Here is a 72,089-nt window from a genome sequence, read left to right as displayed (position 1 = left end):
GATCATCAATCATGATATACCAGGTATGGTATCTTTGCTCGCCCGTTGGTGTGTTCCTACTCACACGTTCATATGCAGATGGGGAGAATTTACTATTACTTTAGAGGATGTAGCTGCTTTGTTGCACCTTCCAATTACCGGTAATTTTCCTGAAGAGCTTTCAGCAGAGGAGAAAGAGATATCTAATGTATTGGAGGCCAAGATGCACGAATTCAATGAGTCACCCATATCCTGCTATGCTCAATGGTTATTGCATTGGTGGTCGAGAGATAGAATTCCTGAAGAACCGGTTGATGGCACTTTAACAATTGTTGCTTTCTTATGTCTGTGGCTCTCCAGGGATATCCTTGAAGATTGTGGACACTTGCTGAAGCCATTTGTGATTTTCTTTGCCATAAAGATGGCAAAAGGGTGAGAAAATTCCCATTGTCATTCTATGCTTGGGTTCATTGTTCGCCAATTTAGACTCTTTAGTTATAGACTCCAGTATTTCTGACGGCTTCATGAAATTCGAGACATATTCCAATACCATGTTCCTCCAAGCCTTGATGTGGGAGCATCTTGAGAGTTATGCCCCCATTCCCCGTAGTATCTTGCAAGGTCCCAAGGTCGACACTCGTCATGCCTTCCTTGAGAAGAACAATGCCAGGATCATGCGCTGGTCTAGAAAGAAGCCTCAATATAAGATATGCATTACTGACGTTTTGGACATTGAACCCGAGTTCAACTTTCGCCCCTGGGTGTCGGTTCCTTCTCTCTTATCACAGCTGATCACTTTTAATACTGCTGAAGAGAATATCATGTTGAGTACTGGTGCTGGTCTGAGCGAAGGAGAGAGATCTTTTGTCCTGAGTTGTACTCCTGGTTTCTTGATATCAGTAATGAATGGAGAATTCCAGGTAGAAGAATACAACATTGATAGAGCATCTAGACAGATGGGTCTTGATCAGTGTATTCCGGGTCATCGGACAAATAATCCAGAGATTGAGTACCTGAAGGCTCACTTAGACTGCACACGTGTGGAAGGAAGCGATTATTTGTTTCCATGTTCTGACCGAGATACTTTCGTAACCCCTGGTTACATAGACTTTTGGCGTCAGCAACTTGAGCGTGTGTACCAGTTTGCAATGGATGTTCAGTCCCCAGTTCGAGAATTCCCTTCCTCTGACATGATTTCTGATTGAACCAAGATGAGATACCTTTCCAGTGGCGACAAGAGGAAAACGTCTCCAAGTGCGACACAGGTAAATCCTTTTTTTTGCGATTTCAGCCAAAGTATGTCAATCACACTTTTAATTATATTGTTGACCTTGTGATAGGATGGTCATGCTTTGAGACCTCGAATTGATGTAAACTCTCAAACCTTCAAGAAAGTCCTCAAGGAGGACAAGGCAGGAGCAGGGCATCTCATAGGATGATACCGAACAATATACAATCCCCTGCCGCTTCTTTGGTGAGTTGTTAGCGCCTTATTTGCCGTTGTGACTTTCTCGCCCATATAATTAGGATATTGAAATAATATTGTCAATTCATTCCAGAATTTTGCTCCATCGGTTATTGATGGTCTTCGTTTTGCTCCTGGTCGAATAATTCAGGGATCCAACACTGAAGAAGTCGACGTAAGTATTCTCTTTTCGCGTTAATCATTGTAACATGCTTTTGGACGAATTAGTGATGATTGTTGTTGATGTATTAAGGAGGAAATCATTGCGGACGAGCAGCATATTGATGAAGCACACTCTTCTTTGAGTCATGGAGATATGGAGATATGGATAGTTCCCGAAATCCCGAACCGAATGAAGATAACAGAGTTGCCAACGGAGATTTCAACGTTGCCGAGCCTTCAAATGGTTTAGAGACTCCCGTAGTAAGTATACCTCCTGTGACCTCTTCATAGATATATGATATTGATGATTTATGAATGAATGAGTGAAAATCCATGTGAATATACGAGTAATTTTGCCGAAATACGTCACCAGAAAATTTCAGACTTCAGTCTTTTAGTAAAAATGTTGTAGAATCCTCGTTTGGAGTCGGATTTTCGATATCTGCATATGCATCTTCAAGCCCAGGAAATTTCCAAGCTTCAATGAAGAATATTTTTGACTTTTGAGCATGTTTAGGGCCTGAAAAAGGCAAAAAAGTAAAGTTCCAGGAGACTTTCAGGATTTTCCCATATTGCATGTTGCCCGGTGTTTTGGCCACATATCTTCGCTCGTTCCTCCGATTATTATGAAATTTTGACATGTTGTAGAAGACTTCCATACGAATAGAATTATGCATAACGCAACTCTAGATTCCTTACCAATTGCTCCCAGTTAGTCATTGAACACAGGGCAGTGTAAACTTTTTCCAGCTGAGCTTGTTTTGAAAACGTGTTTCATAACTTTCGCACTACTTGTGCATGTCTTAGATGCATAATAAGGAACTTAGATGATGTTCATTCACTTAATTTCTTAATTTTGTGGTCGTATTGGGTTTCCATGCTCGAACCATTCTAATCTCATGTAATCTTCACATTAGGTGCCAAATGCTGAAGTTGGGAGTAACGGATCCAATGGTGATGGTTTGGGCAATCCTGGAGCTGTCAGTGATGAGACTTCCATCCCTGCACCTTAGGGTCATGAATTCATGGTTGTTGATGCCGTGTAGGTGGTGGAAACCCCAATTGTGCCTGAGACTGTGGAATCCGAATTGAGAATGGTAGAAGCTACTCCAACTGAAGTTGTCCCCATGATTGTTGACACTGCTCCAGTAACTGAGAACCGTATGATAATACACGAGTATCCCACTGCAGGGATTTCTTTTGCTCCTCAATTTGGTGAGTTGCTCCCATATCACCAGTTTGTTGGCGGATTTAGCGTTCCCATCGGATATGCTGCCATGTACGAGAAACTGTGGGAAATGTATGGACACATCGTTGTTACTCAGGATCCAGGACGCAGTTATTTCTTGAAGAGGCAAGTAGAATCCATCTTGCGTGTTATAAATGATATCCGGATCACATCCAGAAATGTTGTTACCCGAGATGTACTCTTTGATTGGTTGTACAACTTGAAGAATGCTGAAGAACTTGGCTTCAATCTAAAGTGGCTTCGTCAAAATTTTGAGGCTATCAGGAAAGTGGTAGAGGGTGATGCTCCTTTCCCCACTAGTGATGCTGTGTTGAAGAAGATGAACGAAGTTGCTGAACTAACCAAGAAGCTGGAGGCAGAAAAGGTATCCTTGAAAATCTTGGAGGAGGCAGAGGAGTAGAAATCTTTCTTTGCTGACTTCCTTTAGTTTTCCTTTTACAATCTTCTGAGAGACGTGAGGTTTTATTGATAGGTTCTGAATTTATGATTGGCTGAGGATTTTCTTTTGGATTTTAGATTTGATAGAGATTTTCTTAAATAAATACTTTGATAGATTGCTGAATTTCAAATACTGAGTGCGAGTATGCACACGTTTTGGAGGAATTGAAAAATAAAAGTAAAAGAAAATCCTAAGGTGTGAACTCCAAATACTTTGAGAGTTTGCCTTGGATATAAAACATCCAATGTTGAATGCTTCATGCGTCGAAAATCTTGAGCCAATTCTCATGAATCACTGGTACACTTGTCTTGCCTTTGATGTCAGCCAATTTGTAGTATCCTCCAGCAACTGTCTTAGTAATCATAAAAGGTCCTTCCCAGTTAGAACTCTTTGTGGAGTGCAAATTGCGTCTGGTTTCCTTAAGAACCAAATCTCCTTCATGAAATTTGTTAGGCTTGGTTGTACGTGCTTTGAATATCTTCTGCTGGTTTGGAAATCCTTGTGGATTTGGTGGAGCTTTACAGTTTTGCGGCACATGTGGACACTCATGCAAAGGAGAATACTTAGGATATTGATTGTGAAATTCAGTCATTATCCTAGCAATGACCGTGTTAGTGAGATGATGAATTTGGAGGGGCTCTGCGTCTAACAATTTGGTGAAGTATTGCTGAGGTGAGACTAACCACTCATAGCGTTTGGTGATGGCTACGTTTTGAGCGAGTCCCCGTATCAGAGTAGCATATTTGAAAGTTGGTAACACATATGCATCATGAGGAATAATACTTGCCTGATTGCGAAACCTTCCGACAAACTCGTTGGCGTTCTCCCCAGGTTTTTGTGCGAGCTCCATCAAGGCTTTGACTTTTCCCAAATGCTCGAAAGGTTGATCGTCTTCCGAGTCAGAGATTTCTTCGACGGAGAATTGTACAACTGAAGATGATGAAGATATCGCAGCAACTTTTCCATCATGAATCCATGCTCGCCCCAGAACCATGTCATATCCCGGATCCTCCTTAATTATGAAGAATTTAGTTTCGGTCCAGGCTGAATCATTTCTTATGTTGAGAATGATGTAACCATAAGCCTCCCTGGAGGTTCCCTCATGATCTCGGATTGAAATAGGGGCATGAGTTGCTTGTTGTCGAGTAATTCCAGCAGCTCTGAGGGTTTTCAAAGGGATGATGTTAACAGCAGTGCCACCATCGATCATTGCTCGTTTGAATTCATTTCCCTTGAGATGCACCATAGTGAGAAGTCTCCAGTCGTACATCTCTTTATCCGTCACTAGCGGTTCAGGGAGTGTCTCCTGAATTGTCAGTCGTTTGCCTGACACAATATGGTTCAGTGCAGCAAACATATCATTTATTTGAGCCTTTGACAAGTACAGCAACTCGCAGACGTGCTCAATCAGGGATTGAACTGCTTATTTAACTGGCTGCTCGGAGAGTGCGAACATTCTAATTGGGAGAGGATTTTTGTGCACTCCTTCAGTCCCCAGTTCTCCTGAGTCGGCCTTCTCTTTGAAAATGCGCTTCAAATTTCTGCAATCACTTGTTGGATAATTGGCATACCTATGGAAATGAGAGTAGCGTGCATTTTCCATTTGTTCCGCAATTGGTTCCTTTTTGACAGGAGGTAGTTTGATTGCACCATCTTGGATCCAGACGTCTAATAGTTCGATCACTTCTTCAATGGGGAAAGGGAAGTCAGGAACTTCTTGATTATTCTGTTGAGGTTGTGCATTTATAGCCTGGTTGTCCTTCCTTTGAGCTTCCGGAGGGTGAGACACCGGAGCAGCATTCTTATGTTGTTGTACCTCGGCTTTTTTCTTGCTCCCTTCAGCAACATTCATGGAAGTTTCAACGTTGTACTGCTTGTTGATCAGACGCCGGGAGGTGCTGCTTCAATTGTCTTTTGATTCCTCTACTTTGACAGTTTTAGTTCTTTCCAGTAAAGCCGGAGCAGTAGTCTTCGATCGCTTGGCCGCTTCATGAAGTTCTGAGAAGGTCTGGAAACGAAGATTTTCCAGCAAAGCTCTGTAGACTGGGATCATCCCACTGATGCACAAGTCCACCAATTTTTGTTCAGTAACGTTGGGATCATGACAGTCCAAAGCTCGAACTCGGAACCTCTTCACATAATCATTCGGATTTTCGGCAGCTTTCTGAGCCATCCTTCACAAGTCAGAAAGAGTAATTTGCTCAGAAACAAAAAAATACTTCCTGTAGAAATCATTAATCATTTCTCCCCAATTATTTATGCAACCTGGTGCAATGTTGTTGTACCAAGTATACGCTCGACCTGTCAGGGATTTTGAAAACTCCTTCAAACGGACAACATGGTTAAGCTCATGCTCTCCTAATGCTTCCAGGAACCGAGAAACGTGTTCTCGAGCATTCCCCGTTCCATTGTAGAGTGTGAATGTTGGAGAAGTGTAACCCTTTGGGAGAGGGATTCTTTGCGTAGCAGCGGGATATGGAGGTTGGTGACGGTGCACGGACGGTGCATGCCCTCTTCCTCGATTTTCCATAAAACGTTCCAGGTCTTCACGGGTGATGAAACTGGCAGGTTCAGGTTCTGCAGCTTTGCGGGTTTCATCATCGTCAGGGACTGGAATAACTTCGGGATCGGCAGTTGGATATGTTTCCTTTATCTTGATTTTTGTCTGACATCCTGTCAGTGAGAGTTTTGAGATAGTTAAATAGTTCCTTCTGAGTAGCAGCCATGTCAGATTGATTCTTGGCGAGAACTTCTTGGACCTTCATGAGATCGCCTATGGTAGGCGGATTTTCTCTAATTTCTTCTGGATGCCGCCTAAAAAGAGTATGATTTTCGACATTGGTGTGAGGAGGAGTAATGTCACCACCATTATTAGAAGCATGAATGGTTTCAGGAGTACCACCATTGTTGTTGCTGGTGCTAGCGTTGTTGGTGTTGGGATTTGTAACCGAACCTGATCTAAGATCGACCATCTTGTGAAAAAATGAGAGATTGCAACCGAGAGATTAATCTCCCACTGTGGTCTCCAATCTGTGGATGGGGAAAAACGGGTCGTCGGTTTTTCGGGAAAGTGGAGAGTCGAGCGTGCTGTCGATACTCCTCAGCCGGGCAAAATGTTAATCCTCACACAGATACACCGCTGCAAAGGGGGTGCTTAGATTAGGGAAATCAATCTGTATGACTCCGGCCTAAACCGAGACAATGGCCGTTCGAGAGTCAATTCGGTCGCAAATAGGGAGATGGGTTGATCTGTAGGAGGGAAGCTGAGAATTGTGTGGGATCAGTGATGATCGAGGATTGTAGGTGTGTTGAAGGTTTCTCCAATAATGGTGAACTGATAAGTTCTAATAAGTTCTGATGGATTGATGAATTGCTGAGAGTGATAGCTCGAGAATTCTACGTAGACGAGAGTCTGTCTGTTCAATCATGGTTTCAGAGACTTATTTATATTGTCATAGTCGTGAACACCTTGATCCCTGTAAGTGTGACGGTTTCTTGAGTGAAAGAGTGGGAAAGTGGGAGATCATGGTAAAGTCAGTTCCATGTCGTGTGGAGACTTCTAATCATGCACCCACTACTTTGCTAACTCCTTCAACCGTTTACACGACTTACGCACATTTCTTGTTGTGGATGAATCCACGTGCCGTAGACCGCCATACCAAAACCCTACGTGATATCCCCCTATTTGTGACGTGATTGACGTCTCACAAGTCGTGGATTCTGCAGGGCAGACGTGTTTTGATTTGTCAATTGTTGACAATGAGTCTGAGTTTCGTTGAATCGAGCATGAATGATGAATGCTCAGCGATTCACGGGTTCAACATGTAGTTATCTGAAGGGATGTCAGTATTGTTGATTCACTGATAAATTACTGACGAGCGACTGAGCAAGTATTGCTCAATTCTGCGAATTACTGAATATTAAGGATTTAATGAGCAACTGAGAAAGCATTGCTCAATTCACCAAATTAGTGATTTTTGATAGTCTGTCGTGCAACTGAGCAAGTATTGTTCAATTCGAAAAATTACTGATGAGTTGCTGAATATTGATCAATATTCGAGCAATTGAGCAAGTATTGCTCGATTCGAAGAATTATTTACTGGCGACGTGACTTAATAAAATATTAATTAAAATATTGGTAGATTACCGAATATTTATAATTAATTTTTATACTGATTGGTGGATCAACATAAATTTATTAGTGTTTGAAATTGCACAGAATGACGGTTTCACAGAGCGTTTATTCGAAACCCTAATTTTCGATCAATCCTCCATCAATTGGCGAATTGTTGAAAATTAGTCATGAATGAAGAGGGACCGACCACATGGGATGATGAACGCCCATGTGATGCCAGTGTTCGAGTGAGCACGCACCAGGGTTCCCTTTCTTGGTCCATTGGTGTGTTTGATCGTGTGCTAGCCCTATCTTGGACCGTGGGTGCACTTCATTGAGCCATGCACGGAGCTTAACCCTTTATTGGATTGTTAGTGCGCTTCATCTAAGCCATGCACGGAGCCTAGTCCTTCTTGGACTATTAGTGCACTTCATCTAAGCCATGCACGGAGCCTAGTCCTTTCTTGGACTATTAGTGCACTTCCTCTAAGCCATGCACTGAGCCTAGTCCTTTCTCGGACTATTGGTGCACTTTATCTAACCCATGCACGGATCTTAATCCTTTCTTGGACTATTAGTGCACTTCATCTAAGCCATGCACGGAGCCTAGTCCTTTCTTGGACTATTAGTGCACTTCATCTAAGTCATACACGGAGCTTATCCCTTTCTTGGGCTATTAGTGCACTTCATCTATGCCATGCACGGAGCTTAGTCCTTTCTTGGACTATTAGTGCACTTCATCTAAGCCATGCACGGAGCTTAGTCCTTTATTGGACTATTAGTGCGCCTTATTAGGTCGTACACAAGGGTTTATCATGACTCGAAAGATAATTATAAAGTAGGTATTATTTATTATTATTTTGCTTTAGCCGTCCGGCATGCATTAGCTTACTTAAGCATAATAAGTTTTAAGCCATTTACCATTGGTAGGAGTATTAATGTGGGAGCCATTCATCCGCTTCAGATAGTAATATCCGCTTTCTGTTGCCTCGCTGATCATATAAGGACCTTGCCAGTTGGCTGCAAACTTTCCTGCTTTCTCATTACGCTGGACGTGTGGTGCGATTTTCATTACCACCTCATTTACACTAAAGACTCGCTCTTTCACCTTTTAATTATAATATCTTGTTGTTCGTTGTCTATACTTATCCGCAAAACGTTCAGCTTTAGCTCGCCGTTCTTCCAAGGTATCTAAGTGAGCGAATAGACTGACTTTATCCGGGGTGGTAAGGCTAGCCATATCCACACGTGCGGATGATATAGCGATTTCTGCTGGTAATATCGCATCCTCCCCGTACACCAGGGAATAGGGGGATGCTCCAGTGGAGATTCTCTTGGAAATGCGATATGCCCAAAGTGCAAGGGGTGGATGCTCGTGCCAGCTTCTGTGATGGTCATATACCGTCCGACTCAGTATCTTTAGTAGTGTCTTGTTGGTTGCCTCAGCCTGTCCGTTCCCCTGAGGGTAATAGACAGTTGAGGTGTATAACTTGATTCCGTACTGGTCCAACAAATCTATGACAGTTTGATTAACAAAGGAGGTACCGTTGTCCGAGCGTATGATCATAGATGCCCCAAATCGAAAAATGATGTATTCTTTGATGAACACGGCGATTGTAGCGCCCGAGTAATCTCGGAGCGGAATAGCCTAAACCCACTTGGTAAAGTATTCAGTTGCGGTGATGATATACTTGTGGCGTCCGGATGAAGTCGGGTTTATTGGTCCAATAATATCAAGTCCCCAACCATGGAAAGGCCATAGGGTGACGACACTGTGTATCCAAGTGTGCGGGGCATGGATCAACGATCTGTGGCTTTGACATTGCTGGCACTTCTTTACGTGTTCGGCGGTGTCGAATTCCATCGTGGGCCAGTAATACCCTCCTTCATGTAATTGTAGGAAGAGTTTTCTCATGCCTTGATGTTCAGCGTTGTGAGTCGTGGCCATGACCACTTCTGCTTCTTCTTGTGATAAATAACGTAATATTCTATCGTCGAAGATCTTCCTATATAGTATGCCTTCGCTCAGGAAGAATCTCTCGGATTTCTTTTGGATCTTCAGTGCATCTTGTCTGTTAAGCGGCAATCGCTCGTGCTGGAGATAATCGATGTATGGTTGTCTCTGGTCCTCTATTTCCACGTTGCATACTTCCGTTTGTTGTGGAGGCGTCTGACAGTCTTCAAATTTATCTTGAATCATTGCGGCTTGGACTGCCATATTTGGCCAGTACACACCCATCCTTTGCAATCTACGATATGACGGGATTCCTCCTGTTTGTACGCATGACTCTTCGTGAACGCGATTTAATAGTTCCCGTGCTTTTGTCTTTCCTACACATCGTGACAATGCTCATCCGGATGTCCGGAAATATAATGCCCCTCGGACCATGACGAATTGTTTTAGCACTTTGGTAGGCAGTAACTGCTCATTCGCTGTTTTAGTCAAGTCTTCGAGGTATGTTGTGATAGACGTATTTATGTATCTATTTTGTTCTCAATATTCTGTATTTTTAGACTCGATTAAGTACTTATTGTGTTATTTTGTGTTCTTGTAGGAAATTTTAGAGAAATAAGCCCTTGCGGCGAAATAGGCTCAAAAAGTGGTGTTTTACACCCCCAAGATAAAGTATTAAAGGAACCCCAGAAATGCACTGGAAACGTCACAGAAATGTCCCGGAGGAACCAAGAAAAATTACTATTTCCACCCAAAAATTACTGTTTCAGCCCCAATTGCTAAAGGGACACCAGAACTGGATTAGGGGGAGGCCAGTTTTCTTCCCAAATTCAAATTCCAAAATTGGCGGGAAAATTTGGTTATTTACTGGCATATTTGCCAATCGATTTTTGAAGGAGTTTCAGGCCGATTCAATGGCTGAAACTCATTGGGTATCTTCTGCTGGGCTAGATTGGAAGGATATGGGTGTTGGATGCGATCAAATTTGGCTGGAAAATCCATCAGATGAAATCAGAGCAGACGCGTGCATGGAAAATATTTCACGGGGTTTTGATGAGTTGGAAGTGTGTTGCTCGTGTTTGGATGGGGCTTGGCTATATTCTGAAGTGTGTTTGAGATAAACAAAGAAAATCTACTCACCATTTACAGCTCCAGACGCGTATAGAGATAATTCAGGGAAGAAAATATTCCCAAATATTTTTCTTCAATGGCCGAGTAAATGAAGATTATTTGGAGTTAATGGAGGAGATTCAATGGTTCAATTACGTATAAATATGTTCCTAATGTGCTACAGAGAGGTTGTCGAGAGTTTGGGTCGAGAGGAGGTCCAGAGAAGCAGAAATCAAGAGTTGATGAAACTCTGTTGCTGTTGCTGCTGATGAAGAACACCAAGAACACGAAGAACGGACTCGCAAGGACAGTCGTTTATGAACAGTGTCTAAGACGCACAGCCGTGGGTCGCAGCGCAGTCTAAACAGCAGCAGCACTTGTCTTTTATCGTTCATTCTGTGACGCTTTTTGTGCGTCGCAGATTACAGTTTTACACCATTTTCTCTTCTTCTCATCATTTGTAAACCATTTTTGAGCCATAATAAATTATTTTGAGAGCATTTTTACTATGATGAGTTGAACCCCAACACTGGGACGACGGAGGAGGCCGAGCTTCATACATGGGTAATTTTATTAATTCTTTTTAAGACTTTTGCATTAAAAATTAATTGAAATATGATTTGATTAAATTGGGTGTTATTTGATTAGATGGGTCATGCTTAGCTTAGGTGATTTGATGTTCCATGCTTAACATTTACAATCAATGTTTTGAGAATCTACTTTGGCAAAATAAGAGTCCATATATGTTTTGAACGATTATTGTTGAGAATAAATCATTGAGCCCTATGTTATGAAGATTGGCCGAATCATTAGTCCCAGTACCTCTCTACCAATTTGTCAATATTTTTGTATATAATTTTTATAAATCTAAAAATCCTTCACCTTCACAAGTCTTAGAGTTCGAACCTTCATTACTACAACCCCCATTAAATCTCTAAACATGCTGCCCTCCAATCATCCTTCAGTTCAAACGCCGCGTCCTCTTTCCGTGTACTAGACAATGCTCTTATTTTCACCACTATGGTTCCTTCATCGGCTTCATTCAAAGGTAGCTTTGCTTCCAAGGTGGCCAGGGCATTCACATGATTATTGGTTGATCTTCCAGTATGCTCGACCACAGTGCTCCCTCTTCTTTATATTAGTTCTTGAGCTTCCGTTTGATAGGGTTCTAGATGTGCTTATTTTTCCTGAAAGTCGCCAGATATCGGATTTGTGACCAGCTTGGAATCCCCTTTGACATTGATAGCCCCTAGGTTGAGCTCTTCTGCCATCCGTAATCCAAGAATTAACGCTTCATATTCCGCAACATTATTGTTGCATCGAAGTATAGCTTGAAAGCAAACGACATTAGTTCTTTCTTTGGTGTTTCAAAAACTATCCCTGCTCCTCCGTAGGAGCCATATGATGATTTATCAAAAACATCGTCCATCGTTCTTCCTCTTCAACTTCCGCGACTTCTCCCGGTATTTCATCACTTATCTCTGTCATATCCATTCCTGGGAATGCGGCCAGCAGATCCGCAAATGCTTGCCCGCGCACTCATTTAGATCGTTGGTATTTTAATTCAAACTCAGATAGTTGAAGTAACCAGTTGTTCTTACGGACAATACAGGCTTTGTGGCTAGGTAAGCGATTGGATTGGCGATTGCTATTACTATGGTTTTTTGGGCGAGCAAGGAGGATCTTAATTTCTGTGTAGCGTATACGAGCGCCAAACATGCCTGTTCCGCTCTCGAGTACCTGAACTCTGCATCCCTAAAGCCTCTGCTGATATAGTGAATCGGACATAACTGATCATTGCCGAGATCTTGAGGCAAAAGTGCCCCAATCGCCACATTGGTGAACGCTATGTATAAATATAGGGGTTCACCCTTGACGGGAGGTCGTAGGACCTTCGTGCTAACCAAGCATTCTTTTAATTTCTGAAAGGCCCGCTCTTGATCTTCTCCCCAGTCAAATTGTTTGTTCTTCTTTAATAGTGGTGTAAATTCTGACAACAACGGTGCCAACCCAGGGATGAATCTCCGGACATAAGAAACTCTCCCTATGAAGTTTGTAACTCTTTTACGTTCACGGGTGCCCTCATAGTAGTTATTACTTCGACTTTATCCGGATCGGTCTGTATTCCTTCGTTTGTAACAACAAATCCCAAGAATTTCCCGGAGGTGACTCCGAAAGCGCATTTGAGAGGGTTCATCTTTAAACGGTACTTCCTACATCTATTGAAGACGCGTCTCAAGTGATCAAGATGGTATTCTCTAGCTCGAGACTTGACAACCACATCATCTATGTAAACTTCCATGATTTGATGCATCATGTCATGAAAAATTACCATCATTGCCCGTTGGTAAGTGGCGCCCGCATTCTTTAGACCAAATGGCATTACGGCATAATAGAAGTTTCCATACGAAGTTTGGAACGCCGTTTTGTGCGCGTCTTCTGCAGACATCTTTACTTGGTTGTATCCGCTGAATTCGTCTATGAAAGAGAACATGCCATACCCGCATGTGTTATTCACCATTACATCTATATTTGGTACTAGGAAATCATTTTTAGGGCATGCTCGATTCAAGTCTCGATAGTCGACACAACAACGGACTTTCCCATTCTTCTTTTCCACGGACACGATATTAGTTAACCATTCCAGATGTTGGATCGGTTTGATGAACTCTGCTTTTAGCAGTTTCTCCACTTCTTCTTTGATCGCCAGTTCTATCTTCTCCGGAAAATTGTGGCTTCGTTGCTTGATTGGCTTATACTCGGGAGACACATTAAGATTATGTGCTATCAAGCTGCTGTCGAGTCCAGACATCTCGTCGTATGTGAAGGCAAATACATCTCGATATTCTCGAAGTAATTGGATCATTCGGCGATTACTATAAGCGATGGACATGTCCGCCCTCAGGTCGTGAGAAATGCTTGAATTGCATATTTTTTGTCTCAACCATATTCTTCTTATTCCCTACGGCAGGTCCCATCCGTGAAGGTATAAATACCGATTTACCTTTCCCTTTTGCTTGTGATTCCGGTTGAAATTCCTCCCATTTTGGCAGCGGTGTCAGATGCTCTGGGTGTTCTTCCTGATCCTGAACTGGATGCGTGTAAAAGACAGCGTCCGCCATGTAAGCTTCCTCTGGTTCGAACGGGTTTCCTATAGCCGGAATCCGAAAATTTTTCCCCCCGATGTTAGTTTTGACACATTGGTGGTAAGTCGATGCAACTACCTTGTGATTCAATAACCATCCTCGTCCTAGCAGTACATGGAAAGTTGTGTCATCTTCTAATACGTAAAAAGGAGTGATAGCTCTGATCGGTCCGATCTTCATCATTAGGTGTACTATCCCGATCAATGTTTGCGTTTGTCCTCCAAATGATCTCACAGTTGTTGATCGCATCTTGATTGTTGCTCTTGATACTCCCAAAGATTACAATGTGTGCAATGAGATTAGATTTAGAGAAGCTCCTCCATTGATGAAGGCTCGCTTAAGAGGTTGCTTGTTTATAAAGGCAGTTAAGTATAGGGTTCGGAGGTTCTCTCTTGGATAACATGTATCTTCGTCCGTAAAGGTGATAACTTCCTTCGGTAACGGATTGTATGTCTTTCCGGATGCTATTGCAGTGATAGCTTTAGATGCTTCGCGAATCTGATCCTCATTGAAACCCAGGGAATCAAAGAATTGCTGGGCTAATACAGTCCGAGAAAATTTACTAGTTACTCCATTAGTGTCTGAAAAACGACCGTTTCAGAAGCTTCACATGCTTCTTCTTCCTCCGGATCTTTCCAGGATCTCCAGACTTCTTCGTTTGTAAGCTCGTGTGAAATCATCATAACTTGATGCTGGGGAAGCGGATCGTTCTTAATTCTTTGCTCTCCTATCTCCAATTCTCCTCTAGCATGCTTTCTTTGTACGATATATCGTAGGGAAAAACACTCCGTGGTCGGGTGATGGATTCTTCTATGGTAATGGCAGTATCACTCATGTGTCTTATCCGCCACCGTAGGCTCTGTGTGTACGGGCGGTAAAGTTTCTTCTTTATTTTCCACCCATTTCTCGAGAAGTCCCACTATTTGTTCCTTGCTGCAGGGTAACGGGGTGGAGGATTGGATCTTCCTCCGTCCGTTCTTCCTCCTCTTCTTCCAAATTGTCCTCCGCGGTAAGAATTGGAGGCAGCTCCTCCCTTTCCTTTACCGTACCCTTGATCGTTGAAAGTTGACGCGGAGGCAGCATTGACAGAATGCAATTTCCAAGGATGACCACCTGCTCCAGTATGCACAACATCCGCACAATCTGAAATCCGTGCTGCAGCCTCCTCGACTTCAACAAAAGTTTGGAATTTGAAATTTGTTAAATTTAACCGGAAGATAGCGTCCATTCCTCGGATGAAAATTTCGACTAATCGCTCTTATGGGATGTCCTCATGACATTCTAGTGTAAAGTCTCGGAAGCGGGTGATAAACTTCCCAATCTCTTATCCCACTCGCTGGGTACATATTCCCAAATCTATCGCCGTGACTCTTCTTAGCGCGGAATAGAATTTTTTCAAAAAAAGTTGCACCATAGAAGACCACGAACTAATACTACCGGGATTCAAGTTATCATACCAGGTAAAAGCATTATCCGTAAGTGATTTCGGGAATTCGCGCATACAAAGGCTTTCATCCTGAGCGTACGCGTTCATTACTGAAATAAAACGACTGACTTGCTCCCGCGCGTTTCCTTTTCCTCCATATGTTTTAAACTTTGGTGATGTATAATCTTCAGGGTATAAGTAGTCAGCGACCTCTACAGAATACGGGGGTTCCAATGAATCATAAGCATCATGTTTTGTTACTCGATAGTTGGCCTCTATGTATTTTGCAATCGCGTCTTCCGTCATGCCCGAGACGGTACCTTTTGCATTAGCTACTTTCGTGGTTACCATGTTCTGTCCCCTTGCTAGCTTGAGGCTCCCGCGTAGCTCCTACTGTTTCTCGATTGAAGCATATAGCTCTTCTTGCATGACAGAAATTTCTTGTTCTGAATTTGGTGCAAGGATTAACTCTCAACAAAAGAGTTTTGAATAGAAGGAAAGTGAATATCTCTCACGATAAAAAGGCCTTAAGGCTGATTTTACTGGTGCTCTTGATAAAATCAAGATGTTGGAAGAAGAAAATTTGAACGTGAAAAAGTTCAATGATAGGTGAAACAATTTAACCTCAATGTTAGAAGCAAGTAGAAATCATCGTGATACACGAGGATTGGGATATAAGGGAATAGATGCTTCTAGCAAAGAGGTAAAATTTGTTAAAGTACTATTTCTTCTCAACCAGAGGCTTCCACTGATGTAAAAGATGCTCATATTTCTTGTAAAGAAGTGAAACCAGTCAAGCCTAAGAATCATATTTAACCAGACTCTTCAAGTGTGGCAACCAAAGAAGGCACTTCTACTAATATTAAGAAAGCAACAATGTTGAACAAAGATAAGAAGAAGAAGAAGAAGAATCGTCAAGCTCCAAAGTAAGTGGATCCAAAAAAAGGTAACATTAAAACTCACACTTCGTATGTTACTAAGCATTGTTGTTATTGTGGTAATAAAGGGCATGTGGAATGGGGATGCAATATTCGTAAGATAAAATATACACTTTCTTTTGTATCAAACGAATTTGCTAAGATTGCTCCCCAAAGGAACTCAGATCGATATTGTCCTAAGTTTAGGCAAAATAATTATTATAATGATAGTTCAAATTTTGCATATCGCTCGACAAGGTCATATCATAAAAGATCTGAATATAGAAAGAGAGATAACTTTGTAAATGCAAAGACAAGATCTGATGTTCCAAATTGGAGAAAGGGTGTTTCGCAAAATATTCAAAAGGACAATGATCCTAATGTATGAAGGAGAAAACTGCTCCTGCAAAACCCAACACTAAATGGGTCCCGAAGTCTTTTATAGCAAAGAAGGGACCAAAAGTTAGTCACAAGAATGACTCTCCGCTGTTAATTTTTGGTGATAATAATTACAAGAGTTTTCTTGAAAGACTAAAGAAAGACATCATGTCTGAAATCTCTTGTACTAGTGAACGTTTTGATAAAGACACTCTTCATCACAAGTCAAAGAAAAAAAACAATAGATGGAACAAGAGAAAACATACCAAGCAAGAGGTCAAGAATGATGATTCTGTCTTAGTCACTCGTGACGAACAAGACAAGGATTAACTCGCCACAACTAGGTTGTGTTGAATTGTGCATGCTCACCTTTGTGCTCAATCTTATGAAGGGTGAGGAATCATTTCAAACTGAGCACATGATCTCTCGGTTATTATATGACTAATTAACATCTTTAGGGAGATTCATTTTCTTCTACACTCATACCTTCTCTATCTATATTTGAGCTTTTGATAGAAACGGTAACTTTGAGTTTATGATGTTAATAACTACTGATCATATATGTGTATCTCTTGTTTATACGGTTAAAACGAGCCAAAAATCACTGAATTCCGACTCCGGATGCAAAAGTTATGCCTAAAACAGTCTTGTGTAAGAATTCGTCTGGCATGACCGATTCCAAGAAGCAAATATATGAGAATGAATGCTTTACACTATTTCTATGTGTTATAGGATGTTTGATTTCGGTTTTCTTAAACTTAATATTCGATCTCATACTGTGTGAACCCTTATGGTTTAGGTGACTTTTTGGTTTAGCAAGATTAAGTTCTAGCCCATGTTGGTAGGTTTTATCAAAGGATCATAAGGGGTTCCGATTGAAACTAATATGTGAATAAGTCACAATATGTTAAATTCTTTGGTTTAGCATAAAAGCATATGTATTTCGGGGTTTCAACTTTTGTGTCGCATTAGTTAAAACCGGTTTTCAACCTTTCTCTGGTAAAGGTTGGTCTTTGTTGTTGTTCTTTTGTCTTGCAAGAGGATGATAACACAACGGGGAAGAGTTCTATATGAACTTGCGCTTAATGATATATCTTTCAGGGGAGAAGAGGATGCAGAACTTGAGGTAACGAATTTGTTAGTTAATCGTTTTCCTGTTTAAGAAAAGCATGATTTTATTGCATATATTTATTGCTTTTGCTTAACAAAATTTCGATATAATTGATGTTTATTCCATTATTTGTGTATGGATGTGTGTGTGATTCAATTGTTTCCGGTTAAGAAAAACTATTGTTATCTTGCTTTATAGTTTGGTATCAATTGTTTAGGCTTACGAAATTTCGGTGCAATTGCAGTACTATAATGTCTATGTTTGTTTCAGTTGCTTCCGGTTGAGGTAAATAATTATGCAAATTGATTTATTTGGTTTGTATGAATTGTTTATGGCTTAACAAAAGGGTTTTCGGGATCAATTGTTTAGTCCAATTCGATTCCGGATAAGAGAAACTAAGTTAATTTTGATCTTAGTTAGACTTATCAAAGCGGAGGTTTCGGTTATTCAAGTCTAATTGAATGCCTTAACAATAAATGCTAGTTAACTAACCTAGTACTTGTCTTGTTTAAAAGTGAAAGGTCTAAGTTATTATTTGAATAATTAGAACTTTATGATAAAAATAGAGTTAATTCTGATCTTTATTTTGGTCTTATCGAACAAGCGATTGTATTTGTACAATCGGTTTAGCAAAAGAACTAAGGTGCTTAGTCAATTTTTTATTTTCTAAACTATTAGGGAAAATTGCTTCGGGCAATTGTTTCCTTGGTAACATATCAAAACAAAATTACTTTATAGTTTCGTTTTTGATATTGGTTATCTAAAATGGTGTGTGGAACCCTCGTGCTTAACTCTTATAGGTTGCAACTCTTTTAAGATTTGTAAGATCCTTTCGGTTTGTCCTTTATTTGCTCGTACCTTTGTCATTTTGTGACAAAAGGGGGAGAACTATATGGAGTAAACAAGTGATTTGGTATCACTAAGGAAAGGACAATGGTGCTTAAACGTTATATCTAACGAAAGAGTAAATCATAGACTAAGGGGGAGTAACATATCATATTGATACTTGTGGTTATCTTAACTACAAAGGGAATAACAAAGACGTGCGGATTGAAAATCTACATATCTTAACTTTAGGGGGAGTATTAGCTTTGTTATTATAATGTCGACAGCGGCATTTATGGATAGAATGTATACAGGTTATTGTGTTGTTAAAACTTGGAATCAAGCGTATGTGTAATGAATTCTTGTAATTTTTTTATCCATATGCTGTAAGAGTTTTGTCACTAAAATTGACAAAGGAGGAGATTGTTAGAGCATAACTCGGTTGAACCCACCAAGCGTTGGTATGTCAAGTTTGGTTGTCATATTTTAGTGAATCAAAACTCATTTAAAGAGTCGCTTGATTATTTACTAGAGTCAACTTCGTATAGGTTAGCTAGAAAGTTACTAGGATATGAGACTTATAAGTATTACGTGAAGACTTGAAGAATGTGAAGAAGTAAAGAGCTACATCGACGACATCATCCTTCCTCTTGAGGTTACTAATATTTGACTTGAACTGTTTCATTCCTAACGTATCTTTCAAGTCGTGCATATTGAAAACATAACTGCGAAGCTGTGAATGATTATACTCTAGTTAGACATAGTATTAAGGAATTACAAAACGAAGTATAACGTCTATCTTTTGAACTTCGTATATAACACATAAACATAATCGTATGAATGCTATTGTGATTATGTATGGGTATGGGTGAAGATTTCGTCATAGGAAACATTGTTTTACATTTTCTTAAAAGAAATACAATTCATAAACTTATTTTGTGAATCGAAAGGGAAATCACTAGGCTTATTGGTATTGTTATTCATTGCAAATCGTTGGATTACCAATATGTGTTTAGTATAACCGCTCATAACTTGTTTATGTATCTTGGTAAAACTATTCAAAATTATGTGGTAACCGATCCGAGTACCTAGTCAACCAATTTTTGGAAAGCTAGTGTGACCGATCCTAGTACCCACATGGAGGTAGAACCGAATCTTTGTGTTTTGGTAGAACCGTGAAACCCATTAACGGTGATTTGATAGGATAATCAATCACATAGTTCTTGGAAGTCAGATGGACCAATTCTAAACTCGTTTGGAAGTGTGGCAAATCGGTTCCAAGATTGTAAATATGAAAAAGGATTTACAAAGTAAAGATGTCGACATACTTTGAACATGTGCAATAACTCTTATCTTTTATTGTTCAAAGATATTCCTTAATAACTAAAGGAGAATCCCGGATCGAAATAAATTGAGAATCTTTTAATTAAGGTTTTTTTTATGCTTTTAATTTCCAGCAATTAAATGTATATCTTTAGAAAATAAAAATTAGTAATGTGCATTTACTAATTGGAGATTTTCTACTGAGATTTCAGTCAATATTTGGACAGAGCATTTCGAGGAATTATGAAAACCGATTTTGGCTTTACTGCATATCTTTGAGAATATTCGGTTTTGGAAATTCCTTAGTGTCCAAACTTCCTTGGTCTATAAATATTGAAGTTTGCATTTTGAGCAAACTAATCCTCGGAGCCAGCAAAACTACCTAGTTGTGTTGTTACTGGTGGAGCCGTCTTTTCGGAGAGGAAAGTACCCTAACTAGGCGAAATCTCTTACGACCGCTCGTTTTAAAGACTTCTTTGGGATTGGGAAGCTCTACGAGTACCGTTGGTAGGAATCTAGATAATTGCAGTTTATTATTAGTTTTCGATTGATTTGATTACTAACGATTATTGAACTTTGATTGCACCTGGTTTGTTTATGCTTGAGAATCTTCTCTTATGATATAAGATTCACTCAAACTAGATCGAAGTATCGACGGGGATCTTTAAACTGTTTGTAGATCTAAAGACGTCTTTTGATAATCCATTGTTAACAAACTCCGTTCTGTGTGTGATTGATCACAAGAGATTCAAGTTGTTTCTGTGCAGGTGTTTATTGAAGATCTAAGAAGATTTGAAGACAAAGAAGATTTCTTATTTGAGTTCATAATCATTGGTGTGTACAAAACTTGATCAGCTGGGGATCCAACTATAATCGGTTTATCTTTGTGATAACCTTGATTGATTAGTTGAGTATATCGGCATCAATACAATTCTTTGTGATTAAAAGTATTGATTGCATAGTCTAAACAATTACTTTAGTAGTTGTTCAATAGATAGATCTAAGAACATGACAAAGGAGTTTATTGGGATAAACGGAAGAGCCTTTTGTCAAACTTATATCGCTTTTTTGAAAAGAGTTGTTACCGAACATATTTGTTATTCCTTTACTGTTTGGAATACGAACCAAAGGAATTGTTCCAAGTGCGTGACTTATTACAAGTTGGAGGCGCAGGGATACTGAGGGAACTAGGTGAACTATAGGTTTAGTTGCTTGGTCTCAACTATACGAAGTTGGTTTAGATTTTGTATAGCGGCTTAATTCTGAGAGTATTCAATTTTGTACAAGGTCCCGGGGTTTTTCTGCATTTTCGGTTTCCTCGTTAACAAAATCTTGATGTGTCTTTTACTTTTCTATTTCTGCAATTATAATTTTTTTTATTATAATTAGAAGTAAAATACACAAACGTTAATTCCTATTTACTTGATAGAAATCCTATTGTGTTTGGTTAAGTCCGAACCTATTATCAAGTAATCATACTTCGTTGTTGTATTGTCTCGATCTTGTATCCATAGTCAATCACACAAGTTATCTTGTTATCGTATTGTCTTGATCTCGTATCCATAGACGATCATACGAAGTGTGAACCGATTAGTTGTATTGTCTCGACTCCGTTCATAGACAATCACTTTCGGAGAAAGAACTTATAGGTGGAAAAGTTTTAGATTAAGGTATATTTGGGTACCCTCGTCTTTTCAGATTAACATCATGGATGTTTGCATAGAATATTCTTGTGAGAGTGTCAAAGCCTCCACCAAGACCATTAAAGATGTTTCCAAGATTAATTTTTTCAAAAAAAATCAAATCTTCTGTATGACCACTAACCATATCCAATTTCTTTTCTAGAATGAAACCACTAGAAGAATTGAAGCGCAACAATATTTAATGATAGTTCTATCATAAAGATGCACACATCAGCTATAAACGATATGTATCTACAAAACGGTAACAATTCAAATTCTTACCTGTTTATAATTTAACTACGGGGATTTTAATAAAGTGCCACACTTTCAATTTTATGTTTAATAAAATGCCACCATTTTTTTAATATTTATAAAATGCCACACTATTGACTTTTTCCATCCCGTTTTTTTGAGAAATCGGTTCACTACCGTTAGTGCCTATGTGGAAGTTAATCATCCCTAGTAAAAGACATTTAAGCCCCCAAATCATCTAACTATGACTGATTCAAACCCATTTAACAGTGTGAGTCATTGCTGGTCTGAGTTGGCTGGTTGGATCGATCATCGGGCTCACCAGAATGGGGCATCATTGGAGCCGAGTTGACCTACCAGAACAAGGATTAGGTCGAGTTTCAGCTATTCTGGGATTTTCTCAGGCAAATTTCAGGCAATTTTTCCCTAGAAATTTACTAACATTCATTTATACTCTCCCTGATGCTTCATTCTTTTCAGTTCTCCAACATCCAGTAAACACATCTTGTCCTTGTAATGATTCGATCTAATACAAACAAATTCATTTTTTATCTTGAGATCTAAATTCCTCTTTGCATCTCGTAATTCAAACTCAAACCCATTCACATAAGCATCTCACAACACCACCAGTACCATTCCTCCGAATCACAAAACTCCTTTTCTATCGCAGACCCATTCATTCCATGGAAGTGAGCTCAATTACCATCTGATCAATAAACAACAACGGGACTTCAAATCTGTTTTTCCTTCTGTTAATTAAAGCTCAACGCAACAAGTTATACCATCTGCACAATACCAACAACATACATTCAAACCCTAAAATCTATTCCTCTCCCATCAACGACGTCTTCTTTACCTTCTCTATTCATATGTATTCTTAATCTATCAACTCCAATTCATCATCTCTTCGGCTATATATCCCCTTATTCACCAGCAGCGACGACCCTTCTCTATAAAATTAAGCATATGAAATCGGAAAAAATAAAAAACAAATTAAACCAAATTCTAAAAACCACCTCAACTATGTGATTTATACCTAATTTTGGTAAACCCCAAAATTTTCCCCAATTTCATAAATTAAGAAATCATACACTTGATTGACAGGAAGAACAGGAGAAGATAAATATTTTTACAGGTGGTGGTGATGCGAAGCAGTTGTGGTTGTGGTAATTCTATTCAAGAAGAATGTTATTGCGGCAATCCTTACTCATCTCGGTTTATTCGACTCAATTTGAGGTAGAGACCGGAGAGACCAGAGAGATGATAAACTTGTAATACTGTGAGGATAGATAAATAATTCTATCATCAAAAATTGACTAGGTCAGACATAAATGACCAATCATGTGGGCCTTAACTAAATTGATAACGATTGTGGCATTTTATATATTCTGAAAAAAAACGATGGCACATTATGAATCCAGAAAACCAAAGTGTGGCACTTTGTTAAAATTTCCTTTAACTAACAACTAGTGATGATAGCACAAGAGTTCATACTTTGAGGACTTTCTTGTTTCTTCACAAAGAGTTATTGAAACACCAACAAAGACAAGCAAAGTTCGTTTTTTAAAATCAAAACTTAATTTTCTAAAGCTAAAACGTGATTAACATATATATATATAGCAATATACGATCCTCCAACTTTCAAGCAAAAAAAGAGTGGACAGTCGTCCACTTTTCGAAATCGGACACACGTCTATTTTTTTTTAAATAAAAAATTATGAAAGCTCACTATATAATTTTTTATTTTTTATGTTTACCTGGTTGGTTCCAATCCCGGAAAGTTTGTAAATCCAAGTGTAGGCGCGGATAGGTGAGTCCTTCTCTTGTTGTGACGAGACCCAATCTGATATTGAGTCTTCACACATTTACTTAGCAGAAAAATTCTAGATCTCTAATAGTTATAATCCAGATGAGTCTCAGTTCCAGGGTGGTAATGAACATCGATTTATGTTCTAGTTGCTATCAGAGGGTTTGATGCCTTGGTCACATCCCTTTGAACTTCACTTTCCATGGCGGCTCATGTTGATAATAGTTTGATCTTGATTTTGTCGTGAAACTATCATATATATGTACATTACTTCGCTAGTCCCTAGTTTGATATCTGACTAGGGATTTTGATTGATGTGTATTCCTAGTAGTTAGAGAAACACCTTTGTAGTATTTGAGGCTGAGCCCTCAAAGCGTCCAAAAATTCCCTAAATGTGGAGACTTCTATAGGGGTCATGCCAACTGTTTGGCCATATAGGTCTCGAGGGTAGGGAGAAACTTCATATTGGGATTAATTTATAGCTTCTCCTTAGGATTAGGCTCAGGTTGACCCTTGGCTCTGGCTTAAGTTTTAATCCTTGTAGAAAATCTGATATCAAAGACTTAATGAACACAAAAACGTAACTCAAACAATTCTCAACAACCTATATATATTGTTTAACATACTTGACGACTAAGAAAACACTTTCCTAATATAACTCAAACTCTAAACATAGAATTCTTCTAGAAACTCAAAACTCTAAACAAATTCCTAAGCCAAACAAACTCCTCGATAACAAAGTTTCCTAATAGTGTCACCTTCCAGTTTCCTAAAACTGACACCTTCCGAATATAAACCAGTTTCCTAAAACTGGTACCTATATGAAACAATGTGTTCACACTATAAACCAGTTTCCTAAAACTGGTACCTTCTGTATATATGAAACATCGTGTTCACACTATCTTGGTTTAACCTTCAATATCCGCCCTTAAACCAAGATATTCTTTACTGATCATTCCAAGTTTTCCATGCAAGTATATGAAAGTGTTAGACTTCAAAGACTTGGTGAAAACATCAGCTACTTAATTCTCACTTTCACAAAACTCCATAGCTATTTCTTTGTTACTGACAAGCTCTCTAATGTAGTGATACTTGATGTCAATGTGCTTACTCCTTCCATGAAGCACTGGATTGTTTGTTAATGAAATTGAAAACTTATTATCACAAATTATTGTTGTAGGTGTTACCTGCTCATGGAAAAGAGATTTTATCATCATTCTCAACCATACAGCTTGTGTAGCACAATTGCCAGTAGCAATATATTCAGCTTCTGTTGTAGACAATGCAACAACATGTTGCTTCTTTGATGACCAAGAGAAAAATCATGTTCCTAAATGGAATGCACCTGAAGTACTCTTTTTTCCTTTTGTATCTCCAGCCTAATCACTATCTGTATAACCAACTAACTTTGGTTCTTCTGAAACTGTGTAAAGAATTCCCATACTTGTTGTACCTTTAACATACTTCAAAATACCTTTTGCAGCTTGTAAGTGTGACTGTCTTGGTGATTCCATAAACCTACTGACCAATACAACTGCATCCATAATATGTGGTCTTGTAGCAGTTAAGTATCTGAGACATCCAACCAGACACTTAAAGTCAGTAGGATTCAGAAGCTCTCCTGATCCATCTTTTATCAACTTCAACCTCTCCTCTACTAGTGTTAAAATATGATTGCAATTATCCATCTTGAACCTCTTCAGTATTTAATCTTCATATCTCTACTGATTAATAAAGATACCACTTTCTGTTTGTTGTACTTCAATACCAAGAAAATATGACATTAATCCCAAATTTGTCATATCAAACTCCTTCACCATATCCTCCCTGAATTCATTGATCATCTGTGAACTATTACCAATAAATATAAGATCATCCGCATACAAACTATAATATGATTGCCAAGAGAATCGGCTTTCAAATACAGTGTATGTTCATAGGTACATCTTGTAAAACTTTTCTCAATGAAATATGAATCTATTCTTGTATACCAAGCATGTGGTGTTTGTTTTAAACCATACAAAGCTTTATTTAGCTTGTATACTTGATTCTCCTTCCCCTCCATAACATAACCTGCTGGTTGTTCAACAAAAACTTATTCTTCTAGTACACCATTCAAGAATGCACTCTTCACATCCATCTGAAAAATCTTCCAATATTTCTGAGCAACTAAAGCAATAATCATACGTATTGTATCTAATATTGCAACTGGTGCAAACACTTCTGAGTAATCTATTCCTTGTTTTTTTTTTATATCCCTTAGCAAATAATCTTGCCTTCAATCTATTTACTTCACCATCTGATTTATACTTAGTCTTGTAAACCCACTTAACACCTATTGCTTTCTTTCCTTGTGGAAGTTCGGTAAGCTCTCATGTATTATTCTTCTCAATAGACTTCAACTCTGCATCCATGGCTTGTATCCACCCTTGTTCTTTAGAAGCTTCTTCATAAGCTACGGGATCACAATCTCCAAATAAAGCAAAATTAATTACTTCTTCATCAGTATCATCATCATCTCTTGTTAACACATAATCATTCATGCGTGCTGGTGTAACAATATTTCTACTTGGTCTTGTATTTTTTTCTTGTTGTGGTGCACCATCAATTCTAACTTCTTCTTGATGTTCTACATCATCATTTTGAGTTCTTACTTCTTCTTCAACTGTAACTGGTACTGTTCTGACAGTTTCTTTTGTTGTTGTAACATTCCAATCCCATTGTGAATCTTCATCAAAAATCACATCTCTGCTAATAATTATTTTCCCTGTTTCTGGATTATAAAGCTTGTATCCTTTGGTTACTGAGTTATAACCAACAAGAATACACTTCTCACTCTTATCATCCAACTTCTTCCTTAGTTCTTTAGATACATGTGCATATGCAATGTACCCAAAAATTCTCAAATGTCTTACACTTGGTCTTATTCCTCTCCAAGCTTCTTCTGGTGTCTTATTATTCAAGCTATTTGTAAGACATCTGTTAAGTAAATACACTGCTGTATCAACTGCATAACTCCAAAAGTTCTTAGGTAAATCCTTTGTTCTTCTTATAGTTCTTGTCATCTCCACAATAGTTCTGTTTTTTCTCTCAGCAACACCATTCTGTTGAGGTGTATATCTAGCTGTTAACTGATGTAGAATACCATGTTCTTCCATGAAACTATCAACAACAATATATTATGTTCCTCTATCAGTTCTCAATATCTTGATGCTCTTACCAATTTGTTTCTCAGCATATGCTTTAAAACTTCTAAAAGCATGAAAAGCATCACTTTTTTGTTTAAGTAGATACACCCAAGCCTTTCTACTAAAATCATCAATGAAAGTTATGAAATAGTTATTACCTCCATGTGATGTAACTTCAATAGGACCACACAAGTCACTGTGTATTATCTCCAAATGTTGTTCAGCTCTTCTAGCTTTGTTCACTGGGAATGGACCCCTGTGCTGCTTGCCAAATATACAATTCTCACATCTTGACTCTGGAAGCTCTATGATTGGTAGACCTGAAACCATCTCCTTCTTAGATAAAACTTGTAAACTATTAAAGTTTACATGACTCATTCTATTGTGCCATAACCAACTATCATTATGCACATGAGTACTGAAACAACTTTCCTTCTGATGCTGAATATTCAAAGGAAATAATCTGTTTTTGTTCATCTGTACTTTTGCTATCAGTCTTATTATTCTATCTCTAATGAAATAGAAACTATTGTAAATGTTCATAGAGTATCCTCTCTCTGATAACTACCCCATACTCAACAAATTCTGGTATAAACCAGGTACATAGAATACATCCGTTATGTATTCCTTTCAACCATTCTTAAGAACAATTCTTATTCTTCCTTTTCCCATAACAGGAATTGTAGAACTATTACCAAACTTCACACTTGATCTTACAGACTCATCAAGCTTATCAAATAAGTCTTTTCTATGATTGCTACAACCATTGTATAAGTACCACTTAAGTTGAGGTTGTTCTTCTGCAGTATGACAAGAAAGTAGCATGTTTTCAGCTTTCTCTTCTTATTTTTCTTCTTCTTGACTCTCAGCTATATTTGCTTTGAAGTTGGCTTTGTAGTTATTTTCTGATGTCTTTCTAGGCTTTGGACAATCAAAAGAAAAATGTCCAAAATATCCACACTTATAACACTGAAGCTTTGCTTTATCTACTGGTTTTATTTCCTGATAACCTTCATTATTTGATCTTCCTCTAAAATTATATCTTCCCTGATAACTTTCATTATTTGATCTTCCTCCAGAGCTATTATTTCCTTGATTGTTAGACCATCTGATTTAACTTTGTAGTGCTTCTTCTACTATTTTTGCAGCAGCTGTTTTTTCAAGTAACCTTTGTTCATAAGCCAGTAACGAACCTAATAACTCATTAAGAGTCATAGTTGAAGCAGTATTGCATCCTTTTATAGCAGTTACTTTTGCTTCAGACTTCTCAGGTAAGCTTCTTAAGATCTTTTCACAATAGCTGAGTTTTTTATGGTGTCACCATTAACTTTCATCTCATTGAATAGATTCAATGTCTTTGAGAAGAACTCTGATATTGTCTCTGATGATTCCATTTGTAACAGTTCATATTTAACCTTCAGAGTTTGTAATCCCACCTTCTTAACTTTGTCAGAACCTTTGTAATAATTGACCAAATCAACACATGCTGCTTTAACTTCTTTAATATAGATAACTCTATCCATGAGAGACTCATGAATACCCTGATGAAGAATGTAGGTTGTTTTAGAGTTATTATTCATGTTTGTTGTTAAAGCAGTTTGTTGTTCTGTTGTTAAAACAGCTCCTGCTGCTAGTTCATCATAACCATCTTTCACAATATCCCACACCTCTTGATATATGAAAATATTCTCCATCTGTAACCTCCAGTGTTCAAAGTTTTTACCTTCAAACACCGGTATCTTGATTGAACTTAAACTCGTCATCTTGTTACTCTCAACAACTCATACCCACATCCCTAGAATCTGATACCAGTGCTCTGATACCAGATGTAGAAAATCTGATATGAAAGACTTAATGAACACAAAAACGTAACTCAAACAATTATTTGTATTGATGTAATTCAAACTCATGGATCAACAACCTATATATATTGTTTAACAGACTTGACGACTAAGAAAACACTTCCTAATATAACTCAAACTCTAAATATAGAATTCTTCTAGAAACTCAAAACTCTAAACAAATTCCTAAGCCAAACAAACTCCTCGATAACAAGTTTCCTAATAGTGTCACCTTACAGTTTCCTAAAACTGTCACCTTCCAAATATAAACCAGTTTCCTAAAACTGGTACCTTCCGTATATGAAACAACGTCTTCACACTATAAACCAGTTTCCTAAAACTGGTACCTTCCTTATATGAAACATCGTGTTCACACTATCTTGGTTCAATCTTCAACAATCCTGAATCCCATCTTCGTTTTTAGGACCGAGTCTCATCTTGATCTAGGCTTGAACTCCACCTTTTGAGATTGAAGACCGAGTTGTGCCTATGAGGTTTGAAGGTTAAGCCGCACTAATGAGATTCAATTACGACTGGACTAAGTAAAAAAGCTTGACAAAATAAAGTCGTGATTTTGCTTCCGCTAGAAATCTTGACGATGACCCATCTGGAGTTTCAGAATAAAGTATTTGTCCGGATTCCTTTATGGAGATGGAAAAGCTCGAGAGTATTAGAAGCGCTCTAAAGATCACAGAGTGGTGAATGTGCCTCAGTGATAGAAAAACAACTGTTTTATTTTAACCATATTGATGAGTGAATTCTCTGGAAATTCGTTAGGCAAGTCTTCTGCATATATGAGTTTCCTTTCATCCAAATTTTTTGTTTCTTCCGCAATATTTTTATTGATTTTGACCTTTGTTGTTCTTTTGAAGCCTATTCTAATTAGGGCCCAAAAAACAATTAGGGGTCTCACACTACATGACAAAAAGGGTCATGAAATAGCAATTGGTGGTTATCCCTTATCCCAATATTTTTTAAATGCTAAACTACCCCTAAATCATTAGTGTGAATTAAGTTGTTAATTAGTTTAGTTAGATTAAAATCAGATTTAGGGATAAATTTTTTATAAAAGAAAAGTTGTGTTTTTGTGTTGTGGAGAAGGAAAAGTTGAGTTTTTGAGGGAAAAGTTTGGGTTATTTGAAATGAGTGATTCTAGTGGAGGAGATGATGTTGGTGAAGCTTCAAATAACAAACATGATTGTGTTGATAGTGAGATTATCTTGCATTCCCATTTAGATTGGATGTATGATGAAGATATGTTAGTAGAGGAAGCCATGAATAATCGTGCAAATGAAGATCCCATTGCTCAAAATGAAGGAACCAACCCTCAAAATGAGGAACCTGAAGCTCAAAACAATTAGGTAAACATCTTATACCCTTCGATTTGTATGTTTGTTGCTCCAAGTGGTCGAATCATCCACATTATGGAACAACTCAGTGTAACAGTCGTCATAGTCGAGGGGTGTATACCCAAACGACTCTCTAATGTCTTCACTTTATTGACACTACCAATGGCGACTCAAACCTGCAATTTTTCCAGGTTATGAAAAATCGTTAGGGTAGTGTGATAAACATTAACGACCCTTTTTAGCTAGGTCACTTAGAGTCGTTATGTTGTTTTGTTTACACAAGAACGACTCTAAAACCAAAACTCTCTGTAAAATATAACACTTAGGGTCGTCATATATGTAGTCATATGAAATGACGATTCTTAAATACACAATGACGATTCTACTAAATTAAGATAATGTTCCTTGCATTTTTTAGACATAAATTAAGGTAGTTTTTGGTCATATAGAGTCGTTAGTGTATAAAAAAAGGTCATCAGAGTAGGATCGTCAATTGGTTCTATAATACATTGACGACTCTATTCTGGGGAAAAAATCTTAAAACTCAGAAAAAGGGTCGTTATCTCCTACACCTTAAACATCAATGATTTTTCATACAAGTAACATGCAGATGAAAAATCGTTAGGGTATATAACTATCGAGGTTGACGACCCTTATTCTGTAACTGTTATTTTTCAGTTAGAAACCGAATTTTACAAACAAAACTTCAAATTAAACGCAAATAGGAAGTAGATTAGTAAGTTTTAGTTCACTTATTTTCTAACTGGGTGAAGAAAAAAAAATTATAATTGGGTGAAGAAAAAAAAATCTTGAAGTCATTAATGGAGTCGTGATGGAGAGGCGAGAAAGAAGATAAAACTGATATTTTTGGGGTTTAGAAATGAAAATGATTTGGGACATAGGGTTAAGGATTAATAGTTTTTTTGTTTTTATTATTAGAGAAGGGTAAAATAGATATTTCACTGAATTTTGGAAACCCCGTATGATTTATGGTGTGGGTATAAATTGGTCAGGGCCCCTGATTATTTTTTGGGGCCCCAATTAAATGAGGTTTTGAAGGTGCGTCCCGAGGATGTTTTTATGCCTCTCGCTTGTAAGATGTCTTTTATGCTTTTCGAGGTGTTGGAACCTCTTGAAGAAGAGTTGATACTTCTGTGGTGAATAAGGTGATTGCAAAGTCTCGATGTGGGGAACATGCTTATGCGAAATGGTCTCTAGTTACTGACGCGTTTACTCGTAAGGCCGCTCAAGTTAAGGCTGGTCATAAGAGCTAGCATTATGGTTGGCCTCATCCCTTCCCTATCCCTCAAATGTAGGGAAGAGATGGCACTTGAAAGGCAATCTAGCTATGGTGTCCCCTCATCCCTTCCCTATACTAGACGAGTACTCAGTACCCGTATGAATAGTGTCAAACGGGTACTTAGTACGCGTAATTTTTTTTTTTTCGTTTTTTTTTATGGGAAAATATTTATCTAGGTAAAAAATATTTTAGAGTAAAAAAATATATATCAAATAGGTAAAAAAACGAGTTTTAGTAAAAAATAAAGAGTGAAAAATTTTAAGGTAAAAGTTTAAAAACCATAAAAAAAATACGACTACTGAGTACTCGTAAAGTGAAAAAACAAACGGGCACTCAATACGCGTACGATTTCCCTTCCCTATAAGGGTGATCAGATCTGATCAGCCTTGTAGGAAAACCCTCCATATCCCTTCCCTACAATAAAAAGCAATCCTGTTAAAGGGGCGGCATGTTCCATTGCATGGGAGGCAAGGGTGATAGCAATGTCCCTCTTATTGGTTAGGGGATGTCCTATAGGAGGTGTAAATTGACTAGATTACCCTACTCCTATTTTTAACCTAATGGAATCAGAAAAATCAAAACAGTTTTTTTGATTTTTTTCATCTTCTCTTCTCTTCTCCTCCTCCATTAAAATTGAAATTTTCATTGTCCTCGATTAATCAGCGATTTGAAAAATTGATAATCGTTGATCGAAAACTATATTTCCAAAAGACCAGTTAGGGTTTTGTTTATTGTGTTTGATTTAAGTTAGTTTTGTATCAAAAATTAGGATTTTGGATCAAAATTGAAATTGAAATTTCTGTGTTGCATGTGAGTTACGGTTGGTAATAACTCCAATTGGAACCGTGACTATAAATTTGGTTGATGTTACGATTCATTTAACTCAAATACCAACCATAAGTTCTTGATTTTGAGATAAAATATTCAGTTACGATTTTTTTTCCAACCGTAAATTACTTACGGTTGGTCTCGTTACTTAAGTTACGAACCGTAAGTTGTCCTGGATGTTTCATTTTCTTTTTACGTACGGTTTGTAATTGCATCACCGTTACCAACGGTATTTGAGTTACGACTTGTAACTCAAACAACCTTACCAACCGTAGGTTAATTACGGTTGATCTCGATTTATTAGTTACCAACCGTAATTTGTTACGGTTACTATATGTTGTCATTCTACCAACCGTAACTGGTATTACGATTGGGTTTTCCCCAAATTGAACCAGTTACGGTTGGTATTCGATACTTTTGGAACCGTAACTGAGAGTTACGAATGGTAACGAGCTAAATTCTAACCGTAAGTTCTTCTGAAATTTTAAAAGTTTCGACTTTTTTACGTACTTTAGATAATTTTGAGCGACAAAAAGCTAATGGGAACTAATTTAGAGATTCACCCATCTCAATTTTGTCACTGGAATCACTCATTTTGGTTGAGTGAATCAAAATCTAGGGTTTCACAAAAATGTCTTTTTTCTTCTCCTCACAACTATTTTTTTCAACTCTAAAAATCAGATTTTAGAGTTATTATAAGTGAAAATTGATTATCAACACTAATCTTGATTATCATCACTAATCTTGATTATTAATAATAAGGGTAAATTGGTCATTTCCATATTTTTTTTGATAAGGGATGGCATGAATTACCATGTAATGACCCTTTTTGTCTTATTAGATTGCCGCCCTAATGGACCATGCCGCCCCTTTAACAGGATTGATAAAAATGGGAACCCATAGTACTTGGGTTTTTGGTGATTTGAGGGATGGGGAAGGGATATCCCTCTCCATAGTGCTAGCTCTAAGTTCGAAAACACCCATGATGCTACCCATGATGCTTTCTTCGGACCGACGAGGATCACACTATGATACGACTTCACTGGGCTGGGATGCTTGAATTGTGTGGTGTATTCCGCTTTTTTCTTCATGGCATATACTTATTTTGTCATCCAAGTTTTTCTTGGTTTAATTTGATTTTCGTGGATATATCTTGCAAACGTATTTACATGTGATTCCAATGTTTGTTAGTGAAAACGGTTTTATTTGTTATTTGGTGTCCCGGTTGATCATTTTCCGCTTTATTTGATAGCTCCGCTTTGTTTTATCTTCGCGTGGTAATCACATGAGTACTACGTCGCTTAATTAATATCTCATCCAATATCGAGCAGACCTAAAAATCACTTATTATTGGGCCGACCGACCAGAGGGCCAGTAGGGAGGGAGTCCCTTTTATGACCACTTTTTTGTGAGCCGTTGGATCTGGTCCGTTGGATCACACATCACAAAAACACGGAATTGAATTGATGTGAGCCGTTCAGATTTCTGTGATTAATCGACCTTTCTCTTTATTCTTCTTTTACCTCTTCTTTTTAACACTCCAGCAGCTCAGCCACTACCTCATTTCTTCACTGACCACAACCATCACCGCCGTCACCACCACCACCAGAAACACCACCGTCACCTAGCACCACCGTCACCAATTCATGCATAAATTCAATTGAGCTCTAAACATTTATTATTTTCAATTAAACACACAACAACAAAGAACCCCATTTACAACAGTAACACACCACTGCTATTCTTCCCATTTCTTCATTTCAATAACCCACCAGTGCAGGTTCCATACTTGCTGTGGTGAATACTTTTCAATGAACAATCAAATTTATACAAAAAAAAATAAGATTGAATCAAAATCCAATACAAACCCAGTAAAGATATGAACCGCAGAATCACAAAAACATACATTTTGTGATTAATATAATGAAAACCATGAAATCAGTAGAATAAAAAATAAACCCAAATTAGAAAAATCTAAAGTTTCAATTTTGTAATTTCATATGAACAAAATCAAAATTGGAAAGGAAAACGAACATAAAATGATACATGATACTGATTCATAATAATTAGAGAATGAAACTTCTTGGATTGAGCGAAATCCTTTACCATAATTTGTTGCTGAACTCGTCAATCATGCTGGTTCATACGTGAATGTTAAGAAGAAGAAGGTGGTGTGGTTGTTCTTTGCAAATCTAGCAAGATGAACGGCTGTAAACTAGCAAATAGGTAACGGTGGCTGTGCTTCTGTGAGGGGAGTAGAAAAGAATAGAAGAGAGAAGAATAAAAGAGAAACGAAGAGATCGCTTCTATTTAGGAGTTAAGTCTTGAGCCACCACCGCACTAGGTTTGAATCTGCATCTAAGAATGGTGAGAGAGAAAGAGAAAACTAAACTAAACAAAAGAGAAAAATTTAGGGCTGCGTTTCTTTTCTTTTTAATGTAAATAACAGATTTTCTATCCTCATTAACACCTGTTGAATATGCATGCCTCTTTGCAATACGTGGTGTAGATAGAGTAGCTGGACATCGAATTTGATGTAACAGGGTTGTTCAAATTGGTTGTGCATGAATTAGTGAATTCCCACTTTCTTGATCGTTTCCCAGCCATCGATCTCAGCACGTGCATATGCAGGTGGCCACACTCTTGTCTATATATAAAATTAATTAATTAATTATTGTAATTACCATGCTATCCTTACTGTTTCTATGAAAATTTTATCTCATGCTAAGATTTTCTGTTAAAAAAGCAAATTTGTTGCATTTGTCTTGAGGGATCAAATTTTTTATTTTACTCCTATTACAACGGTGTTCGTGATTTTCGGTTGGCCTTCCTCATCGTGACAGCGGTGTTGTAGTTTAGACTTATTGCTTATCCTGCTACGACTAGATTTATAAATGTTTCATCCATAAAGATTTCTCAATATGAGATCAATAGTCATTATCCCTATCAAGTTTTGATAACCATGAGTAACCAGGTGAGTTATCTTGTCTCACATCCGATCCAAACCCAGAGAATTCAAATCCCAGACTTTCCCTCTATTCAACCTCGTAACTTACGTAGTCAACAAGCCAAAACGAATAGCATGCATTCACAACTAAGCAGTTTAATTTGGTTACCAAAAATGCAGTATTATGGGCTATTCTTTAGGAAACAAAATATCCTTTCTATCAAAAAGAAAACCCTAATCATAAACTATAGATACCACCGTCAAAACCTAGAAACCATATCCTCTGAAAATACTTTGATCTCGAGTAAAACAATGGAGATTAATAATAGCAATAACAACATGCAAGATATCACTGCAAGAATGGAATCTACAACCATTAGGAGAGATAGAGGAGCTATTGGGTCTACAAGAACTCTGAATGCAGCTGCTGAGGCATGGTAAAATAGTTTAATAGGGAAGCTTATAACTGATGAGGAAGATATTGAAACTTCGCAAGTCAAGGATGAACTGGATGTGTTGTGGAAGAAATACAAAAAAATGGGAAATCAAGGTTGTGGGAAAATACTTGTATGTGTTCAAGTTTAACTCTCAAAAAGATGTGAAAGATGTGATCAAGAAATCACCCTGGAATGTACTGAAAAGCTTATTGGCTTTACAGGAATATACCACTGCAAAAGCTTATAAAGATTATGAGTTTACAACACAGGCTTGGAATGTTCAGTTCAAGGGTTTACTTCTTGAGCATCACCATGAAGCTGTGATTAATGAGGCAATTGAATACCTAGGAAAAAAGATTCTACTGGGACAAATAATTGTAGGCCCCGTGAAACAAATATGATTACTGCTCGTGTTGAGATGGATCTCAAGAAACCCTTAAATAGAGGTGAATGGTGGAATACGAATTCAGGGGAGACAAAATGGATCAGATATCATTGGCTCAAGCAGCCTCACAACATCTGTGGTCAATGCTACATAATTGACCACGATGATAACAAATGTGCAGAAGTGGCTGAAATTTTGCGTGAAAGGGCCATGACCCAAGAGGAATATGAAGAACATTGGAGTCAAGTTATGGAAAAGATTGTTACAGCTGAAACAGATAATCAAGATAATGATTATGTTCACGTTGAGAATGAACAAGAATGGATTCTGACGCATCTCGTCACACCAAGAGAGCTAGGAACCAACCTACCCAAACCAATAGCTCAAACCCTTCCATCTTAGGTCCTATCCTGGTTACTCATGGAGGGAACAATAATGACACTGCTTCTACAAGCAATCGAGCCGACCTTATGGACACTGCGGAAAATGGTGCAAACAAGGCCTGGAATCTGGACACAGAGGTGAGTGCCATGACAACACATGGGAGCCATTCTACTCAGGTTAATTTTATCCTCATTTTTTACTGTGATTACTTTCTTCCAGTTCTCACATTTTCTGCTTTTTGACGAATAATTATATTTGTAGTCTTTATTTTCTGCATATTCATAATCATAACACAAGTATGAGTGCTATAACTTGGAATTGCCAAGGTTTTGCAAATAAAAAGACTAGGGATCATCTTAGGGACCTTACACACGGGTATGACCCAGATATAATTTTATTGTCTGAAGCTAAGATAGGAGAAGATAAAATGCGAAAGTTTATAAGGCCTTTTAGGTTCCCCAACTGTAAATTAATTCCCTCTAGAAGCTTAGCTGAAGGTTTAATCCTTCTTTGGAAAGATGGATTTCACTTTAAAATTATCAATTCAGAGTCTTGGATTATTAATTGTCTGTTGCAGGATGATCCAAGTAAGCCAGAATGGATACTTACCTTCATGTATGGTTCACCTTACCCGAACCATAAAGATAAACAATGGAGATACATCAAAGATTTAAGCTCTACAATACACCAACCATGGACTATCATTGGTGATCTGAACTTGATATTTCCAAATGAAGGCAGGAAATCAATTGGCAGTACCTCTTCTTCTATTTCTTATTCTTCTTCTTCATCAAGAGACTCTTACATCATCGACTTAATTCAAAAAGCTGATTTGGAGAATATGGGTTACTCAGGAAGATCCTTCACTTGGTCTTCTAATATTCATGGTACTGGTATTCGCAGATCAAGACTTGATAGGGCTCTTACTAATGAAGATTATGTAATCCAATTTCCAGATGCTAAACTACTCCATCTGCCACATCTAGGCTCAGATCATTGTCCGATAATGTTGGACACTGCTGCATCAAATGGAGATAAAAAAACGTAACTGGAAATACTTTCAGTGCTATGAGAAGGATGAGACACTAAAACATGAAGTAGCTGCAGCCTGGAATCATCAGTTTAATGGGTCATGTGCTTATCAGTTCTCAACAAAGCTCACTACTACCAGGAAATTTTTATCTAAATGAAACAGGAAAAAATTTGGGGATATCCAGAGCAACATATTTTTTCTGCATCAACAAATGGCAGTTATTCAGTCTGGCAAGCAAGATAGTAATTCTACTACTCAAGTGCAGCAAATTGAGAATCAAATTGAACATTGACATCAAGTTCAAAATGATTTTTGGGGACAAAAATCCAGAGATGAATACTATTTGGAGATGGATCGAAATATGAAATATCACCATACAAATGCAAACAAGAGGAGATCGAGAAATAATATTGTTGCGCTAAAGTATGAACATGGGAATTGGTGTACAACAAGGAAGGATTTTAAGGACTTACTTACCAGCCATTATAGTTCTCTACACACTACTTGCTCGTCTTTGAGAAATGAGCAAATCCTTCAACATATACCAAAAGTTATAACAAACATGGATAATCTGGAGCTTATGAAAATACCATATAATGAAGAGGTCTTTAAGGCTCTGAAAGGAATGAAATCCTGGAAAGCACCTGGACCAGATGGATTTCCGCCAGGATTTTTTAAAAGCCATTGGGATATAGTAGGTGCTGATGTAATAGAGATGGTGCAACAATTTTTTCGTACAGGTTACATGCTGAGATGCTTAAATGCTACAAATATCATTCTCATACCAAAGAAAAAAGACAATCAATTCCCATCTGATTTGCGACCTATTGCTCTTTGTAACACAAGTTACAAGATTATTTCCAAAATCTTATCTTCCAGGATGAAAAAACTAATGAGCAAGATCATATCACCACTCCAAGCAGCCTATGTTCCAGGTCGCCAAATTTCAGACAACATCCAGCTAGCCCAAGAAATTGTGCACACCATGAAAATAAAAAAGAAGAGTCAAGGAATCTTGCTTTGAAGCTTGACATGTCAAAGGCATTAGATCGTCTTGAGTGGTCCTTCCTTATGGATGTCATGGAACAAATTGGATTTTGCTCTGAATGGCGTAATCTCATTTTGCAGTGTCTCAGCACTACAAAAATATCTGTACTTCTTAATGGAGCTCCATGTGAAGCCTATCAACCAACTCGTGGGGTGAGACAAGGTGACCCGTTGTCACCGTATTTATTCATTATAGTAATGGAGGCCTTTTCAAGACATTTACATCATGCTGAGCAGATGAAGCAGTTTGAAGGAATTAAAATTGCCCCTGGTGCACCCTCTATTTCTCACTTGTTTTTCGCCGATGACTGCTTGTTATTTATGAATGCATATCTCCATAGTGTTAAAAATGTGCTAAAACTCATTGAAAAATTTGGTAATGCTTCAGGTCAGTTGGTAAACTTCAAAAAATCAAGTGTGCATTTCAGTGCAAATGTACCACAACGATTCTGCAGGATTATATCGAGAAGACTGAAAGTACCTAAGATGATCTCAACTGAGAAATACTTAGGAATACCATTAATTATTGGTAGAAATAAAGTACGGTGTTTCACACACTTGTATGACAGAGTAAAAAACAAGTTATCAGCATGGAATGGTAAGACAATGTCTCAATGTGGCAAATATTTAATGATAAAGACTGCTACAAATACAATACCATCATATTCAATGAGTTGTCTTCAAATTCCAGCAGAAACAATACAAAAGACTGATGCAGCACAGAGGGACTTCTAGTGGGGTTTTGAAGAAAAGAGAGGCACTTATTTTACATCGTGGAAGAATTTGAGTATTCATAAAAATCTTGGTGGACAGGGTTTTAGAGATTTAAAAGTTCTGAACCAAGCTCTTTTAGTTAGAGCAGCTTGGAGAATATGTATTAATGATGATGCACAATGGGTTCGAGCAATGCAGGCGAAATATTTTCTAGGCACTAGCTTGCTACATGCTACTATTAAAACTAACTGTTCCTGGGCATGGAATGGAATTCAAAAACAAGTCAAGTTCATAAAGCAGCATAGTCGATGGATATTAGGCAAAGGAAGTAAAATAAAAATTTGGCTTGACGTTTGGATCACAGGTATGGATACTCCTCCAATTCCTAGGGATGGGATATCAGATTCTGAGAATTTTATTTGGGTTCAAGAACTCATAATACATGAAAGCTGTCAATAGAATACTGACTTGGTTGAGCGCCTGTTTGATACTCATACTACGAATCTTATCCTCAGTATGAGTATACCTGCTTTTGTGGAAGATAAGTTGATATGGAGCTTAACAAGAAATGGTGCTTTTACTCTCAAATCTGCTTACAATAGGCTTTTTGAAGTTAGTAGAGGTAACCTGCAATCATCAATCTTCATTCTTGGTACAAATATAAGATGGAAAGATTTCTGGGGAATTCAAATATGGCCAAGAACGAAGCACTTTTTCTGGAAATGTTTCATTGATATTATACCAACGAAAGAGAGGAGTTCAAGATCTTGCAACTACATCAATCAACAATTCCCCCTCTGCAACCAGTTCAATGAAGACTTGATGCATGTGTTATTCTTGTGTCCTTTTTAAAGAGCAGTATGGTTGTTAATACCAGGAGGTTCGAGGGTTCTTTCTGGGAATCATAACAGCATAGAAGCAATGTTTGAAAGTTGGTATCAACTGCACCAACAACAATCAGAACAAACAAGCTGGCTTCACACTGCCATGATAGTCTGTTGGACTATATGGAATACTAGGTGTGAAGTTCAAATTCAAAATACAAAAGTGGAGCCGCAAGGAGTTGCAAGAAAAGCACTGAGCTTTGTAAACTATATGAACATGCTCAACAGTAAACAATTAGTGTCTGTGACAGCTGATCATATATCGCTTCCCTTACATCACACTGGAAACCCCCAGATTCCCTTTCATAAACTAAATTGTGATGCTTCTTATGATTCAAATACTGGACTAAATGGTGTGGCTCTTGTTTTACGTGATCATGCAGGGCAATAGAGGGGATGCTTCTCAAAATGCTATGCAGGAATAACAAACTCGGAACAAGCAGAGTGCATAGCTTTCTCAAATGCAGTCAGTTGGAGCTTGGAGTTGGGGTTAACTCAGATTATCTTGGAGACATACCTTCAGGGAATCGAAAGCTATATCAACAAAAATTCTTCAGCAATAGCGTGGGAAAACGAAGTTATTCTGCTTGATACAATCGAAAGATTGAAAGATTTTCAATCCTGGGAATGTAGTTTTGTCCCAAGGAAATGTAATAAAGTTGCTGATACTTTAGCTAAATTCAGAAACAAATTTAGAATTACTAGAACTTGGTTATCTAGTCTACCAAGTATCATTGAATCTTAACTTTTGTCAGATAATTTAGTCAATCATTATTAATAAAATCTCTCATTTAGCATCAAAAAAAAAGGCTAGATTTAGGTCGGGAAAAATCCCCATAAGGCACGGTACCAGTCGACAATCAAGTTTTCTTTTACCCCACACTTTATTTTTAATCATACCTTTGTTCGTTCCATAGGGGCATATCCTTACCTTCTCGTGACAACATTTACAAACAGTCTGAAATGACGAGGGTATCAAGTACATCACAATCTTTTCGATATCAACCTATAAGTCTGATACCTTGCGTGATCTAATATGGACATAGACTGTTAAGAAGATAGCAAACCACAAGGTATACACTGGCTATATAATACAAGTCTGAAACCGAACCTTAAACTATAGGGATCAACCCAAGTGTTTATATTAACGTACAAGTGTTATTACTTTAATTATAACTTAAATAATTATAATGCGGAAAGTTAAGTAAAATCACATAAAAAGATTTTGTTAATGACAAAACCGTAAATACATAAAACCCATGGGGCCTAGTCCAGTTTTGAATACTCTTAGAATTAAGCTGCTATACAAAGAATACTACGAACTTTTATAATTGAGACCAAGTAAACTACCTTAGTTACCTAGTTTTCTAAGTATCCGTGTGCCTATAACCAATCTGTCCAACACACACGATTCATAAGATAGAGTCCACTATTCTTAAGTTGCTTCAGACGTTGTGAAGACTTCAAGCGCACAATTCCTTTGGATCATCTTCCAAACAGTAAAGGACTAATTTGTTTGGTAAACGCTCGTCAATCTCAAGAAGTACATCAGATATTTATGTTGGGTACGACAAAGGCTCCTATGTTTGAATAAATGAACTTCTTTCTACGATTTAGATCAATCAAGATCCATATTACCGAAATAATTAGATCCATATTTTCAAGCTATCAGATTCGGATACTAAATAATACCACCAAATGATAACTTGTCAATATACTACTACTATTTAATCAATCTCCTATAAAATATAAACACATACAGTATGATCCCAGTCGATCAAGTTTGTGCACGAAGCAACTCACAAAGATACGAAACCAATAAGAAATCTTCCTGTCTTCTTTTGTACCTGCACAACCAAACTTGATTCCAACTTATTATCGATCACGCACAGAATGAAGTCTATTAACAATGGATGATCACAAGTCAACGTCAAATCTGAACTACCGCTAACCTCTTGATCTAGTTTGAGTGACCTTATGTCAGAAGAGATGGCTCTCAAGAATAATAAAACTAGGTGCCATCAAGAGTTAATATCCTTTGGTCAATCAAATCAATAATTGAAAACTAAAATAATAATGCAATTCTAGTTTCCCACCAAAGGTACTAGTAGACGCTTCTTGATCCTAAAAAATTCTTTAAACTAACTGACGTAAGAGATTTCGCCTAATTAGGTTACTCTCCTCTCGAAGATAGTATTGCAAGTAATATTATTAGTCGGATAAAACAGTGACTACAAATGAAGTGCCTGCCTCAGTATGAGTTTGTAAGAAGAAAAAACTTCACTATAGACCAAGGTTGTTTGGACAACAAGGAATTTCCATAACCAAAAATATTCTCAAGATATGCAATAAGCACCTAGATTTGGTTTTGTCTAATTCCAACCAATATCCAATTGTATAACTGAAATCCCTCTTGGATTACAACTCAATATTAGCTAGTATACAAGATACTTAACTATTATATCTTTCAGAGATATGTTTTGCTTGCTGGAAAAACAAAACATATATATTCGAAAATCTTAACAAAAAGATTCTCAAACATTTTGGTTTGTGATCTCACCTTTAGTATCAAAGAATATCTTTGAACAATAAAATTTAAGATTTATGTACATCTTCAAATTACTCAATATGTCGACATATTGAACTTTTCTATTTTACAAACCCATTTCCAAAAGCACACAAACCTTAAAGTGTACGTGATTACAGAAATCGGTTTTTCATATGGGGATCAGTTTTACCATGACTCCCAATGTAGGTAGGGATCAGTTGTATCTTGATTCCCATATAGGTAAGGACCGGTACTACCTTGACTTTCAACATAGGTAAGGATCAGTTCCACCATGGTTCCCAACATAAGTAGGGATTGGTCCTGCCTTAGATCTTCAATGAAAATCGGACCACCAATCTTACTGATTTTTTCAACTAGGAAACAAGTTCATAAGTCTACTTCCTTACACTCATGTAATCAAACATAGTTTTCTCGGCATGAAATCAACTCTAATTTCATTACACAATTTATTAAACAAGTTACAAAGATTATGTCTATGTCGCAATTACGAAGTTCAAAAGACAAGCATTATACTTCGTAATTCAATATACAAAGATTGTAAAAAAAAACTTGTATATTCTTCCTTGACTAATCATAATAAGATGATCAAGTCTTTACTAATAGAGTTTCATGTATATAACTTCGCATGTTATGTTTTCAAACTAAACGACTTAAAAGTAGAAGGATGATGTCTTCGCTAATGTCGATACATCTTCAGAATCTTCAGTTCTTTAGAGTAAGACTTGTATGTCTCAACATTTATACACTTCATAGTATAACTAACGAAGTTGACTCTAATAATTCTAATCACGCGACGTTTGAGTTTTGATACTAAAATATGACAATCAACATTGACATGCTAACGCTTGGCGTGTTCAACCAAACAATGCTCTAACACAGTCGGAATTCATCGTCCTGTCAGGATGTTGACTTCCTGTTACGTCCCTGTATTACCAGATTAAGGAGAATTCATAATGGTAAGAGGCACTCTGTGTCTATATTTTTTTGGGTGGGGTGGGGTGGGGGGAGGAGGGTATTGTTATTCATTTAACTCCGTTTTCGCTAGTTGGTTTGTCATGACAAATTACGTTCCTACAATAGGAGCTACAATAAACTTGATTAACTAAATAAGGTTTATCAGCATAACAAGGAGTTTGGGTTCTTACGAAATTTCGTGGTTTCCAATCTGCCATATTATTTCTCATATCGGTCTACGTGGTTATGAACCTTGGATCTTCTCCGGACATGACACTTCGTCACGGAGGAAATGATAAGATGATTAAGAATAAATCTTTCTCGGGCGTTGCATTTCGTCAAGTAGGAAACATGATAAGATGATTAATAATGTTTTTTGGACATATTTAGAACAAGGTCACTTTTATGTAGTTCGTTATAATGTAATTTATAGAAGTCTATGTTTTTAATATAATTATCTTGTTGTTGTCGTATTGGTTCCGATTTTCCGTAATTCATTGATTTTGCTTATTTGCTCCGTTTTTTTTTTCCCGTGGCCATCCGCGGCTACAGAGCCTTTTTTTCTCTAAACCTCTTGTAGGGGCTGCTGATTCCAGTAGAGGGGATTGCATAATAAGACAAAATCGGGTCATCAATTAATAATTTCAAAACTCCTTAACTAAATATTTAGCCCTTATTTTATTAGTGTTAATTATGTAACTAGATTAACTAATCAAGTATTAGTTATTAGATTAATGGTTTTGTGTTAAAACTAAAGTTAGTTTTTTAGTTTTTCTTTTGAAGGGAAGAGAAGCACAAGGAAAAAATAGTCTTTTTTCAGACCCTACATTTTGATTCATCCAAACAAAACGAGTGATTATGGTAAGAAATTAAGGTGGGTGAGTCCTTAATGTAAGAGAAATCAAATTTACATACTTCATGATCTTGAGAATACGTGAAAATATTGGTTTTGTAAGCTTATGAAAGTATTTTACAGTTGGCTTTTTCTCTCGAAACCAACCGTAAGAAGTATTTACAGTTAGATAATGTTAGAGCACTGCTCGGTCAAACTCGCAAGCGTTGCTATCTCAAGCTTGTTTGTCAAGTTTAGTTGCCAAAATTATAAGTCTTGATTTCTAGTCTACTTATAGATAAGTATCGGACTAGGATAGTGAGTGTAGTTGAGCTCTAGACTCCACGACGTTCATCATGCAAAAACGAAGAACTACTCAAGGAACTGGTGGAACTTCATCGACAAAAAGGTAGGTGGAGACTTGAACTTATCTATCATTCAAAAGTCTATCTATTTTATCTCCTATCTTGAGACAAAAGTCGTATTGTTGTATAGAATTCGATTATACACATTTGCTATTTCGATCCGAGTTTATCTTGCTTATCTATTTCTCGAAATATGTGTTGGTAAGCTTTCTCTTTGCCCAAGTTCATCTTTACTCGTGACGAAATTCATGTTGATTATTTCAATATGAAAATCGCTTTGATGAAAAATAGTTTGTGAATAACAACTATATAACATCCTCTGAGAAAGTTTCAATAATTGAAATGAGAGTTTAGAACATGTAACCATATTTGGATATAAACATAGTATGTTTTCACATTTGTGTAAAAGTCCAAAAACGGGAACCCAAAGTATGCATACCCGTACGGCTACTGGCGGTTGTTGGAAATCCGGGAGAGTATGCGTACCCGTACGCGTACCGACGGAAAGTTCACGTCCGTGAATTTCTGCTGGAGTTTGAAAGTGAAAAACAAACTCAATCTGGTTACTTAAGTACGCATACCTGTTCGCATACTTATGTAGGTTACTTTCTAAAATCGGTTTGTTGATTAACTAAAACATTTATATAATAAGGAATGCAATATTTGCAAACCATGGCTATAATGTTCATGAATCGACTCGAGTGAATCAAAACCGATTTTGCTTCGATTGTTTCTTGTATACTTCTACGAGATCTAAGCAATTGAACAACTCCAACTAGTTCATTTGAGTCATTTGAACTAGTTATGGTGAAGATGAATAAGGTTGATATGAAAGTGCTCATATGGCTAACCATTGGTTAACTATTGTTGAACCAACTAAGTGTACACGTTTAGGTACAGTTACTCAAACCTAAGTGGAGTTATATTTCATTTGTGTATAACAAGCTAAGTTCGATCTAACGGTTGAAAGATATTAGCTTAAATCTAATCAGGTTTTCATCTAACAGTGAATATTGAATGCTTTGTTACCAAGGTAATTTAGATTGCAAACCTTGATTTGGAGACTATATAAAGGAGAACTCTAGCAACTGGGAAACCTAATCTCCACACCTCCTGTGTGATACTAGTTGTGTAATCTAGAGTCGATTCTCCTTTAACCTTAGTTTTTTCACAAAACCCTGTAGGTTAACGACTTAAAGACTTCATTGGGATTGTGAAGCCAGACCCAACTATTTTCTCTGTAGTTGTGTGATATGATCTTGTTGTTTCTATCGTGATTGAGTGCAATCGTAAGATTGGCTTGAGATTTATATCTCTGATAGGAAAGATAAAAAAAGTAGTTACAAGCACCTTCGTCTCATCGTTTGTGATTCCACAATATCTTGTTTCGCTAGTCGATTAAGATTATTGTGAGGTGATTGATATTTCTAGGCTGTTCTTCGGGAATATAAGTCAGGTATATCAATTGGTTCCTGTTCACCTTGATTTATCAAAAGACGGAACAAAACTCGTAGGTTTTTCTGTGGGAGACAAATTTATCTATTCCTGTAGACTTTTCTGTGTGAGACATATTTGTTTATTAAAGTCTTCGACTTTGGGTCGTAGCAACTCTTAGTTGTGGGTGAGATCATCTAAGGGAATCAAGTGCGTAGTATCTTGCTGGGATCAGAGATGTAAGGAGCGAAACTGTACCTTGAATCAGTGTGAGATTGATTGGGGTTCAACTACAGTCCAGACCTAAGTTAGTTTGTAGTAGGCTAGTGTCTGTAGCGGCTTAATACAGTGTGGTGTTCAATCTGGACTAGGTCCCGGGGTTTTTCTGCATTTGCGTTTTCCTCGTTAAAAAAACTTCTGGTATCCGTGTTATTTCTTTTCCGCATTATATTTTGTTATATAATTGAAATATCACAGGTTGTGCGTTAAATCGATCAATTGGTAAATCCAACCTTTGGTTGTAAATTGAAATTGATTGATCCTTGAACATTGGTCGTTGGTACCGTTCAAGTTATCTCTCTTATATTCAATCGGGCTCGTAAATTATTATTTGTTTGATTGCGGATTGAATGGAGAGAATGAGATATAACTCTTTGATATACTTTTCTTAAGATTTAGTCTGAATGTCTAGTTGATTCTCTTGAAAGTATATTGGAGTTAGTCCATACAGATTGGTAAGAGAAATAATGGGTGAGGTTGTTAGACCCCCGCTTTTTCAAATAATGATGAACTTCCGACGTAACTGGTAAAAGTTGAGGAAAGCTGAATCATGGACTAGTTATGGATGGAATTTTAGTTCGTAGAATCCAACCGTAAAAAAGTTACGGTTGGCTTCTGAAAACCAAAAAGCCAACCATAACTGGTTCTAATATTGATTTTTTTCGAACTTGATTGAGAAGATATTCGATCTCATTTGCAATAGATTGATTTTGGATTGTTGATCAGAATTAGAGAATTATGTTTGCTTTTCTTTTCTAGGTTTGACTGATGGAAGGGTTTTTTTTTTTTTTTTTTTCTGAATCACATATTTTATTAAAATGAAAATTAAGATTTTTAAAGATTACAATTTAAAATTTAAGACAAAATGGAGAACAATCAATTACATAGGCAATGAAGTAATTAGCACATTCTGTGATATGGTATATCAGGCAATTCTATCCTTGATAAAAAAACTTGGTCTTCCATAGTAAATTTCTCTTTGACCTGCTGCCAGTAGAGCTCCTTTTTTTGCAGATGTATCTGCAGAAAAGTTAGTTTCCCTGAAACTATGCCTGAACTGGAGAGAGTGAATCTTAGCAATTGCTTTGTTCCATATCATTTTGACAAACCATGGCATTCTGTTTCCTGCAAATTTAGTCATCACAGTTTTGGAATCTTAGTTGAGAATTACTTCTTGAATCTGCCATTCCACAGCTAACTCAACTGCACAGATGATTGCATATACCTCTGCAATGTAATTTATTGCAATGCCAGTTCCTCCAGAGATAACTCCCAATACTTGACATAAATGATCTCTTATTACCACACCAAAACCAGTTGCTCCTGGATTTCCAAATGATGCCCATCACAACAAAACATGATAGCTCCAGTTCTTGGTGGAATCCAATAACAAGGTTTTATGCAATGATATTTAAGTTTTCTTGGTTCCAATTTAAAGAAGAAAATTACCTGATCATCAATATCAGCACTCCATTTGTGACCTTTAATTTTGACTCCTCCCTCAAGAACTGTCTTTTTAATTCTTCTCTTGAAACTTTAAATGTTTGGCTTAACTTGTCCAAAAATCATCTTATTCTTTTGAAACCACAGATCTCTTAAGATTGCACAAGTAGTGATACTCCAACATTCTTTAATGAATAGACTCTTGCCTTTAGCATTATTCCACACTTCTTCAAAGGAATTAGGAATTTTAACTTTAAAAACAAGACATATCCAACTCCATATTTCTTTACTGAATCTGCACTCCCACAACAAATGATGCATGTTGTCTTGATATGATTCACAAATGCAACATTAGAAGCAAGTTCAAACCCTCTTTCAACCAGTATAGTATCATCTACATAAATTCCCTGAACAAGTTTCCGGATGTTGCTTGCTATAGAAGGATGGAGATATGAATTCCAAATTTTCTTGTGACAATGTAAATGCTGTGATGGAAGGGTTATTGATAATAATTGATTTTGTTATTGATGATTGATTGATTTTGCGTTGTTGTTGATGACTAGAAATTGAAGAGTTGTTCCTATTTTAAATTATTATTTAGGTGATAGAGTAACTAGGGTGTCAATGGATGAATATCCGTCAGATATTTGGAAATTCGTATCCAATAGGTTAAGCGCTATTGGATATTCGATATCCGATAATACCCTATAGGATATCAATATCAGATATCAGATATTTATCTGATAATATCCGGTTTTGATAAAAAAATGTTAAAAACCATGTAAAACATGTTCATAATTGAAATTTAAGTTCAATTTCTCAAACATTTCATATCGGATATCAGATATTTTTCCTTACTCTTCTACTCGACTCTAATATGGTTAGGATAAATCACAAATATGTCCTTGTTCTATCGGATATCGGATATTAACAATTCGGATGAAGCCTAATCCGATTCCATATATTAAGAAAAAAATATCCGATATCCGACGGGTCTTATAGAATCTCGAATACTCGGAAACGGATAAAATCCTAGTAGACATTTAACGCACCTTTAAGACACTCCTTAGACATTAGCATCATGGATGAAACCCCCAGAATCAACAGCCCTATATAAGATTTTTTTCTTTCTTTTTTTTCCCTTTCGAATATAGGTTTCCTCGTGGCGTCCAACACGGATCTCCTTGAGATACCTCGTAACCCTGGACAAAGTCCTCGTAACACATTAATACTGTTTCGGGACATGTGCCAAAATATTTTGCGATCTTTCTCGATCTATTTTCTTTCCTCTCTTTTCTTTCCAAATAAACAACTTAGAAAAAACAAACAACCTTTACAACAGATGATTGCAAATCTTAACAATCAGTCAGCAGTTGAGCACCTTTTCAACTCGTAGAGAGACACTCAGGTTTATCCTCACAACAACAAATGAGTTCACCACTAGAAAGAAACGACCCAATCTCAGTCAACTTACGATAAAACGATTCTAAATCTAGACTGAATCATGGCTTCCATTTTCCAACCTTGGATTAATAAATCAATTCACAAAAAACCCACCACTAATTTCCTCAGAAAGACACACCCAGTTTGTCAAATTTCAACATTACAAACATCCCCTATAGAAACTCCGTTTCCAGAACAGAAACTAGTTATTGTTGGGGGAACCACACAATCAGGTCATGTAAACATTAGTGGTTCAAAGAACTCAGCATTACCAATTCTTGCAGGAACTTTATGTTGTTCTGGTCCTTCAAAGCTTCACAATATCCCTAACTTATCTGACATTACAACAATGATGTCAGTTTTACGTTCTCTAGGTGTTAGGATTGAAGTTCTAAGCAACGGGCAAGTGATCGTTGATAGTATACAGATGGAGTTTCTTGTTTTGAACCTTGTTCAGATTTAGTTAGTAAGATTCGAGGTGGGTTTTTTGTTTTGGGTCCTATTCTTGCCAGGTTTGGAGAAGCAGTAGTTGCACTTCCTGGTGGTTGTGATATTGGTGCTCGACCTATTGACTTGTATATTCAAGGGCTTCGATCTCTTGGTGCTGTTGTTGAGGTGAAGTAAGTTTATATCTCAAACTTATATCAGGTTTTTGCCAATTTAACTTTTCCTTTTTTTTTTTTTGGTTGAAGATTTATGTGAAATGCAGATTGTTGTTTGGGTTAATTTGTAAATTAAAATCAATTGAAAATTATTGTCTGATAACTATGGTTCTAGTATGGTCTGATTAAGGTGCTTATGCAATAGTTGTTGAAAGTAAAAAAAATCTTGTATGTTTACATATTTTTTTTGTCAGTTTTCTGATGTGTTAATCCAACACATAGTGTAAATGCCAGGAGTTTACTTCTGTGACCCATAAGTTCAACTAGAAGACCAACGGCGGGATTTAATATATACCATTGTCGACTTTGTAGATACTTTGTAGAGGAGTACTAAGGATAATATGTGGTTAACCTTACCAAAAGGCCTTATAATCTTGGTACACTTTACAATTGCCAATAGGATTAACATGTTACTCCAGGAATCTTTCAAATTATACGTTTTTCCTTTGAAATCCCCTAGCAATATTAGCTTATTTGATAGTGCTTTCTTATGTCTCTTAATCCGGAGTGACCATTAACGCATCACCAAAGAGTCAACTATTAACCTATGTGAGCAACTAACATTTACAGGAATGGAAAAGTTTGTGCACATGCTGCAAATGGAAGACGGCTAGTTGGAGGAAATTTTCTTCTAGGTTATCCTAGTGTTGGTGCAACTGAAACTCTCATGATGGCTGCTTCATTGGCTGATGGAAAGACCGTACTATCAAATGTTGCCAAAGTATGCTCTGATGGAAAACAGCTTAACTAGTTATTGTTTTGGTTGTGAGATTTTGGAATAGTTGTACCGAGTAATCTAATTATTTTTGCTGTAGGAGCCTGAGGTGGTTGATCTTGCTGAATTCTTAAATGCTAGTGGAGCTAGTGTTGAAGGTGCAGGGAGTAGCACACTTGTTATCAATGGTAAAAAAAGGTTGCATGGTCCTGAGCATACCGTTATACCTGACCGCATCGAAGCTGGTACATAAATGATTGCTGCAGCTATTACTCGCTCATGCTTCTCAATGTCACCGGTCATTCCTCTCCATGTATCATCTCAGCTGTCAGCTGCTGGTTGCAGAATTAGGCAAAGCAAATCAAACGGCGTTGAGGCACGTACATGTCATGTTTATTATGCTTTTTCTGTTTGCCTATTTTCTTTAGAAATTGGGCTGACTTTCTGATGGATACCGCATAAACACAATTCATGGATTTAGAGGCATATCTGAAGATTTGTGTTTTCCTTTTGTGTTTTCCTTTGAGTAATAAAGAGGGACAGTATATTTGGGCACATCACTTATCAGTTCTGAAGTGGTTTTCTTCATTCTTCTCCTAAATTGTCTTGTTAGTTTCTAAATCATCATCTTGCCAGATTTCAGCAGTGCCTTCAAAGAGCAGTTTACGAGGTTTTGATGTTAGAACTGGACCATTTCCCCAGTTTCCTACAGACCTGCAACCTCAATTAATGGCACTGCTTACAACATGTACTGGGACAAGTTCTGTGGAAGAGTCTGTTTTTGAAGGGCGTATGCGTCATGGTAAATTTCATTCATTATGTTCTGTCAAACCATATTTGGCGAATAATGTTGGGTATTTCATACTTAATCCAGCAGAGTTGCTTTTGTTTGTTTCTCTCGACGACTTTTCACTTTTTACAATTGCTATTTCTTCTGTAATTCTAGTAAGAGAGTTGGAGAAATTTGGAGCACGAATTCAAGTTCGTGGAAGCACTGCACTAATTTATGGGAAGGAGCGAGGAAGGTATGCAACATTTGTTCTTTATTTTTATTTTGACTAGTCTGCAGAAGTGAGAATGATGACGAGTTTCGAACTGAGTTCAGGACCTTCGTGTTGTCACAACCCGACGAATATAACACTCTCTTATAACAACATATAATGCTAACACTTCAAAATAATATACTGGGTCATGCATCGACATCAAATAGCATCGCTTAATACCGAACAATTCACACATTAAACTTCTCTCCTACTTGTAGATGTTGAAGTTTTTGGAGCAGTCTCTTCTGAAATTATGTATTTTATGCAAACAGTTTATCTCGGGTGAATACGATAGAAAAAGAGAGAGTCTTGTGATAATTTTATACAAAAATGTCTTCTGAAAGTTTCTCTCTGTATTCTGTTTATCTTCCAGCACCTTATATGGTTCCAGAGTGACTGCAACTGACTTAAGATGTGGGGCTTCACTTGTTTTAGCGGGGATGGCTGCAGAAGGGATAACAGAAGTTGAGGGAGTAAGCCATATCTATAGAGGTTATGAAGATCTAGAGATGAAACTTAATGGCCTAGGAGCTCTAATCAGTAGGCAAAACGTTTTAATTCCTTCAGCAGTCGCTTAACCTAGTTAATATAGCAGTTGAAATCTATCCAGTCGAAGACTGTTTTCATGCTGCAAGTATATGTATTCTATTCTGCAAATTGTGCTGTACCTTGATCAGTGGTTACATTGTTCTTTCACAGCCGCACCAACAACATAAAGCTTGTTAACTTCCTTTTGCTAGAGCATGGGAGATTAAGGGGCGTGTAATATCTGTATCAGTATGTAATTTTTAGCTCAATGTTCCTCATCTTTTTTTGCCATTGATGTAACTTAAAATTTTGTGATACGCAAATAATAGAAGGGGAAAGAAAGAAAATCATAGTCTATTAGTCAGATGTTGTAATCTGCACTTTTTGGTGATTGCCTTTGCTAACAGAAAGAAAATGTGAATGAATTACATGTGTGTGTACGTACTATATATGTGCTCAAATGAGAAAAGCTTTCAAGTATCAACCATGAATAAGATTCATTTTCTGCCTTGATGTATCAAAATTTAGAACTTATTATAAAATGGACTCAAGGTTACAAGGAAAAGTCCTGCCTAGAAATTTAACCAAATGCTCAGTTTTTGGTGGACTCTGGAACCATAGCTTCTGGAGGTAGATCCATTTCAAGGAGAGTATTGACACAGCCGTCTATAGCTTTTGTTTTCAAGAACCCTAAAGAATTCACATATCGAGTATTGTCTGCCACACCATCGTCGGAAGTAATCTGAACTCGGGCACTTGCACCTCCTTTCAGAATTTCTGAGCAGTCGGGTAGCGGGCTTTTTACTAGGAACACCTCACAGATTTCTTCCGCATGATCTCCTTGAACCGGAAGTCGATAGACACCAGTTGAATTGGTTACTCCTTCCAAAGAATATGTAATGTGACCTCCTTCAATGTCACGACATTCTAGTTTAACCATTGCACCTACATTAACCAGAGTAGAAGAAATAACTAAACCAATGAATACAAAACAATCTACTGAACAGATAATTTTCAAAAAAAAAAAATCTAATGCACGAATCATTAATTAAGAAATGAATATATAATGGATTACATAGTATGCAATGCTAAAAGCCACGGTAAAAGAACAAAGGGAGAGATGTCAGTTAGTTTACCATCAATATATTCAGTTAGTTCGGTCTCAAATGCGGCACGACATGTATCACAATAAACTTTGCCTTGAACAAACAAGTATTTCTCTGCACAAGAATATTTAACCAAGTGCGAGGAGAAAAAGAAAAGGAAGAATGCAATGGCAGCGGTGGAAGAAGATCGAAAGAAATCTGCCATGCTTCGTTTTTTATTATTTTTAATGAAGAAAAATCAAGGGTGCTTGATTTATATAGGTAGGAATGGCAAGTTTATATTTAGGTGGTTTATTGTATGTTTCTCCTGACAATTTGCATGGGTAGTTATCGGTTGACCGCTTCTTGACGAAATCAACTGTTTTAGATCTCTATTTATGCATATGCAGCCTTTGTTCCATATGGAAAATGCTCATGCTAGTGGTACACATGAACATCCTAGAAACACATTGCTCTGAGTAAAGCATCCTAATTAAAGAGAGAGAGGGAAGATGCCATGATGAAAATTTAACTTGCCGTGCTAAAATGAGAGAACGGCAACACATGCAGGGTAAAAGTAGATACATAACCCCATATGGAGCTCGAAAAAACTAATCAAAAGCGTCCTGTGCACATAATTGGGTATGTCAAAAGTTTTCCAAGTTTTCAATTTTGCAGGCGAAGTTTAAACTGCAATAGCCCTTCACACACAACGGCGAAAATGCTAAAGGTGACACCTAGGTTTAATTGCTGGTGGCACGTATGCTGAAACTCGGGCTTTCCACCAAACTGTAATTCTATTTTGAAGCGTGTGGTGTATTACCAAGGATGTAGGTTTTTACTTTTGATAAAAATTTAATGACACCTAAATTTAGATAATTGTCTTAAGTACGCCTAACAAATTCAGCCTTTAACAAAGCAGTTCGGTTTCAAAGATCACGACTAAATATCGTACTAACGATTCGGGATGCAATAAATAAAAATGCGAAAAAGTATTGAAATGGAATCTCCCTCTCTCTAAAACGTTCTGCATTTATAGAGGGAACAATGTGTGTTCTTAATTTAACTATTTCAACCAAATTGGTACTCTTTAAGTTTTTAATGTTAGATTTTATGTTGGTTTAACAACAAATCCAGTTTGGATTAAGGTAATCATCTCTATGTTAATCAAAGTTAGTATTAAATTAGATTACACTCAACTGCTTAGGTGTCCTATGAATCACCTAGTGAAATGTCAACCAACTAATGATGGACATGGTTGGTTGACACATGGCTATGACTAAGTTCTCTTCTAGCCTTTAATACGTACATCTGTTTTTCTGATTATTCCATCATTGAAGTGAGAGGAAATGGAAGTAGAAGCTAAGTCACATAATCTGTTTTCATAATCTTTTATGTTTCTTCATATATACAGGTGTAGTAATGCTATATATCATGCTAATATGCAATCATGCTTATGTTGGTGTCAGTTATTATGCTCAGCTAATGTTGGTAGAAATCATTTTTCTGGCGTAGCTTTTTTAGATGTTGTAGAGTGTTTTTAAACTAGAGTTGATGAATGTTTCAGTATATGGGTTCTACATGATCAGGTTTAAGCATAAAGTATATTGATTATGAAGCTTAAATTCCAACAATCTACTTCTATTTACTCTAGTTTTTTCAAGTTCTTCGACTATGGTGTATGCAAAATTCTCTTTTGGTTTAGTTACTAATGAAGTTTGTTGCCGACAACATGATGAACTTTAGTCTTCTTTTTTTGCTTGAGCATATGGCTTGAGTAAAAGGCACATGCATCTTTATAGTCCCAGAAACTGTCTGACATGGAGGTGAGGGCAGTGGAATGCATAAGGCAGTTACTGCTTTAATCTGACATTTGTTATGTTAATATTTTTGTCAGCTAGTTTGTGTGGATCTTGCAGATATTACAGTTGGAAGGAGTATGGGCAAGAGTTGTGGTTGAAGTTTACAAATCTAGTGATGGGGTTGTTTTGGCTTCTGTATTTGCTTGTTAATTGAGATATCTTGTTAGACTCTCTGATGGTTACGTGGCAAGGAAAATAAGATATGAGACGAGCTTATGTTGTTGTTGCTTTTTTTCTTCGTAAGAGCCTTGATGTGTGTATGAATGTTTTTTTAGCAGAAATTCAAATATTAGAGGATGCACACAAACACATGCCGAGATTCCAACTTGACAGAAGATGATCATGTCGAATATGCAAGTATTGTAGATGGTGTATCTCGAACATTTGAAGTTGTTGGAGAAGTGACAGAGGTCTGCGTAATGTCACCAAGATTGATACATGCTTGGACAATGAGCAGTTGGTAGGGTGTCGTCTTTGCCGAGTCGAATAGCCCCTGCTTTTGGACACATGGAAGCAAGGGTATCAAGTGGTAGTATTGCATTGAAATTAATGGGAATATTGTTTTAGATGCAATGTATGATTCTGGATGTTAGGCTCCCTTAAAACCTTCCACTTCAACTCCTGATCTTGGTAGGTTACTCCGTTAGCAGGCGGTGGTGAATATTTATAGATAAGATCTGTACCACGTGAGGTTGGTTTTCATCATCACTATTAGAAGGATCATCATCTACTTGTAACGTATGCTTGGCAGAATAAGCATGTCTGTCTAGGAAACGCGAAAGGCTTGACTTACTTCTTCATAGTGGATTATGCAATGGTCGGTTGACAGGAACTTGTTGGTCCATCATACTCGGGTAAAACAAAAGGAGTTAACTAGTAACAGAATATGAAGAAGCTAAGCATCATCTTCATCTTCATTTTCTGACTCACTCCAAGAAACTTGAATTTTCTCCATATGATCCTTAATCTCGGGAAATTTTGTACCAAGTAAACACATTCGTTCAGGTACACATTTTACCTTGTTGTCAACCTTCCTAAGAATTTTGTGTAAAATGTCTAAGGAACAAGTACCGATTGAGGATGGAGACGAACTTCTTCTTCTTTTGAGATCATTACCTCTCATACGATTGTATGAGTTCTTGAGAACGGGAGTGGGAGTTTTAATTAAAGTACCACTCAGAGCAATGTCAAAATGTTGAAAAATTATATGAACATGACATGGAAAACCTAGCTTCTTGTCATAGAGCTTCATAGTATCCATTTGTTGTATAATCCATCCGCAAACATCAAGGCCACGAGCTCCCACATCAATAAAGTGCACAAATTCCGCAAAATATCATTTTCAGTTGTAGAAGTACAAAGATTTGGAATACCAATCTTTCCAAACACTCTTAAAGCGATGGAGATATCCTTGGTAGGAAATTTCCAATTCTTCCAACTAAGACTTCTTCCACTAAGTTGATGAGAGATAGTTTCACAAGATGCTTTTCTTTCCTTGTTCTAGGAAAGGTAAAATCTCTCGTAGGAAGATTAGTAATTCTAGCCAAAACTTTTCTATTTACTTCAACCACTCTTCTTCCAATCATGGTTCGAATGAGAATTTCTCAAAATTAACATCATGGACATTTGCATAAAACACTCTTGTAAGAATATCAAATCTTTCACCATGACCATCAAAGATGTCACCAAGATTATACTTTTCAAAACAAGATAGTTCCCTAGTATGCAATTGACCTTGACCATCTTCTTTTTAAGAAGAAAACCTCTTAAAAGAATTTTGTCATAAGCACTAGAACAATCATCATTCACAAAGACTATTCTACAAGAATAAGATTGATTACTAGATTCACCTTTATCCTTGTGACTACGCTTTACAATATCTTGAGACAATTCCTTAGAGTTTCTCTTATATTTTCCATCATCCCATACTCTAACTATGATTTACTAAAAATAGTAAAATTGAAGAATATGAATGAGATAACTTACTTAAAAACACCTTTGTATGATAGACCCTTTCTCAATTGAAGCTCCAAACACCTTGAATCATGGATTTATATAGGGGGGGAAATTACACACAAGAGCACAAGAAAGGAAGTTGGTTCAGTAACCCTAGCTTTTTATCTCTTGTCGTTCGCGAACAGTTGAAGAAGATAAGGAAATTCGTGAACCCGAACCCAGTAAAAGCTTATAGGCTTGGACCAATACCGAACCACTATGGAATATCTAGTAATTAGATATTGTAACAGAGACTTATTGATAAGTGTTCCAAAATTTTTGATAGATTGGTAAACTGATACATACTCAAATTTCTTATCAAACGAAAGATGTATTCCCAAAAATATCTTGATGAGATAAATCATGATACCCCTAACAACTTTACTCATGTATATATAATTTCACCATTACGGAGAAAAACTCAAGATAATAAGGAAAAAAAAATTTAAACTATCCAAGAGATATTAGTAAGGGTGCACAGGAACCGAGCCGGACCGCCGGACCGAACCGGAACCGATGGAACCGTACCTGATTTTGGACCGAACCGAGGTACAAGGTACAAGTACCGGTCCCAAAAATAGGAACCGAGCTCTAGGGGTACAAGTACACGGTCCAACACATGAACCGTCCCGTACCGGACCGAAGTCCCGAATAATTCTGACCGTTAGATTTAGGGGATAAGGGATCTGTCTCAGCCATTGGATTAATAGGGGGTATATAAGCTCTGTGAGAAGGAGAAGAAATTCTTAGGGTTTCAGTTTCTTTAATTTTTTCTCGCCTCTTCTCAGTACTTCTCTCTGAGAAGGAGAAGAAATTCTCCCCTTCTTCTGATCTTCATCTTCTCTGTTAACCTTCAATCAAACGATTAAAAGTTCAAACCGTATTACTTCGTCTGTCTCTTCGTTTTTAATTCCGGTGTGAAGAAAATTAGAAGAACAATTCCGGTGGTAAGTAATTTTTAATTTTTTGATTTTAATTTTTGTATGCATGTCTGTGAATCTGTGATTGAGATTAACGGATTTTTGTTTTCTCTAGCGAGTAGCGGCTTAAAGGATTCACTGCAATCACCGTAAGATCTTTTTCTTCTTCATACGGATGTTGTTTCTTTTACACTTCTGAAACTAAATCTAGGCTTTTAGTGTTCTGTCACATTTTTGGATGATTTTTTTTGCTTTTAGATCTTTGATTCATGAGCAGTAGTTTAGCCGTGAAGATGGAAATGCTATTCTAAAGCTAGGGTTACCTAAAAATTTCTGTAATAGACTAATAGTTGTTTTTTAGTTTTGTGAATGCTGATAAAATGTTAACATGGGTGTTGAATTTGACTCTGAGTATTTAGTTTACCATTCTTTTGATTGAGTTAGTTTAAAGGCTATTGATGAATGTTTTTGAAAAATTATTATGAATCATACTTGAAATAGAAAGCTAAATTGTTCACTTCCAGAGGTATTTGTATGGATTTTCACAAGTAATTAGATAACCAGTTCACAGAACCTTGTGTAGCCCACTCTTACCTCTGTAAGCATTCTTGCCTTTTGTTTCCGTGTCTCTATTTTGGGTTTGTTGAATTCCTGGCTAATTGTGTTTCATTAGCTTTTAATTTTAATTCTGGGAAATCGAAGTAGAACAGGCATTTTATCATACAATTTCAATGCATCTTTTTGTAATTTTGAGCTTAACCACCAAATTTAGTGTTCCTATACGAGTTTTTAATTGACTGTATAAGATTGGGTCAGTCATTGTTAAGAGTGGCAATTTATAAGCAATGAGTTGCCAGATTTTGCTGATCATAAGCTACATTACCCCACTCTACAGGCCAAAGATTGAGACCAATTGAGAGCAATTTCCTGACAAGTAAAATCAAGGTACATTATCAAAGGCAGGAGCCGCAGGACTGCATCAATTGCACAAGGTAAAAAAATCCCGAACTTTACAATTTCATAACAGTAGAACATTTTTATCTTCTTCTATAGAATGGGAATCATTGTCTAAAGAATTTTATGGAACGCATTGTACATAGCCTCTTTCTGATTACTGAACTTTATGTTCTTTCTTAACTGCATGTCACACAAGTACTAGAAGCACATGTTAAACATATTTCACAAATTACTAAACTTTAAATGTTCACATGTACTGGTTCACAGTAAATGATTGAAGCACTATAAATGATTGTCCAATGTTTACTAGATTATATGTTTTCTTCTTCTTATTCATGTACTAGTCCACTTTAAGGATTGAAGATAGTTAAATTTCATGTACTAGTTCACTGTTCACATGTATTATGTCTTATTCACTGAGCTCAAATACAGGAAGTGCTAACTTTGTCAGTGATGGAAATATGGCGTCATTTCACTCGGAGAAATGTTGAAGAACCCTCTTGCAATTACTGTGGAAGGACTTATAGGGCTAACATGTCCAGAAATGGAACTTCTTCCTTGTGGAATGCTTAGAAGTTGCAATAATGCTTAGAAGTTGTAGCTTATGCAGTTATGCACTTATGCTTATGCTTAATGAAATTATGCTTAGAAGTTAGAACTTATGAAGTTATGCACTTATGCTTATGCAGTTATGCTTAGAACAATGTTTTTAATATTTATGAAATTTTTTTCTTTTCCCCTGAAATGGAACCGGAAGCGGTACCGGTACCGACCGGAACCGGCCGGTCCTGAATGGAACCGGAACCGAGGTACTCGGTACCGGGACCGGTCCATTTTTTTGGTACCGAAGGGTGTAAGGTACAGGTACTCGGTCTCGGCAAGAACCGAGCCGAACCATACCGTGTGCACCCTTAGATATTAGTGGGATTAACACAATACTTCAAGAGACAAGAAAATAGAGAGACCGGTAAAACCAAAACACAAACATAAGAAATTACTTATCTAAAGTTTGCCCCACCTCAAGCTATATACATGATGGGGTAATTCTACTTCTTAATACCAAGAACCTGGGTGAGCAAGAATATGCTCATGAATTATCTCAGAATGATAGTTGTCATCTCTTGTACTTGAGGCATAATCAAAAGAGTTAGGATCTTTGATCACACAGATGTATTTTAGATCTTTTTCTCATTTATTGAAGTGATCAAATAGTTTGGATTCTTGACAAGTAGAAGGTGTCAACATCTTTGCAGTCTTCCTTTTAGAGAATGTGCAAGATTTTCTGACATGTCAAGTTTTTCCATAATTGAAACAAAACTTCTGTGAGGATTGGTACAATGCAAGGAATTAGTTTTGTTTGTTATCACAACAAGACGGTGGAAGAATTCAAGAGTGTCTTTAATAGCCAAAAAGAGATATTCGTTTATAGATCTTCCTTTGTTGCATTCATTAAAAAGATTGATAAGCAATTTTTTAAGACAACATACCCTAACACTTTTTACAGACGTATTCTTAACTTTAGATCTTGCCTAGGGAGCAATTATTTTTCCTTTAAATTCTTCATCCTCAATTCCGAGATTGGAAATCTCAACAGAATTACAACTTTCTAGAAAAATCGAGGACGATTTTCTAAATAGGAATTTCTGAAGAATCTTTAAGGAATTTTGGTGTACATTACAGGTGAACGAAAGAAACCTTCCAAAAATATTTCCCATTAGGATATGCTCTAAGGATCAATACAAACACATATTTATTAGGTCTAACAACGTTTACCCGCGCTGATACCAACTGAAAACGCAAGGGTACCAAGACACCACAAACTTTTTCGTTTTAATCGGAGTATGAACATTTGTAGTACTTTTAACAATCAAAAGATGCATAAAAGTAAAACACACACACACACACACACACACATATAAGAATTTTATTAACGAGGAAACTGCAATAACAGAAAAACCCCGGGACCTCGTCTAAATTGAACACCAAACTGTATTAAGCCGCTACCTACACTGGCCTGCTATCAGACTTCAGACCGGAGTGTAGTTGAGACCGAATCCAACCTCCAATCGATTCAGTTACAGTCACGCTCCTTACGTATCTTGAACCTTGCGAGGCTCTATGCTCCTTTTAGCTGACGTCCTTTACAGACTAAGAGTTGCTTCATCCGAAGTGAAGTATAACAGATAAGGCTATTTGATTTTCGTTTAGATCAAAGATCCAGGTGAGAAAATCTATTTGTAATAGACAAAGCTATCAAACCTCATAATCAGGAAAACTTACACTCACTTAGATGAGAATCCTGGATCTTTTTACCACCTCTCAAAAACAATCTTCAAAAATATCAATTAAGACCAGTTTTCATATATCTATCTTGATGAATCACAAAGCCTAAGACGAAAAGAACTTCGCAATTACTATCCATCTTTCCTGAGAAAGATTACGAAAACCTCGATAACGTAAAAGCAAGATCAGGATACACGAACTATCAAGGTAAAGATAGTCGAACTTGGCTTCACGAATCCCCAAAGCGAAGTCTTTCAGTTGTAGACTTAATTACATTTCTCAAAGGAAACCTAGGTCAATAGAGGACGAAAATAGAATAAACTAGGAAACAAAGTGTCGGGGATTAATTTTCTCAGTTGAAAGAGCATCTCTGTTTTTAGTTTTTCAAGGACCAAGAGTTGTTTAGAATTCAAGCTAAGATAACTTGGGAATCAAGCAGACACTTTAAATTTTGAAAATACAATAGAAGAATATACACTTAGGTTCAGTTACGGAACTGTGTATAATGATTTTTCGGTTTTGGCAAGTTATCCAAAGAACTAAAAACAATTTGATGTTCATTTAAACACCTAAGAGTTTGATCATGATGCACACACGTAAGTGTTTAAGTTATCAATGAAGTCTTAGAAGTGTTTAAGAGAGTTCTAGCAATGCTAAACATATTAAAATAATAAGTCTTTAGGAATCTGCTAAAATATGTTGGGACAATTGGTAGAACGTTCGTGAACCGTAGGGTTTGTTCCGAGTCAGGGTGCTATGGTTCGTGAACCGGGTTCGCCAACCCTACTAGACCGAACTCAGTTGATCACAATTCGTGAACCGGTTTCGTCAACTGCTAGCATATTCTACCAACTTCAAATTTCAGTTCACCACGGTTCGTGAACTGTACCCAACAGAACTTGCAGTTTGCGAACTGGTTCGCCAACCTTCCCTGTATTTTTGAAACTCAAATACCTATGGCTTGCGAACTGGTTCGCCAACCTACTCTTGGAAGAAATATCAGAAGTTCATGTTTCTCTCTTATGATGTTTGAAACATTCCCAAATGATAAAATTATTTTCATGGACAATTTTCAATTGATCCGCAAATTAATTCATAGAACTAATATTGTTAAGGACCGTTGAACATATTTGCTAAACCATATTTCGAGATTTTTTACAAGACAAGCTTGACTCGAAACTTCTTATTTGTAAATATAGTAAAAGTCTTATGACATAGTCTTAACAATATGAATGGTAAGATAGTTAGTAAATAAAATGGTTTAGTATTCACATACCTGATTCAAAAATTCTTCAAATATCTTCGTCAATCTTTAGTCTTTAAGGGTGATCTCTGATACTCAACTACAAATTCAAACCTAGTCCGAGACTGGATTTAGTAGGCTAAAAATCAAGATATAGTTCTTATCACCTGACATTGAAAACAAGCTTGAGATAACAACCAAGCATTGCTCTAATTGTTTTGGGGTGAAAACCGGTTTTGCTGTTTTTGGTAAATTTGGATGTGTTGATGAGAAACGAATTCAAACCCTAAACAAATGTACTGCAATGAGTACTTTTAGATTCAAGAGATCAATCTGTAAGACTCTGGCCTAAACCAAGAAATGGTCGTTCCAGATTCAATTCGGTCACAAAGTCAAGGAGAAGGTTGATCTTAGGGAGGGAAGCGAAGAAGGTGTAGAGATCAGAATGTTGAATTACGAAGGTGTAGCTGTTTCATGACTTGTATCAGAATATGGAACTGGCTTGCGGAATGTAAGCTACCAGTTCTTGGTGTTTTTCTGGATACTGCGTTGTTAACCAAAATTATGTTGTTGATTGAAATAGGTTGAAACCTATTTATGCAAGTCATAGTTGAACGCACCCTGATCTCATAGGAAGTGGGAGTGGTTGAGTGATGGAGAAGTGGGATCATGTGAAAATGTAGAAAACCACGTCCCTACTATGAGGGGAAGACGATTCAGTTTACACCCACTACTTCTCTACCGCCACTAACTGTCCGCTTTCCTGACACTTTCTCATAATGGGCGTGTTGCACGCCGCACGCTGTAAACCGCCAGACCAATACCATGATGATCATCCCCCAGTTTGTGACATGTTTGATGTCTCGAGTATTTTCGTGGGAAAATATGCAGCAGGTTGCTGAGTGGGTCTTGTTTGCAAGACCTAGTTATTTTGACCAATCACGCGCAAGCCAGGCGACAGGTGGTCATGTGTGACGAGTCAAGTCATGAGACTTGCCGCAAAGAATAACATGTAATGCTATTAGGTTAAATAACTAAGTTATTCGTGAAACCGATACTCATAAAATATCGTATGTATTCGATGCATGTAAAGCATCATTGTACAAATCTCGTTTAAGTTAGTCGCGGAGCTTAATGTATTAAAAGGAGCGTGACCGGCCATTCTCGGGAAGCTTCCAGGAGCCATTCGCGCGCGCTAAAGGCAGGTCGATCGGTCCTTATAGGAGAGTGACGTCTGGCGACCACGTCGACATCCTATTTTTCGCCTAAGTTAGATCTAGGCCGGTCAATTCGGCTAGCGAAGTTGGAAGGCCGAGATGATTTTCTACAGTTAATGGCTGTCGTTGAATTATTAAAATTTTATGCAAACCGCGCGACTGGCCACCTTTGGGCGATCGTTTGAAGCCATATGGGCAAGTTGTGGCTTGGCCGATCGCTCCTCATGGAAGAGGGGTGGCCAGTGTTCACGATGTTACCCTGTTGGCCATCCAGAATCAGATATAAACCGTCCGACTAGGCTAGCGAAGTTGGACAGACGAGATGATTTGCGGCAGTTGCGTAATGCCGCTGACTCAATTTAGGGTTTTAAAGCTGTGTGGCCAACCCTCTTTAAGCTAATCGATTCAAGACACTGAAAGTTGGTTTGAGAAGGCCGATTGGCCAGACACAAAGGTGGGTTTCCGGAGAGCGTGCTGGCATCCTATTGGCCGCCTGGAATTAGATCTAAGCCAGTCAATTTTGCTGGTAAAGATGGACGGTCGTGATCGTTTTGCGACAGTAGCATGCTGCCGTTAACACGAATTTAGGGTTTTCAAAACCCACGATCACCCTATCTTTGATCAAGCGATTTGTTATGCTCCTGGCATGTCGTGGGAAAGTCGACCGGCGGGGCATGAAGGAGAGTCGCTGGTGAGCACACCAGTACCTGTTTGATCGTTCAAAAGAAGATCTAAACCGTTCAACTGGGCTGGCTAAGTCGGACGGATATGATGGGTTTGAGACCGTTATGGTTGGTCTTAGCTCGCTGAGCTTCTCTTTCAACAACACGACCATCCTAACTCTGGCCAACAATCAGGGATGTTACTGGCGGGCTAAGAGGATTCTGATTGGCTGGGATGATTGTGGGCCCGCCGGCAGACACCATGGAGTTTGCTCGGTCTTGCTGGGAGGAGGCCAAGCTTGTTGAATCGGCTGGCCAAATCGTGTGGTCGTGATTGTTTTGAGACTGACATGGGCAGCCTATGTTTAATTCCTTAAGGAATTAGGTGTGTCGACCAACCCAACTTCCAATTTTAATTAAAAGTGCGCGTGGCGCTTTTGGAGTGATCTGATTGGTCGGTGGGAAGAGGGGGACGACAAGTAGCAACATGGAGCGTGGCCGGCCAGCCACTAGCGGCGCCTGTTGAGGCAAATCGGCCGGCCAAGTGTCGTGGCCACGCCTCCTTTTGCTTCTGCTCTTACTTGCCGCAATTCTTCTTTATTTCTTGTTTTCTGATTTTTGGTAGGATCTTGCTCCTACTAGCTCCGTGATGGATCAATTTCCTAGTTTTCCAAGGTTTAGTTTCGACCAATAGGTTTCGAATTATCGCGCAGGGCGCAAAAAACCTAATTTTTGCAAATTGATAAAATTAGGTTAAAGAACTGAATTTTGCGGGTTGCCGCAAAACCAATCAATTTTTGGTGAATTTCGCATATTGATACAGAAATCACTAATTATGTTTCAGAGGGCATCATAACTTTGCGCGCCCCTAATTGAGTATTTCCATGCATATCTTAATCCTGACAGTTCGGGAAATTCATTTTGCTCAGTTGCGAGCGAACATTAATTGTCATGTCATGTCAAAATCAAGAGTTCGGCTGGGAACATAGCATGGAATGAATACTCGGAAGGCTCCGGCATTAGTGAGTAATGCAACTAGGTGCTTAAATACTCATTAGGCTCTATACTAGTGAACAATTCATCTAGGAGCTTGAGTTTCAATATAATATGAAGAGAGACATAGACACTCATCAGATTCTGATATATTCTTCAAAATCCTTGTGGAATATAAACATATCAAGGTCTACTACTTTTGATGCTAGGTCAGGTAGGAAGACTTTTACAGTTTTCGCCCTATACTAAAAACCACCATCAACACTAACATAAACAACCTGATTCTGCTATTGATTAAATACACATAATAGAATCTTTTAACGTTGACCAATCAACAATCCTCACATGTATATCTTGAATCACTAGATCTGCATGCAATAGTCAGATACTCAAACAAACTTGAGTAATCTTATATCATAAGAGAATGGCCATAGGATAAACAAGTTTTGTATATCGAACATAACTATACTGTTAGTTCTTAACAACTAATAATCAACGACAACTAAATAACAATTTAGTTTGACACTAACAGTAAGACGATAAACTTTTTGATTCCAAAGAATTCTTTAAACATAAGGTTAAGCAAGATGTTTGTTTCACCTAATAAGATTACTCATATCTCTTTCAATTTATCTTTCCTACACTACATAGGTATGTTTTAGGGATAATTTTGTAAGGATATAATACTCCCTTTTTGTAGTGTCATGACCAACAGTTGTTGTGAAACAAGATCTACCAATTTTGAAAATTCTTAGGATTTGCAATATATATTTATTCTGAGATTATCATATACCAAATTTATTCCAACTCATAATTAATTTCAATCATCGTATAACGACTAAGATTAGCTAGCACTGTTAGAGCACTGCTCGGTCGAACTCGCAAGCATTACTATCTCAAGCTTGTTTGTCAAGTTTAGTTGTCAAAACTATAAGTCTTGATTTCTAGTATACTTATAGCTTTGTCCCCGATTAGGATAGAATGTGTAGTTGAGCTTTAGACTTCACGGCGTTCATCGATTGAAGACGAGGAACTACTAAGGGGAGCTTGTGGAACTTCATCAACAAAAGGTATGTGGAGACTTGAACTCATCTATCAATCAGAAGTCTATTTTATTTTATCTCCTATTGAGACAAAAGTCGTATAGCTATATAGACTTTACATTATACACACTTGGTATTTCGATCTGAGTTTAACTTGCTTATATCTTTCTTGAAATATGTGTTGGTAAGCTTTTTGCTTTAACCACGTTTATCATTATTCTTGAAGAAAGTCAAAATATGATCATGTGAAAATCACCTGTAACATCTTACATGATTTGTGTGAGACAGTCATTTGATGTAGGCTCGGAATGTTTCGTATTGATCATTCGATCACTTGAGAATTTCTTATAAGCTAATAGTTTGTGCAAGACAGCTATTGTCGTCTTCTAAGAATGTTTCAATGATTGAAATGAGAGTTAAGAGCTAAAACCCATGTCTGGATACATTATAGTTTGTGTACTTAGTGTACGAACTGTTTTGACGGAATTCAGGACCAGAAGTTTGCATACCTGTTCGCAAACAGTTTCAACTGTTTAAATCAGGGTACTTAAGTTTACATACCCTTCGCAAACTGATTTAACTGTTGAAGTCCGAGAACCAAGTTTGCGTACCCGTTTGCAAACTGTCGGCTTCTGACCAATATCCAGAACTTAAGTTCGCGTATGCGTTTTCAAATTTAAGTAGTTCAAGTTGTTAACTCGGTTATGTATGATTTCATACTCATGAACAAATATATTTATAAATTAAGGAATGCAATCTTTGCAAACCGTGGCTAAAATGTTCATGAACTGATTCTTTTGAATCAATCCGATTTTACTTCAATTGTGTCTTGTATACTTCTATGAGAATATAAACAATTGAACAACTCTATGAGTAACAGAATTAGATTCATTTAATTATCAATTGATCTAGAAGTGTTAAGATGAACAAGGTTAAGAGAAAAGTGTTCATATGGCTAACTTCGGTTAACTGTTATTGAGCCAACTCAATATACACGTTTAGGTACGGTTACCCATATCTAAATGAAGGTATGATTCATTTGTGTGTAACAAGATAAAGACCATCTAACGGTAGAAATATATTAGCTTGAATCTTAAATTAGGTTTCATCTAACGGTGAATATTGAATGCTTTGTTACCAAGGTAACATTGATTGCAAATCCTGATTTGAAGACTATATAAGGGAGAACTCTAGCAACTGGGAAACCTAATCCCCACACCTCATTTGTGATACTAGTTGCGACTAGAGTCGATTCTCCTTTAACCTAGGTTTTTCCTAAAACCATTATAGGTTAATGACTTAAAGACTTAATTGGGATTCTGAAGACAGACCCAACTATTTTCTCTGTAGTTGCGTGTTCTGATCTTACTTTGTTCTATCGTATTGAGTATTATCTTCTATAAGATTCGCTCGAGATTTATCTCCGATAGGTAAGATATAAAAAGTAATCACAAAGCTCTTCGTCTCATTGTTTGTGATTCCACAATAACTTGTTCTACTACCATATAGTTAAGTTATTGTGAGGTGATTGATATTTCTAGGTTGTTCTTCGGGAACATAAGACCGGATTATCAATTGGTTCCTGTTTACCTTGATTTATCAAAAGACGGAACAAAAACTTCATAGGTATTTCTGTGGGAGACAGATTTATCTATTCTAATAGACTTTTCTGTGTGAGACATATTTGTTTATCAAGTCTTCGACTTTGGGTCGTAGAAACTCTTAGTTGTGGGTGAAATCAACTAAGGGAATAAAGTGTGTAGAGTCCTGCTGGGATTCAGAGGCGTAAGGATGCAAATGTACCTTAATTAGTGTGAGATTGATTAGAGCTCAACTACATTCCAGTCTGAAGTTAACTTGTAGTAGGCTAGAGTCTGTAGCGGCTTAATACAGTATGGTGCTCAAATCTGGACTATGTTCCGGGGGTTTTCTGCATTTGCGGTTTCCTCATTAACAAAACTTCTGATGTCTGTGTTATTTCTTTTTCGCATTATATTTTCTATATAATTGAAATATCACAGGTTGTGGTAGTTCAATCAATTGGTTAATCCAACCTTTGGTTGTTGATTGGAATTGATTGACGCTTGGATATTGGTCTTTGGTACCATCCAAATTATTTCTCATATTGATCCGGCTCACAGATTCCTATCTGTTCGATTGCAGATTGATTTGAAAAATTGAGATATAACTCTTGAATATATTTTCCTTGATTGAGTCTGACTGTCTAGTTGATTCTCTTGGAATTATATTGGAGTTAGTCCATACATATTGCCTAAACGAAATATTGGGAGTAGTTGTTAGACCCAGGCTTTTTCAAGCACGTATCCGTGTATTTGACTAATATATCAACTAGAGATATGCAAACCTCTGGTGTTGGTAAACACATAATTAAATACCCTGAGTATCAAAGGAATATACTTGAATAATGAGATATTAAAGTTTAACGCATGTTCAAACATTATGTCGATACTTATGAACATTCACATTCTAACTCGTGCATATCTCGATGTCTGTAAAATCTTGAAGACAGCGGATAAATCGAAAATGCAAAAACGATCTAGACTTAGTCAGGATAGGTCCTGGGATCGGTCCTGACTTGGGATCGATACTTGACACAAGGAATCGATCCTTTCCAGCGATCATTCTTTAAATCGGTCATACTTCTAGGATCGCTCATGAATCATGTTTCGTCTACAGAACGAGTTTCACAAGTCTACTACTTCAATAAATGCTTTCTGAAATTGGTTTTTATAGTAAGGACTCACTCGAAAGTTCAACACTCTAAATAAAAATAAGTTACCAATTAGTGCAATGTCAAAAAGAAGAAGTCCATAAATAAACAATACTTCGTAACTCCATATACTTAAGTTGTCGTAACAAATATTGTATATCATTTCTTGATACTTCGATCTTATGATAATGATCAAGTTACCACTAATAAATTCCTTGTAACAAACTTAACTTCGCATGTAGTGTTTCAGTGAATAAAGTCTTCAAAACAAAGATAGAAACAGAATAAGTCAAGCTTGTAGTTAATAACTTCAAAATAAAGGATGACGTCTTCATTTTCTTCGATGTGTATTTATGTCTTTATGAGTAACTATATTTCTATTAAAGCTGACAACGGTCCAGGTTAGGGTCAACCCGTGACGGGTTGGGCGAGTTCTGGGATGACTTTGACCAACCATAACCCGGTCCGTTTAATCCACGAGTTTATTTTTCCCAACTTTAACCCTAGGAGGGTTAGCCCTAGATATAATAGGTGGATAGAAACGTGAATTTTTTAGAAGTAGATTCCATTTTTTAAAAACGCAAAAATAATTATGGGTGGGGAGTATTGAACCCAACACTTTTGGCTACTGAGGTAACACCATAACCACGTAGACAACAATTATGACTCTTTCTAATTTCTACTTAGTTTGGTCAATTAAAAAAGATACCATTTGTGAATTTATACCGCCACCCAAAACCCATCAGAAGACCCTAATTCTTTTTAATCCCTTTGTGTCTTAATTCTCATGTCGCCTTCTCCCTTTTTTTCACAGCTCTCTTATGGCGTCGTCTCCCTAGTGTAGTATTTCTATTAAAACTCCATCAAAAAGAAAATTTCTCTATTGATACATTTCAACTCTCGAGTATAATATGTCTAGTCTATCTCTTCTCAATCTCTTTGTTTGTAAACATATCTTCATTTGCACTTTTCTATAATCATTCAGACTATAAGCATTCAAGTCTCAATTTTGTTTTTTTCTTCTAATAATATTTTTTGTTCATTTGTTAAGATGGGTATTCATAATATGCGAATCAATTGATATGGATGAATCTAAATTTATTTGATATTGAGGGTGAAAGTAAACCAAGTTTTGTTAATATTGCTAATTAGCAAAGATCAGTTCTAAGTTGACAGTAAACATAGCAAATAACAAAATCAAAAAGAAAAATGGTGGGTTGGCGGGAAACCCGTGGATTGGACCTAGCCCGAACTGTTTGATAACAAGTTAATAAACGCCAAACCCTAACCCAGATTTTTCAGGCAATGAGTCGAGCCGAGTTGAGTTCACGCAGTCCTGGTTAGGGTTGACCCGCAAGTTTTGACCCTAAGTACAGGTCTAATTTCTATGTTGTCGGTCTAACTTGACTTTAGTAATCTACTCAAGCGACTCGAATTTGGAACAAAAATTAACAACCAAACTTGATACACCAACGCTTAGTGGATTCAACAAAGCAGTGCGTTATCATCATAATCTACATGCAATTATTTGGTATCATTTCTAACTTAATAATCGCACTATGCTACTAGTAATCAGGATTTGTCATTTTTTCCGTATTGACATCCTTAAATTATCTCTAGATATGAACACAAATTTACTCAATTCTATACTTAAATAAACATGCGTTCAATTATACATGACGATATGATTAGTGGATTATGGACGATAATTTTAAGATTAATTTACAAAACTAAGAATCCTATCAAGTAACGTGTTTATGATATTCGATTACATCTTTAACTAATATGAAATGTTTAACTGCTCATGATTTTGCCAAAACCATGAAAATTTATACAAATGAATGTGAAAACAAATCTTAGGGAAATGTAGAAAAACTCCAAAGCTAGCTCTGAGTTCTCTTTTTAAACTCGTGTGGGAATCTTTTTAAATAACTTTTAAGAATTATCCTAAATATTTTAGCAGGTACCCAAATTATAAAAATGCTTGTACCAACTCTTTATAAACTCTTTTCAAATTCAAAAAGAATTTGCGATGAACGCGCTTGCTTCCCTGCTTTCATGGTTCTTAACATATGCTTAACTCGTTGGCACACCAAGTTTGCTTGATTTCTAACTCTTAAGAAGGTACTAAAACTTTGTAAGTTCGCGAACTCAAATACAAATAAGTTACATGAGCATAATCCTTTGTTAGGTTCAGGAATTCACGATATTAGGTTCGCGAACTTAAATGCTCTAAAGTCTCAGGTGAATTGTTTTGTACTAGGTTCTCGTACTCACGAACTCAAATGATATCAAATCTCGGGATTTTTTCTTCTTCTTCTTTTATATAGGTTTTGAACTCAAAAGAAAAATTCTCAAATAAATCTCTATAATAGGTTCACGAACTCAAAGACTTTATTTTGCATTGTATTTTGAGTTTTAGAAGCTTATAGTTCACATACTTAATTTTTAGGATTGTAAACTCAAGTGATTGTAAATCATTATTAAACTACCTAAACAAAACCTTACAAATTCAAGATTGAATTTGTAAGCTTTGAGATTTTCATTTAACACTTGTGCTTTTCTCTCAAGATTAGTTTCGAGTTCTGGACAAGCATGTGGTTGGAATTCGAATGATGTAGCAAGAAGCTAATCCGCGATATGATCTTCTTTGAATTTACTACCTAATCTATTCCAAACCCAAACTGGCATTAATAGGTTAAATCAAGAATTAGGTTTGCCATTTAATATATGACAACTTACTTGACATACTCAACACACCCATCAATCAATAAATTGTCAGAATGAGAATAATTTGATTCTCATCAAAAGACCACTTAAAGCTAACTTGAGCTGGCTTTTCAAAGACATCATCCTTGAATCTTAAACATGGACATTAACCCATCTATGACAACACGTTTTGGATTCCATATATAACTTCTTCCAATCTTGTTCCATGACGTTAAAAGATGCATGTTGAAAGTCGATATGTTCCAGATAAATGGAGTAATCCCACCGCAATTTCCTCTGAAGTTCCCTAACAAATTTTGTCCATGTTACAACTCCTTCGACTTTAACTAATCCTTTAGATATTCTCTACTTAATAGTAGAAGGAAAAGCTTATTCCATAGGAAACATTTGTAGATACCTTATCATTTTTTTTACATAACCTGTTT

At 37.1% G+C, this 72,089-nt stretch overlaps 1 protein-coding gene and 1 pseudogene across 1 annotated transcript; one reads left to right on the top strand and one right to left on the bottom strand.

Moving 5' to 3' along the window:
• Positions 1-49,056: 49,056 nt before the first annotated feature.
• LOC113297025 lies at positions 49,057-52,307 on the top strand (annotated as a pseudogene).
• A 101-nt stretch (positions 52,308-52,408) lies between these two features.
• Positions 52,409-53,288, bottom strand: LOC113297027 (olee1-like protein). Its single transcript, XM_026545416.1, has 2 exons — positions 53,080-53,288; positions 52,409-52,888 (listed from the first exon to the last, which is right to left on the bottom strand). Exons 1-2 carry the CDS (start codon positions 53,252-53,254, stop codon positions 52,536-52,538), a joined length of 528 nt encoding a protein of 175 aa, XP_026401201.1. The 5' UTR covers positions 53,255-53,288; the 3' UTR covers positions 52,409-52,535.
• Between the last annotated feature and the right edge of the window lie 18,801 nt (positions 53,289-72,089).

The sequence above is a fragment of the Papaver somniferum genome, chromosome 7, assembly GCF_003573695.1.
Source record: "Papaver somniferum cultivar HN1 chromosome 7, ASM357369v1, whole genome shotgun sequence".
Classification (NCBI taxonomy): Eukaryota; Viridiplantae; Streptophyta; class Magnoliopsida; order Ranunculales; family Papaveraceae; genus Papaver; species Papaver somniferum.
Note: the sequence above shows the minus strand (reverse complement) of the source record. Positions and strands in the feature narration are given on the sequence as shown.

Coding starts and splice junctions, on each gene's coding strand:
- LOC113297027 (XM_026545416.1), bottom strand. CDS start 53,254: ATGGCAGATTTCTTTCGATCTTCTTCCACCGCTGCCATTGCATTCTTC. Junction 52,889..53,079: donor ACTAACTGAATATATTGATG/GTAAACTAACTG, acceptor TGGTTAATGTAG/GTGCAATGGTTAAACTAGAA.